Below are 72089 nucleotides of genomic sequence, written 5' to 3' on the forward strand. Positions count from 1 at the left end.
CACACAAATACACACACACACAAGATCTTAGTGTCTTAGTGATTTTTGTCAGTTTTTGACCTTATAATAGTTGTTTTATTGCATGTCTTTACTTTTTAGCAAGTGCTGCTGGGATGTTTTATGTCAAGAGGAGGGGGATGACCATGTCCAGGAGCACACAAAGATGAAATGTAGAGTTTCAGAGTGTTCCAGTGGGTGTCCTGTAAGGCTCAGATGGTCTTCATACCTTTGAACGTCAGCTGAGAAGCTGTTCATGAGTTCATGTGTACAGAACACAACAGTCTGTCCACCTGCTCATATTACACAGGTGTCAAACATGTGTCCCAGGGGCCAAATCTGCACCCCCTCCCCCCCAAAGGTTCCATTGCGGCCCTGCAGGATGAAAGGTCATAACTGAACCTGAACAGTCCAGGTTGAACTGATCCTGTTGGTTCAGGTTCCACATACAGACACATGTGATCTACAGTCAGAAGAACAACACAATAAACCAGAAAGAATGACAAACACACATTTACTGTGAACAATTATGTGGAAAAAATGTAAATGAAAAAAATAAGATTACACTGAAAATATTTACATTTACAAAACTGTTCTTTCACAATAAAATGCAAATAAATCCATAAACAAAAGCACAGATGAACAACCTGAACTGTGCAGTTTGAACAATATTCTGTCTGTTCCTAAATGTTTGGTGCATTTATGGATCCACTGGGATCTGCAGTTGTGTTCAGAATAACAGATGGAATATTGGAGAAACTGTTCACATTTTAGTTCAAACTCCAACATTTGAACAATATTCTGTCTGTTCCCAAATGTTTATGAAACACTGTGTGTACATGTATATCAGCTCAAATGTGTTCACAGCTCTTCTGTGTCTGTGTTCAGATTAAATCAGTCTCAGTGAATCCAAAGGAACTTTGTGTTGGTAAATGACAGTTGTTCAAATGGACAGGATTTCACTTCTGTTCAACATGTTGATGCTCATATGAACTATGTTTTCAGCTCCAAAATGAACCATTTCAGCACAATTAATGCTATACTTTCATGTCACAAATGGACAAGTTCTATTTGAACTGAACTGAGCTGAAAAACAAATCTTCTCTTCTTTTGGATTCCCCAGTTTTTCTTCCCAGATTCTCTCCTCCATATCACATGTTTTATTTGTACAGGTTCAATCTGGAGTATGGTGCTGATCCATCCTGCTTCTGTTCCACCAATACATACATGAAGAATGGCACACAGCACTGTTTACATCAACACTTTTACAATAAGAAGCATTTTTAGACACAAAGAACAATTCTAGATTGTTCTTTCCTCTTTAGTCTGATGCTAAACTATCCAATAAATAATAGTGCTCCTAGTTTTTGCACAGGGATCATTAGTGTAAACGCTGACATGGCTGCAGAGCATCAGTATGATGGGATCCACAACAACCATGTCACATCCGTCCACTGACACATTTAGTGTTTTTGTGTCAGCTGGGATTGTTTTAGATCCACAATACCAACATTTATGAAGAAGAGCACAATTAGCAATAGGAAGTCTAGAAGTTTATTCCTAATAAAGTACTGGGACTGACCAGAGCATCATGGGTAATGTCACGTCCGTCCACCAGCAAAAGTTTTCACATCCACGTGCTATTCCAAATCCAATATTTATGAAAATAGAGCTTCCACTGTCAGAGAATATCAGTAGTCTGTGCACAAATGGATTAGCATTATTTACACACACTTCTATAACTGTAGGACAACTGTTCTGGACACAGATGGACACTCATTTGACCCCCGAAGGACATTTTAGCTGACATGTAGAAATAAGAAGTCCAGGCAGAATAGTGTTCAAATTGCACTAATTTTTCAAATGAAATTTCTGTTTTTTCAGGTTTTTCACATCTTTTTTGTAAAATGTAAATATTTTCATAATTTAATTGGGGTTTTTTTGTTCTAAAACAAAAAGAAAAACTGTGATTTGTCATTATTTACAGGTCATTCAGTCATTATTTGACTGGTTGGGTCCACTGCAGATCAAACTGGGCTGAATATGGAACTGAACTAAAATGACTTTGACAGCCCTTGTCATATCACATGGGATGGTTCAGTGGTTTGGCTGACAGTGAAAGGGTGGGTGGGGCCGTCTGGATGTCTGGGGTCCCAGCTGGCACCCCCCCACGACCCCCCCCACACACACACACACTACTAACACACTGATGGAGGGAGGGGCTTTTATTGAATCTGTTCAACAGAAGATCAGGAGTTTGTCTCTTTAGATTTCCTTCCTTACACTGTAAAAAAAAAAAAAAAAAAACATTATTATTCCGGCAGCGGGGGTGTATTATAAAATAATGGAAAGTTTTCCATAATTAAAATACATTTTTTTGCCCTAACTTTACATGAGATTTTGCTTTTTTTTTTTTTTTTTTTTTTTTTTTTTTTAACTTTTTAATGTTTAATACAGAATATTTACATGTATTAAAACAATCCAATTCCCTATAAATATATATGTCAGGATAGAGACTGCGATCTGGTAGGATCGGCGATTCTACCAGTAGAGACTCCGATCGTAGTCTCTACCAGTAGAAACTCCAATCAGAGTCTCTGACCCTAACCCTAACCCTTCTACTGGCAGGATCAGAGTTTCTACCAGTAGAGACTCTGATCGGAGTTTCTACTGGTAGAATCACCGATCCTACCAGATCGCAGTCTCTACCCTAATATATATATAAATAATTTTCAGTGAGACTCAGTTGTCCAATCCACTGATAAAAACTGTATTTGGACAGTTTATCAGTGCTTATACATGTTATACATTCACAAAAATACATTTATTCAACAGTTTTGTTGTGAAACCTCCTGTAATTACACAAGATATTTGTCAATGAACAAACAAGTCTGGTTCAACTGACAGAACTAATACTTCTGTTACCGTTAACTGTCAGGAATTTTATCTGGTTTTATTATTTTTTTTTTTTTACAGTATTAAACTTTAAATTAACAGTTTAATCTCATAAATAGAAAATAAATATTTGTGAAATTATGATACATTTGCAAATGTATTTGAACTGTATTGTTCTGTGAAAAAAGAAAAAAATTCTTTTGAAAAATGTAAATTTTCTGGTTCTTCACAGTTCCAGTTTTTTCCTGTTCTTTTCCATTTGACATGTAAAATCACAGTCTGATTTTGTCATTTCATTGATATTTTCCTGTATCTGAAAAATACAGAAAAAATCTGTAAAATAACAGTGAGAATTCTGTTAAATGACAGATTTTTTTTTTTTACAGTGTATGAACAAAACACATTATTAGTACTGTTCTATTCCATCTGTCTGTATTAGATCAACTGTTTTTACTTGAACGACTGTAGAGGTTTGTTTAATGCATGAACCTTTGTATCTCTCCTAATTTTTTTTTTCAAGTGTTTTTGGAATATTTTATCAAACCGTGGCCAAGAAGATGGTGAATTCAGAGCAAATGTTTGATGTCAATTGTTCTTTCTTTAATATCGATAAATCTCCTGTTGAACTGTGACTAAATACACTGGTTCACATGTTAAACCATATCATACAGTAGATTTTTCTGTTGTTGAAAAGTTGAATTATTTTAATGTATTCGCATTTAAATGGAATTACTTTATGCAATAAATAAATGAAGCTGCATAAAAGTAGATATGAATAAATGCAGCTGAAAAGGACTCTAATTTATGAAACAGTGTAGTGTTTTATATCATTTGATTTTTATTTTAATTATTTCATACATTTTTTTTAATGTGTGTGCTTTGTTTACTTGGTATTCATATCGGCCTTTTTGACTTCGAACCTCTCCTACACAATGGTGTTACATGCATATATATATATATATATATATATATATATATATATATATATATATATATATATATATGTGTGTGTGTTTTGTTCTTATTGTTTGTAATGTGCAAATAAATAGATACATACATAAAAGATAGAGTAATAAGCTGAAATATTTAAACTGTATTGACTAAATTAATTCAACGTATTATTATTATTATTATTATTATTATTATTATTATTATTATTATGTTTATTGCCCAGTCTATTGATGTTGAATTATTTAGATGAATAATAAATAACTAAACTCAATTAAAGAAATGAACAGGATGCAACAGTCTTTTATATCATTAGATTTTTCAAATTTTAATTACGTTTTTTGTGTGTGTGTGTGTGTTTTGTTTATTTACTTTGTATTCATATCAGCCTTTTTGACTTGGAACCTCTCCTACACAATGGTTTTACATACATTTTTTTTTTTTTTTCTTATTGTTTGTGATAATCATTTATTTATTGTGGTAATAAATGAACAGGACAAAAGACAAAAAGACAAAAAGAGAAAGAGGGAGGGAGGGAGGAGGTAAAGACAGCTGGACACAGACTAGGGGAGAGAGAGAGAGAGAGAGAGAGAGAGAGAGGGGTAAACAAAGAGCCAGAGAGGGAGCGTGAGGGGCGGGGCTTGGTCGTCACGTACAGCCGCCAACAGGAGGGGAGGGGGTGAGCAGTGGGGGGGGTGTAGAGCCGGTCTCCTCTCTCTCTCTCTCTCTCTCTCTCTCTCTCTCTCTCTCTCTCTCTCTCTCTCTCTGCAGCGGCCATGCTGCTGTCCGCCGCCTGTCTCGGTGCATCCCGGTCTGTCGCCGGTACACCCTGCCTCCTCCTCCTCCTCCTGCTCCTCCTCCTCCTCCTCCGCCGCTCCTGCTGCTCCTGCTGCATCCCTGTATCCCGGCTCTGCGGCCCGGAACGGAACGGATCCACCCGGTGGTAACGGACCGGAACACAGACGGAAACAGCACCGACGACCGAGCGACCGAGCAGGGAAGAGGAAGCAGCCCCATAGCAACAAACCGGTCTGACGGCAGCAGAGGTAGGTGCCTCCACCCCCCCCCCCCCCCCCCCCAGTGTGCATGTGTGTGGAAGGCCTTGTCAGCTCAACGGTGTTTGGGCGGAAACACACACACACACACACACACACACACACACACACACACACACACACACACACACACACACACACACAGGTATGAGTGCAGTCCAGTCAGGTGTTTGGGTTCACATCCTCCATTTTCCATCCAAATGTGGTTCCAGAAGCTCCAGGATGCAGAGGACAGACTGGAGCTGGAGAAGCCTGGAACCCCCCCCCTTGTGTTTAGGACCAGTTTAGGACCAGTTTAGGACCAGTTTAGGACCAGTAAACCCAGCTGTTCCACCTTTAGTCTGACCTGGTCTGCACTGGACCACACCAGGAAAAGAAGAACCCAGAAAGAACAACCAACAAACACTTCTGGGTGGGTTTTAGGTGGTTCTACAGTAGTACCTTCTCATTAGTCCATGTGCATTCTGGATCAGATCTCCAAAGACACTAAACACTGAGGAACAGAAGAAAAGAGTTCAAACTGGACTGAATTTAATACAGACATTTCAGGTTGGACACATTTGTTCAGGTTAGTCACATTTTATTGGTACAGGAGAGTTTGGAAATGGAAAGAGTTTCACAATTTAATGTTTTTTTTGCACTAAAACAAAGACAAACATTTGCAGTTGTCATTATTTACAGACATAATGTCAGATTATTTTTGTTCCATCAAACCCAGTAGTAAATCTGCAGTGGTTCTTCTGTGTGGGTTCTTCTGCTGTTCTTATTGGACTGTAGATCAGATTGGTCTGGATGTGGAACCCACACTAACATGAGTTCCACAGCCTGGACCTTGGAATTTAGACACTGTGTAAATTCACCCCAGGGGTGGGACTGGAACCTTTGGGGGGACGCAGGTTTGACAGCCCTGGACTACATACATTTTCCACTTTTCAACTCCCTGACACCTCTGGAATCACCACCTTTATGAAGAACTCCAAGCCCTCCACCTGTCACCTCTGCTCAAATCCTGCCTTCCCTCTCTCCTTCCCTCTCTCCTTCCCTCTCTCCTTCCCTCTCTCCTTCCCTCTCTCCTTCCCTCTCTCCTCCCCTCTCTCCTTCCCTCTCTCCTCCTTCCCTCTCTCCTTCTCTCCTTCCTTCTCTCCTCCTTCCCTCTCTCACTCTTCTCTGACCATTGGAACTGTTCCTCCACAGTTGAAACCTGCAGCCGTCACCCCCATCCTGTAAAAACCTGGTCTAGACCCCCACTATTTCAGTCACCTCTGCTCCATCTCTCACCTTCCTTTCTTTTCCAAAATTGTTGAAAAAATAGTCACCACTCAACTCCACACACACTTAATGTCCAGTAGTCTGTCTGGGTCCTTCCAGTCCGGTTTCCTCTGGTTCATTATCCATCCTGATTCTTCTGGACCTGAGTGCAGCCTTCAAACCCCCCCTCCTCCTCAGTAGACTCTCATCTATTGGCATCACCCCCCCCCCCCCCCCCCCCGCTGGTTTCATTCTTATCTGTCGGGCCACACTCAGTTCATTCAGCTGAAAACTTCCCCCAGTTGCCTCTGGTGTGCCCCAGGGCTCCGTCCTGGGGCCCCTTCTTTTCACCATCTACCTCCTCCCCCTCAGCAATATCTTCAGAAAATTTCACATCCAACTCCACTGCTATGCAGATGACATCTAGCTCTACCTCACCACCAAACCTTGCTCCACACTCCCGCCCTCCTCCCTCCCTCACCTTCTGCCTCTCTGAAGTTCAATCCTGGTTCACCTCCAGCTTCTTAAAACTCAATAGTGACAAAACACAAATGCTCCTCATTGGCACAAAATCCACTCTTTCCAAAACCAACACCTTTTCCCTCACTATCGACAGCTCCTCAGTCTGCCCCTCCCCTCAGGTTCACAGTCTGGGTGTCATCCTCCATGGCCTACTATCTTTCAAATCCCACATCAGTAATGTCACCCAGTCTGCATACCCCCCACCCCCCCACCCCCCATACCACCTCTATTCTCGTACACAGTCTCGTAACCTCCCGCCTTGACTACTGTAACTCCCTCCTATTCGGTCTCCCCCAAAAGTCCCTCCATAAGCTGCAACTGGTCCACAACTCTGCCGCCCACATCATCACCAAAACCCCCTCCTACCACCACATCACCCCCACCCTCCAGGAACTACACTGGCCCCAGTCAAACACCCCCACCCTCCAGGAACTACACTGGCCCCAGTCAAACACCCCCACCCTCCAGGAACTACACTGGCCCCAGTCAAACACCCCCACCCTCCAGGAACTACACTGGCCCCAGTCAAACACCCCCATCCTCCAGGAACTACACTGGCCCCAGTCAAACACCCCCATCCTCCAGGAACTACACTGCCCCCCCAGTCAAACAGAGAATTGAATCCCACCTCCTCCTGTACATGTAAATCCCTCCACAGTCTGACTCCTCAGTACCTTCAGACCTCCTCCATGTCACCACTCCAACCCCTTCCCTTAGCTCCTCCTCCTCCATCCACCTCACCGTGCCCCCTGTCCACCTCAGCACCATGGGGGGGCGGAGCCTTCAGCCTCTACTCCCTCCCACCATCCATCTGTAAGAGTGATTCTGTCCCCACATTCAGATCCAGACTCTAAACTCACCTGTTCAGAACAGCCCCCCCCCCCCCCCCCCATAAACTCTACTCTCCATTTTACAGCTTCATTTCTATATATAGTCATTAATCTTTTATCTGTTTATTTCTTTGTATTTTATGGATTGTTAGTTTTATCTTGTTGTGCAGTGTCCTTGGGTGTCTTGAAAGGTGCTTATAAATAAAATGTATTATTATTATCATTATTATTATTATTATTATTATTATTATTATTATTATTATTATCATTATTATTATTATTATTATTAGATGACTGAATCAGTTCATTCCATAGATGCTAAATCCTGTGTCTTCCTGCACCAGCACAGATAAACGAAGGCTCAAAGGCAGTTGTTGTGTTTGTGTCTGACAGGATTGAGATCTGTCCTGCTGATCATGTGACTGTCATCTCTTTTATTATCAGGGATAGAGGGATGGTGAGGACCAGCGCAGACTCAACGGACAGGATTAGCAGGACTGCAACCACAGTGTCCGGTCTGAAGATGGACTACTGGGACTGAACAGCCTCCAGATCCACCTGGTGTGGGGTCAGCTGACTGGGACTAGCACTGGGACTAGCACTGGGACCAGCACTAGGACTAGCACTGGGACCAGCACTGGGACTAGCACTGGTACTGAACGGCCTGCAGATCACCTGGTGTGGAGCCAGCTGACTGGGACTACCACTGGGACTACCACTGGGACTACCACTGGGACTACCACTGGGACTACCACTGGGACTACCACTGGGACTACCACTGGGACTACTACTGGGACTACCACTGGGACTACCACTGGGACTACCACTGGGACTACTACTGGGACTACCACTGGGACTACCACTGGGACTACTACTGGGACTACCACTGGGACTACCACTGGGACTACCACTGGGACTACCACTGGGACTACTACTGGGACTACCACTGGGACTACCACTGGGACTACCACTGGGACTACCACTGGGACTACTACTGGGACTACCACTGGGACTACCACTGGGACTACTACTGGGACTACCACTGGGACTACCACTGGGACTACCACTGGGACTACCACTGGGACTACCACTGGGACTACTACTGGGACTACCACTGGGACTACCACTGGGACTACCACTGGGTCACCCAGAGTCAACGTTGAGAACATAGGACTGTGTTTCTGTCGTCTGCTGAGTGGGTGTATCTGTTCATTTTAACCCGAGCAGACAAACTAAAGAACCTCCTGGTGCTGAACCTTGAAGCTCCATGTCATCTTTTCTACTCAAGTTTTCATGACTCAATATTTATTGGCAGCAGAATCAACACTGAAATATCAAATGAACACTCCTGAACGGAGTTTCTAAAGATGAACAGGCCACTCCTAAACTGTGTGAGTTCCAGTTGTGTCTGCCCACATGAAAGTCAAAGTGCCCTTGAGCCAAAACCCTGACCCCACTAATCTTTTGAATTCTATGGATTAGTGCCTCTAAAATGTTGGATGTTTTAGGGTTGTTGCAATTAAGAAAAGACTTGGTGGTACTGGAGGGTCAAGGCTGAGTAGTTCCCAGTTTGAGGAAACCTCTTATGCAGACGTGGACACCAAACCTCCATCTGTCGTCTGTTCACTGGGATCCGGCCTGGATTTTATGGGAACGGCAGCTGCTTTAAAGAACTGCATCCAGACTCCAAAAGAAAAACAGTCTTTTCTATGTTGAAAGTTTCAGAGAAGACGCTAAAGGAAGCCTTCAGTCCCATTGTCTGGCCGTCTGAAAGTCTGCTGGATCTACACCATTTGGTTCGGTTCATCAGAAGGTCTTGGTACCAGAAAAACTACTGGTTATTTATCTATAAAACAGTTGTCAAAGTGTCAGGTGCGTCTCTCTGGGATTACACACCACTGTACTGAATCAGTGGTTTCCTTTTGCTGTCATTGTCTTCAGAGCGGTACAGGAGTGTGTGTTCATCTCTGTCGGAGGATGAATCTCCTGTAGCCCTGGTTCTGCTGAACGTTCCTGGACCCTGTACCGTCATGTCTCTGAGTAATAAGACTATCGAGTTGGAGCATTTCGACGAACGCGACAAGATTCGTCGAGGACGCTCCCCTCGAACCAAGAGGGATGACTCTACCAGCAGCGCCGGAGGGGGGGGGTCCGGCCCCAGCTCCAGGGGCAGCAGCCTGGTCCCTAGCCCCGCCCACAGCGCCAACTGCAGCTACTACCGGACCCGTACGCTGCAGGCGCTCACCTCCGAGAAACGGGCCAAAAAGGTCCGCTTCTACCGGAACGGAGACCGCTACTTCAAGGGTCTGGTGTACGCCGTGTCCAGTGATCGGTTCCGCTCTTACGATGGGCTGTTGATGGAGCTGACCGCGCTCTTTGGCCGATAACTTACATCTGCCGCAAGGCGTCCGCACCATCTACACCATAGACGGCAGCAAGAAGATCACAAGTATGGACGAGCTGGTGGAAGGTAAGACCGAAGACTCGACCAGTTGAAACGTACTGTTAGTTAACTCAGAGGATACAATAGTTGTTAGAGTTTCTGTAATGTCGCCCCCTGCTGATTAGGGCTGTGTATCAGCAAGAATCTGGCGATACGATACAAATCACAATACTAGGATCATGATACAATATATCATGATATATCATGATACTGTTAAAAAGGCAATTTTTTGTTAGTTTTGTTTCTTTTTTTTAATTGATTATTTCCTGGAAGAATTGAATTGCAGCAGAAATCTGCACAAATACTACACACATTTTTAGAGTCAGAAAAAAAATCTGCATTAGCGTGCTAGATTTCAAAAAATATTCCCCAGGCACACTGTAGGATTTGTGTAAAAATAAAAGTAATTTTCTGTAGAAAAAAGCCCTGATGAAGGCCAGAGGTCGCAACGCGTTGGCTGAATTTTAAAAGATTGCCATGAACTAATAAAGGCATTTTATTTTTACACAAATCCTACAGTGTGCCTGGGGAATATTTTTTGAAATCTAGCATGCTAATGCAGATTTTTTTTTTTTTTTTCTTTGACTGTAAATAGCCAGACACACCACAAGTTTCCCAATAGCACCTGTGGATAATCACCAAGAAGACCCAGCTGCACTTCCACTCTGTTGGATTATTAAACACATTTGTATTTGATCCCAACAGGATCTAATGTTCTATCACCAAATGTTCCAACTGTGTTCAAACTGAAATTCTGTTTTATACACATTCCAGTTTCAGATCCTGTTCAGATGTTCAGATTCTATTAGTTCACAACTAACATCAGAACAGGATTTGAGTTCAATCCAAACAAAGGAACCAACATCTGCCTCTCAGACAGAAAAAGTGTTTTTAAGATGATTCAGGTAACCATTATTTAACACAGTAGTGTTAAATAATAATAAATAAAATATAAGCAAAAAAGAAAACCAAAATGAACCTCCACAATATCTGCATTTGAATAAATACCTAAAAATATCCACACAGTACTTTTTAATATCGATACAGTATTGTGACATGAAATATCGCGATATATTGCAGAACCGATATTTTCCAACACCCCTACTTCAGACTCTACCGGCTTGATTTGTTAATGAAACGTACTGGTCCAAAGGTGTCAAATATTTGGTGAACTGAGGGTGTGATAGTTGTTGGAGTTTCTGTAGTGTCGCCCCCTGCTGACCTAGTCGTTAGTTTTTGTCTTCATTTCATTTTAAGTTTTTCTTTGCTAGTTTTTACCCCTCGGCCAACTTCTGGCCGAAGGGATATTGTCATAGTTTTGTTGTCCGTCCGTCCGTCTGTCTGTCTGGTCCATTCAACAACATAATCACATTCTCAGAAGAATGCGTTGAGCTATCTGCACAAAATGTATCCTGTGGCTGCATCTTGACATGAACAGCCTATTGACAATAGTTCACCTTGACCTACTTCTTCAAGGTCAGATGGTGTGAAATCGACACATGACCCCTTAGTTGGGCTGATGTGTTTGTCTGAAACAGCGCTGTGCAGTTCTAATATCTGAGTACTGTCATATATAAACATGTATGGAATAAGTTTTACACAAAGACAGTCTGATCTAAATTATCAGGCAGTGACTGTCAACAGAATCTCACACTATATTTGGCCCAGGGGGATTAAAAGTATGTCCCCTCTGTGTCAGAAACATTCCCATATTAACCCTTAGTGGTCTGAGTCTATTCTGTCTGTTTTTCACTCCTTTTGATTTGGCCTTTATATACTATAGAAACAAATGTTTACTATACCCATGTTTGGATCTGTTTTTTCAGCACAACTTCATCTAGATCATCTGTCTATTATTTTTTCACTTTAACCTACTATAAAAACACAAAAGGACAAAAAACACAAAAAATATAAAATCTGATTTGAAAAATGTATATAATTTATTGCATAAATAACACACAGATGTTTAACGAACCTTTTCAAAGACTTTCAAAGTGAATATTGGTTCCAAATATTAGGTATAGAAAATTAAAATTGTAATAAATTCAAACTATACTCACATATTTGACATTAAAGCAGATCTGTACATAGGATTTTCCCCCTAAAAGTGCAGTAATCAAACACAGTTATCATGAGAATTAGAATTTAAATGCTAATACTAACCGTCTGTGATTTTACTGCCGTTTATGGTTCTACCGGTAATCGTTACATCCCTGACACAGAGCTCATAGAAGATGGAGATGGGTCTGGATTATATACAGTCTAATGTTAGGGTCAGGGTTCTATGAAAAGAGTGAATGTTCAAAGGTTAAACTCAGTTGTTCCTTTTTGCTGAAGTTTCACCAGCGGTTCAGTGCAGACCTCTAAGAAAATAAATGGATTCATGCCATCAGTACATTAGTTAATGGATCTCTCATCTCCTTCCTTTGCTTTAATTTTTAATTTCTGTGTCTGTTGGCATTAGAATCATGAGTAGATAATCAATATTCAGACATTTCATCAGAAAAAAACAACAGTTACATGACTTTGAACCCCTGAACTGAAGTTCTATGGTTTAATATTCACTAACTTTCTGGAGCTTTTTTCATTTTGGTCAAGGATCTCTCATTAGATCAGACTTAAGGAATCCTTCTGTGTGTTTGACCCTGGTCTGAACATCCAACAGGAAATGCATGTCATTAATGAAGCCCAGCGCTCTGCACATGCTTTCAGGGACTGAAACAGTCAAGAGCTTTGGTTTATGCACTGTATGAGTAATGTGTAAGGACAGACAGAACAAGTGATTGGTGGTGGAATTAATGATCATTTTAGTCATTCGATTTATTGAGGAAATAAACTAAACATTCATTCTAGATCATCTACACTTTGGACTCAAAACAGACAAACTATTAATCAGTAGGAAAAAAGGAGTTTTCTTCAATTACAGACCAGTTGGATTTGAAGTGATAAAAATGATATGTGAGTGATGTGAGGAGTTAGTCAGCTGATTACTACAGTAGACTTTAAGGGTGTTTTCACACAGCGTAGTCCAGTCTGTATCTGGGTTCACTGGACCCCAGAGTCCACTTCATTTTATCCATGTGAATGCAGCTGTTCTGTGCTCAGTACCCTGTCTGAGTCCAGTTCAGAAGGTAGTCCTGGGTTTGGACTGCCCAGCTCCAGTACCCAGTCACTGTGTGAATGCGATCCCTGTGCGAGTCTGGAAGTGAGCGAACCACCACTGTGACAACAGAAGGGGGTAATCACCATGAGAGCATAGACGGGGCTCCTGTCGTCTCCTGGAAAAGCCTCAGGTCTGTGCGGTCCAGGTTCACCTTCTGGACCCAACCACTGGTGATAATATGAGGGACAGCGAAGGCGGCTCTGCTTCTGTTTACCTCCAACAGGATTACAGATACACAAGGGTTTGTCTGCTGCTGACTTCAGTGTTTGGAGGAGAGTGATCTACTGTTTGTTCCAGTGTCAGCTGTTCGTCTTTCACACAGGTGAAGCTCACTGTCACTTACATTAAAAAAAAAAAGTCCAGTTCTTTAAACATAAATTCGTCCTGCGTTCCTTTTTCAGGTAATGCTCAGTGACCTTATCGGACCAACTAAACAAGAAAACGTTGAAATTCTGTTAAATTGAACCCAGTTAGTCCAGTGGTTGTGTTTTCTTCCAGGTCAGTAAATGAACAGTTCATTTGGTTTGTGTGATTTCACAGCAGAATGTGTGACGGTATTAAACTGAACTGTGTCAGTGAAGGAGCACATCTGAAAACAGCTGTCAATCAAACCACATTCAGCCTTTGGACCCGTCCTCCAATCGGCACGCGGAAGCTTGGCATCTGGCCCGGCCGAGCTCCGCCCACAGCTCCGCCCATGGCTCTGTTCGCCCCTGGAGACGCTGAGCGTCCGGGGGCGGGACAACAGGTGTCCTGTGTCCAGTGCTGGTCCAGTCTGTAGTGGTTTTTCCAGCAGTTCCACTCAGTCCCATTGAAGTGCATGGACGCTGAGCGTCTACGGACAAATGCACTGAGCAGAGATGGAATGAACAAACACAGACACACGAATGGAGGAGAAGTGAACAACATCCAGTCCACTGATCTGGGATCAAACTGATTCTGAACCAACTGGTCTGAGAGATGAACGTGTTCCAACACATTTGGAGTCAATGAAATGAAAACAACTGAACAGATTTGAGCATTTAATGGGAGTCATTTTAGGGTCAGAGGAGCTTCACTGCAGTCTGACACTAAACACCTGTGGTCTGTTTCCTGGAACACCTGTTTGTACTCAGGCCTGGACCGCGGTGCACGTGTGTGAACACAACATCTGTGTGGAAGGTGTGAATGTATCCAAGTACAGTACTACGGACTGGAGTACACTGTGTGAAAGCGCTCTGACTCAGACATTCTGCAGCTTCTGAAAATGAGTAAATTCACAGTTTTTGACTTTTATGTGACTAAAGCCAGTGTTTGAATGCAGTTTGCCAGGTGTTTGACAGTTTTCTTAAAATTGAATTGAATGTGATTATAAATCATTTGTCAGAAGCAGTTCCAGTGTGTTGTCAGTGGACTTCCTGTGTCAGTGCCTAATGCTGGTGGGTCTAAAGTGCGTCTCCAGTCCATTTCCTCTGTAGTGAACAGCTCAGTGTGTGTCCTCTGTCATGTCTTGTCTCAGTTATATCCCCTTCCATTAGTATTGATGGCTGACTGGTTGTAAATGTCCACTAATGAGCGTTAGTGCCAGGATGTTGTGCAGCCACAGACGTACTAAAACACAGACGCATCACTCTGCTGCACTTCCTGGAAATAACAGATGACAAACACAGTAGTTCAGTGACAGCCCCAAAGGAAAACCAGTCTGTCATGAACTGTGTTCTGCCAAAGAGGAGTTCAGCGTCCAGGAGAGGGTCTGTGTGTGTGTGTGTGTGTGTGTGTGTGTGTGTGTTTTTCACACCTGATCTGAGGTTCCAGTATTAGTGTGAAGGACTGCATGACCCCCCATCTGATGAACTGATTCATGTTCGCAGCTGCACTGAACTGAACTGTACAGCTGTTTAGTAAATGTATGCAGGAAAAACATTTATCTGTAGTGACATTTAAAGTTCATGTGGTATAAAATAGGACTGTTAGAATATATGGGTTCTACAATATATCACGATATTTCATTTCACAATACTGTATCGATATTAAACAGTACTGTATGGATATTTTTAAGTATTTATTCAAATGCAGATATTGTGGAGGTTCCTTTTAGTTTTGTTTGTTTATATTTTATTTATTATTATTTAACTTTCTTTTATGAAATAATGTTAGTTCCTTTGTTGGGATGTCACGACTGTTTCCTTTTTATACTATGGCCGTGTTTTGACAAGAATGTGGTGATACGATACAAATCACAATATTAGGATCACAATATGATATATCACGATATATCATGATACTCTTAAAAAGGCTTTTTTTTTTTTTTTAAATGATTATTTTCTGGAAGAATTGAATTCCATCATAAATCTGCCCAAATCCTAAACACATTTGTATTTGATCCCAACAGGATCTAATGTTCTATCAGCAAATGTTCCAACTGTGTTCAAACTGAAATTCTGTTTTCCAGACATTCCAGTTTCAGATCCTGTTCAAATGTTCAGATTCTATTAGTTCACAACTAACATCAGAACAGGATTGGAGTTCAATCCAACAAAGGAACCAACATTATTGAATAAAAGAGTGTGAAAGAAGAATGAATAAAATATAAACTAGAAGCACTCGGAGAGCGCAGACCTCCGCCAAGGCTGATCAGTGGCCCCCCCCGTGGGCCCCCCCACCCCCGATCACCACCAAAATTTAATCATTTCTTCCTTATCCCATTTCCAACAAACCCTGAAAATTTCATCCAAATCTGTCCATAACTTTTTGAGTTATGTTGCACACTAACGGACAGACAAACAAACAAACAAACAAACCCTGGCAAAAACATAACCTCCTTGGCGGAGGTAACAAAAACAACAAACTAAAATGAACCTCCACAATATCTGCATTTGAATAAATACGTAAAAATATCCATACAGTACTTTTTAATATTGATACAGTATTGTGAAATGAAATATCGCGATATATTGCAGAACCCATATGTTCTTACAGCCCTAGAAAGCATGATGGATTTCTAAAAAAAAAAAATGTATTATTATTTTTATTTATTTATTTATTTTTTATTTTAAAATTTTTAATTAAAATTTTTATTTTTTAAATTAAAAAAATAATTTTTAAAATGTTTTATTTGAATTAATTAATTTATTTTTATGTATTTATGTTTTTTACGGTGCATTATTCAGATGTGTTCTGTCAGCACCTGCAGCAGGAGTTGAACTTGTAACCTGACGTCCTGCTGTGCAGACAGACGCTGCCTGTGTGTGTGTGACTGTATTTGAATAACAGCGATCTCAGCTCCGTCCTGTCCAGCTGGATGAACAGCACACTGAAAGTGTGCACACAGAAGGATAGGGTCATGTGACACCTGGAGGAGGGACCAGGTCATGTGACACCTGGAGGAGGGGCAGGGAGTGAGTGAACATGGAACGGAGATAAAACAGGAGGCCCAGATGTGTTTGTCTGAGGCGTCCTGGGGGTTGTACGGTGTGGTTTGTTCATGAGGTGAAAAGAGAGAAAGGTGTGAGGAGAAGATGGACAGACCAGACTGTTTTTAACCATATAAGGTAAAACAGGAAGTGCTTAGAACTGTGCATATGAGCAGCTGTTGCAAACACTGACAGGGTTTACAGTTTAAAGCAGGGCTGTCAAACCTGCGTCCCGGGGTCCAAGTGCGTCCCCCCCAAAGGTTCCAGTCCCACCCCTGGGATGAATTTCCACAGTGTCTAAATTCCACAGTCCAGGCTGTGGAACTCATGTTAGTGTGGGTTCCACATCCAGACCAATCTGATCTACAGTCCAATAAGAACAGCAGAAGAACCCACACAGAAGAACCACTGCAGATTTACTACTGGGTTTGATGGAACAAATAATATGACATTATGTCTGTAAATAATGACAACTACAAATTTCTGTCTTTGATTTTGTAAAGATTCCAACAACGGTCTGGTGATCTGACTACTTACACTTCATACCAAACTGGACTTTCCAGTGTCAACACCTCCCCAGAAATCAACCGGACTGAAAAATACAATGTCACCATATCAATGTGCTAAAACTAAAAAAAACAAAAAACAAAAAACCATGAGAGCTGAAAAAAGGTCCATTCAATAACTCTTGTCTACCTTTTAACCACAATCCAAACCACACTGTGCAAAAAATAACATTAAATTATGGAAATATTTCCATTTCCAGACTCTCCTGTAACAATAAAATGTCAGTAACCTGAACAAATATGAACAACCTGAAATGTCTGAAGAAAATTCAGCCCAATGTGAACTCTTTGACCTTGAAGGCCTAAATATTAATGACCAGTTTGTTAGAGGATATTTAAAGGCTTTACACTGATAATATGTTTTTAGATCCACTTCATATCCCTTGTGCGTTTGTACATATTTTATTGATCGTGTCAGTGATATAACAGTCATTTTCTGTGCTCTGTGTGTGGAATATAATCCTGCTCAGACAGGGAGTGTTTGGACAGCTACATTTCTTACACATTTCTTTCTGTGTTTGTGTAAATCAACATAAGTTAAAGCTGACACTTCACACATTCTTCCAGTGAACACGCTGCACAGGTTCTACAGATGAAAAAACTGGTGATTTTTAGCGGTGGTGCATTTCATCCATTTGACAGGTTTTCTTCATGTAATATTTGCAACGCCAGAATCAGTAGTCATGAATATACTTTAAAGGTCCCGTATTATGCTATTTTTCAGTCATGTCATATAGGTCTCAGAAGCCCAAAAACATAGTATTTAAATTTGTTCGCCCCAAAATCATCCTTTTTTCAGAGTTTCAGCGGTCAAAAAAGTCCCTCTCCCCAGCCCTCCTCAGAACAGGCTGTTTCTGGGCCTGCTTCCAGGTATGCAAATGAACGCATCTGTCCACGCCCACTCCCCCTCCCCTCTCTGGGAGAGGACGCGACTTACACTAGCGGTACTACTTATCTGTTCTGAATACACAAGTCACATGTCTGAAATGCCCCTCTCTTGTCTACAATACACATATCTCAGACAGAACGTCTTTCCAAACACTGGCTTTCTTTGCCTTGAGGCGTGATTGAGCCCCGACGGAAAACGGCGGTGTTGTGTCGGGTTCGTGGACCTGACACGGAAAGACGCCTGCCGCCACTAATGCAGGCAGCTGCTAACAAGCTTGATGCTAACTATACTGATGCCAACCACAAAAGGCCCGTGTTCAAAGTAGTTCTGTTGAATGTCTCTGGATATTATCAGCTCTTGCATGTTAACGGGGACGCAAACGTTAGCAGCAGTAACCGAGCTATGTTAGCTGCCATGCTAACGTTAGACGTACACATCAACACCCACCAGCTTATCCGTAATGTAGGGTTATGCAGTAAAGATACAAACAAATGATCAGAACTTCCATCTCCCACACTTGGACTTGGGTCTCGAAGCGTTGGTACTGCGTCCTTCTTGGTTCGGAGTCTTTGTGCTAAGCCGCAGCTGTATGGGCCCATGTTCGAAAACACTGGTCCGTGAAATGCCGGGCACACACATACACGCGTTTGGGAATGTTGTTTGGTCCATGACCATCACAGACAGAATCCAGACACTTTTTACGGAGAGGCTCGGAAGTGGGGAGCAAAAATAAACTATGGTGTTGGTGTGTGCAGCCAACAACACCACTACCTGCGTGTCTCGCCTTCGCCATGTTTGTTGTCCAAGAGCTACTTTTCCAGGGCGGGGCTCGCTTTGCCAGGGTGGGGGCACAGTCAGGGGGAGGAGTTAAATCCGCTTATGTCGTCATAAACGGAGCCAACTCAAACTCGGCCGTTTGAGCATTTTCACAAACTGTGGTGTAGCAAGGCAGGAGGAAACAGACAGTTTTCAAATTCTAACCTCATAATGAGGAACTGCAACACACACTACTGTAAGAAAACTGTCACAAAGTGACATGTGCAGAATACGGGACCTTTAAATTGTTGACCATTGTTACAATAGTCTCAGATGTAGTTGCATTAAAAAAGGTTCAATTCATGATGACCGTTTCATGTCTGGAATTTTCCCCACATTTCTGTCCTCGTATCCCTTTCAACAGCCAAGTAAAAGACAGAAAATGTCCTTCAAGTCCATTCAGTAATAGTAATAGTAATAGTAATAGTAATAGCAGTCATTTCTGATGTATTTTTTAGGGGATGGGGGAGGCAGTATACTGTTCAGACTAGAGCTGAAACAATCAACTCAAAGTGATTAAAAAAAAAACATTCAACCACAGTTCTCCTGAATCTTCAGCTTTGTTTCCTTCACTTCTCTGCTGTTAAACATTGGTTCCACTGTTGTGTTTCACAGGGACGTTTATTGGGATGCACAAAGAAGCTTCAATTCAGGAAAACTGACGTAGAATATTTATTCTCTCACCACTTTAAACTGGAATTTGACCCCCTAAACATGCTCAAAAACTCACCAACTTTGGCACACGTCACATCCAGCGAAAAATTTTATAAAATGTAAAAATTAACCCCATATGTGCCAAAATGAGCTCTCTAGCACCCCCTAGATACACAAAAATGGCCCTAGCGGCCAGTAGGAATTTCGTGGGAACATGAAACAAACACCAAAATTTTTGTCTCGTCGAGCCCGACAAATCATACACTGACACCTATGAGCTAACTCCAACAGGAAGTTCAGAAGTAGCCTTTCAAAATAAAACATCAAAACGAAACTCGTCTGAGGTCGTTTGTCGCACTGCCTTCTAAAACCAAAACATAGAGTAAACCCTTTTAAAACAATTGATCTTGCACTTTTTTCATAACTGTCTTAGGTTTTTTTTTTTATAAGCCCAGAAAGTTGCAGAGTCTGAAACTGAAAATTCAGTTTGGACTTTTCCCCCACATATCATATATTTACATTTACATTTATGCATTTGGCAGACGCTTTTTTCCAAAGCGACTTACAGGGGAAAACCAAAATTAAAAAAAAAAAATAAATAAAATAAAATACAATACAATAAATAGAATAGAATATTTCCCTTCAATCAATTCGAGTTGATTAATCGAATTGTGAATTTTTGCATTGGCTTCGATTAATGGTTTCAGCTGTAGTTCCGACAGTATTTGGTCCCAGTTCTATCGTATGGTCGTAAACCTCGGACCCTCCTCACTTTTCCGTTTTGCTCATTTTCTTTTTCCACAGGTGAGTGCTACGTCTGCGCCTCTAACGAGCCTTTCCGTAAAGTCGATTACACCAAGATCTCCGTCCCGAGCTGGAAGCCCGGAGCCAGCAGCGGGACCGGCACGCCCGGGTCGGCTCGGACCGCCACGGTCTCCACGGGGGCGTCGACCGGCGGGGGCGGCGGCTCCAGGGACCGCCCCGAAGGCCGGGAGGGCAGGGAGAGCAGGGAGAGCAAGGACTTCATCAAACCCAAACTGGTGACGGTGATCCGCAGCGGGGTGAAGCCTCGGAAGGCCGTGAGGATCCTCCTGAACAAGAAGACGGCGCACTCCTTCGACCAAGTCCTGGCCGACATCACCGAGGCCATCAAACTGGACTCTGGAGCCGTGAAGAGGCTGTACACGCTGGACGGGAAACAGGTCAGATACTGGTGCTCTGCTTTGTATTCATGTTCCACTAAAAAACAACAACTGTCTGTTTCTACCTCACTGTGCAGGTCTGAGCACTTAAATCTACAGGGGTTGGACAAAATAATGGAAACACCTTAAAAAATCCACAAAATATAATTTCATATGGTGTAGGTCCGCCTTTTGTGGCAATTACAGCCTCAATTCTCCGAGGTATTGATTCATACAACCTGTGAATTGTTTCCAAAGGAATTTTCAGCCATTCTTCAGTTCGAATACCCTCCAACTCTTTTAGAGACGATGGCGGTGGAAATCGACGTCTTACTTGAATCTCTAAAACTGACCATAAATGCTCAATAATGTTGAGGTGTGGGGACTGTGCCGGCCATACGAGATGCTCAACTTCATTAGAATGTTCCTCATGCCATTCTTTAACAGTTCTAGCTGTATGGATTGGGGCATTATCATCTTGAGGTGAAGGTGTTTCCATTATTTTGTCCAACCCCTGTATGACATGAAATATATTCTCAGGTGCTTTGTGGCACAGGTGTCAAACCTGCGTCCTGGGGCCCAAATCCAGCCCCCCAAAGGGTCCAGTCCAGCCCACCAAAGGGTCCAGTCCGGCCCTGGGGATGAATTAATGAAGTGCATAACTTCCACTCAGATGTGCCCAGTCCTGTTAGTTCAGTTCCACATTCAGACCAGTTCAGTCTGCAGTGGACAGGACCAGTCACATACTGTCAGAAGAACAGAAATAATGACAACTGACAAGGTTTCTGTTTGGAAATGGAAATATTTTCATGGATTTACACTAAAACTAAGGAGAATTTCATAAAAAATGTGAATAATCTGAACAAATATGAACAACCTGAAATGTCTTGAGAGAAGTCAGTTCAATTGGACCAATCTTCTGTCTGTTCTTAAATGTTTTGTGTGTTTGTAGATCCACTGTGATCTGTACGTTCTAATGAACATGTGGAAATGATAAACTGAAGCAGAATAGTGTTAAAATGACACTGATTTGTTCAGTTTGTTCATGTTCTTCACATCTTTTGAAAGGATAGTTTGTAGATGGAAACCTGTTCAGAATGTAAATGTACTTTTTTTGCTCTGAAACAGATAAAAGTTTGGAGTTGACATTATTTCTATATTATTCTGTTATTATTTTCCTGGTTGGGTCCACTGCAGATCAGATTAACTGAATGTGGAACTGAACTAACAGGAGTTTGACAGCCCTGGTTTGCTTTATCTAGCTAGTATATATAATTAGGGATGCACAATAAGTGTTTTTTACAACCGAAACTGGTTCAAGTCAGTGGTAAAAACTCTGTTAATAGTCCAGTAAAGGCTTGTACAGAACCTAAAGCCTCTGTCTGCTTCAGATGGATAAGAGACCAAAGGTTTTCAGCTGTATACTGTTTACGTCAGGGCTGTCCAACTCAGGTTCTTTCAGGTTCCACATTCAGTTCAATCTGATCTCCAGTCAAATAAGAACAGAATAATCTATAAATAGTGTTTCATATGAAAAAAATAACATTAAATTATGAAAACATTTACATTTTACAAACTATCCAAACAAAAAAATATGAATAACCTGAAAAAACTGAAATTTCTGAAGAAAAAATAAGATGAAATAATAAGAAGAAAAATCTGATCCATTTTCTGCCTCAGTTTATGTTTAATCCATGTTCATTACAGATCAGATCTACCAAGACACTAAACAGGCAGAAGACAGCTACAATTACACTGATTTTTCTGGAGACATTTCATTTGTTCATATTTGTTCAGGTTATTGACGTTTGATTATTAAAGCAGATCAGAGTTTAATGTTCTTTGCAGTAAATCAAAGAGAAAAAATTGGTGTTTCCATTATTTACAGACATGATGTCATCGGATTTTTTTCACACGATTTGAAGTTGATATTCATTTGCGGTAATAGTGAAAATGTTGGCATCAAAATTTGGAATAATTCGAACTCTAACGCTTAACTTAGTGTAAACTTTAAATGCCTTTAAGCACATGTTTATTAAACTGCTTTGAAAAATCACAAAATAAGCTACAACACGTGTGAGGGGCGGGGCTTGTTGTGCCTGGCACCGCTTGTTTTCAGCTGGTTTCAGGACTTCAGCTGTGGTACTTCTAGAACGTGGTGTGTGTTTAAAGCCACAGAACTGCCACGCTCAGCTGAAGTCGTCTTTTCGTACGTCGTGTTGAACAGACGGTGAAGGCGCTCTGATCCTGACAGAAACTCCTTTGTGCGTCCATGTTTGATTTAAGATGGCGGATTAAAACTCGACACGTTGGCTGACAGAACTATTTTTACACACAAAGCAAACACACATAGATTCTGTTCAGAGCTGGAGATCAGAGGGTCGGCAGTGACACAAAGACAGGAAGAGCTGAAGGAAAGCACAGACAGCACAGGACATGTGGACGGACGGAGGGACGGAGAACGCAGCTCACACTTATATACACACACATTTATATATTTGTACATATTATCCACCCAGCTAGGGATGGAACCATTACCAGTATAGCAATAAACGGCGGTAAAATCACGGACGGTTAGTATTAGCGTTTAAATTCTAATTCTCATGATAACTGTGTTTGATTACCGCACTTATAGGAGAAAAAACCCGATGTACAGATCTGCTTTAATGTCAAATATTTGAGTATAGTTTAATTTATTACAATTTTAATTTTCTATACCTAATATTTGGAACCAATATTCACTTTTAAAGTCTGTGAAAAGGTTCGTTAAGCATCTGTGTGTTATTTATGCAATAAATTATATACATTTTTCAAATTGGATTTTAAATATATATATTTTTTGTGTGTTTTTTGTCCTTTTATATTTTTATAGTAGGTTAAAGTAAAAAAAATAATAGACTAGAAGCACTCGGAGAGCACAGACCTCCGCCAAGGCTGATCAGTGCCCCCCCCCCCCCCCCCCCCCCCCCCGATCACCACCAAAATGTAATCATTTCTTCCTTATCCCATTTCCAACAAACCCTGAAAATTTCATCCAAATCTGTCCATAACTTTTTGAGTTATGTTGCACACTAACGGACAGACAAACAAACAAACAAACAAACAAACAGACAAACAAACCCTGGCAAAAACAGAACCTCCTTGGCGGAGGTAATGATATAGATGAAGTTGTGCTGAAAAAGCAGATCCCAAACATGGGTATAGTAAACATTTGTTTCTATAGTATATAAAGGCCATTCAAAAAAAAATTCAACTACAAAAAAATTATTGGAAAATACAACCACTCATTTACTTCCATGTGAATCAGTCCACTCCTCAGGATCATGTAACATCGTCTAACACCTTGTTCTAACCTTTGCTCCTGCAGCTCTTCTTACTAATCAGTGTGTCAGCGCTGTTTCTCATTTAATGGAGCCTTTTTATTGAGTTCGTTAATTCGCTGAACATTGCAGTCACCTCAGTGTAGGGCTTCGCCATTGATCGATTTTAAATCAAAATTGGATTTTTTAATCAGGACAGTTTTTAAAAAAGGGAAATAGTCAAATGGAGTTCATCTCTGTCGTACCTCCAGGCTGTGCACCTGTGGGCTTCTGGAAGCTCCTCCCCCTATTTATGACAGCGGTCTTTCACAGAAGTCCATGTGATGACCACGAATGTTAAATCTGTGATGGGTCTGCAGTGGTGATACCAGTGGAAGCCAGGGTGTCCAGCACTGAGCCCACAGTTCACATAGAACCGCATGGGGATCACTCATGTCATGTCCACACACACACACACACACACACACACACACACACGACTGCTGCCTGTCCCTGACTTCCACTGGTGTCACTTGTGTGGGTTCATCACTGGTACCATCTCAGACTGGAGGTGGGGGCAGTGCGTTGGACTGGGGGCTGCCCACAGAACAACATGCTGACTTCTGTTGTCTTTTATAGTTCCATCCAAAACTCTAAATCAGAATGGAACATTACCATTTCCATGTTTCATGTGTCTTTGGCTGGTCTGGACCCATGGTGGAGCTGATACTGAACATACTGTCTAACAGGACCTGGGGTCTGCTCTGCTCTAGGGGGGTGGAATTACCCACAAACCCCTGCAGGGTCCACCTGAGTCCCGCTGATACCATCAGTGGAAACAGGGGGATGACTGAGGCTTTTATTTTGAAGGCACTGCATCATCTTCAAGGCTTTTATTCTCTGGGCTCACACTGGGCACTGCAGACCCCCATCCAGACCCATTCACACTGAACTGTGTGTGTGTGTGTGTGTGTGTGTGTGTGTGTGTGTGTGTGAGTGTGTGTGTGTGCGTGTGTGTGTGTGAGTGTGTGTGAGTGTGTGTGTGCGTGTGTGTGTGTCCTTAGTCTGTCCTTTCAGTCTGTGCAGTCACTTCTCACAACCGGATGGAAACCACATCACACACACTGAACACTGCAGTGTGGTTACCATGGCAACCACTCATCCAGTCCCAGCCCTTGACTACACACACACACACACACACACACAGACACACACACACACACACACACACAAAGGGTGCAGCTCTGGAGGGGTTGAGTAAAAAGTTAAAGAGATGGAGATGAAACAAGGAGAGAGGAGGAGGAAAAGGAGGAACAGAGGAGAGACTGGGGGGGGGGGGGGGGGGCTGTGTAAAGACATTTCCATGGCAACTGTACGTCATTAAAATTCCACGGTACTTTTGTTTGTACTCGGCTGCACAGACAAAAGTACATTTTGACGTATTTGTGCTCAGACTGTTCCACTGCTGCTGCTTTATTCTGTTACTGCACCACAGTTTAAAGTCACTTCTAATCCAATCATCAATGAAGGATTCCCAGCTGGTGCTCAGAGTAACCTGGAGGAAAACTCTGCACTTACTAGTGAAGAATATTCAATAAAAAGGAAGAACGACGAAACAGGGTCACAAACTGATGTCATGTTGATGATACTGGAAATGTACATGGAATAACTGAGCAAATGTGGGTTAAGGTACGCAAAACAAATGGATAAAACTCAAACTTTGTCGTCTAAATGTAGCACATCAGTGTTACTAAAGCAAAACTAACACATGCTAAAAAGAGAAGATAGATTTTCAATGTTTAGATGAACGTAAGTAAGAAATGTGTTTGAATAAACAGCTGGAAAAGGCAGCTAATAATTATGTTTACTGTACATGAGAAGTATTGTAAAAATAGACAGATTTGTACATCATAATTTCAGTTACAGCAGTGAATGTTAACGGTCCACATGAGCAGAAGGAGATACCTAATAGTATGAGAACCAGAAAGAAACAACTTTTAAGGCCTGATTTACTAAAGGTTTACCTGTGTAAAAACATGTGCAAACTTGACTGTGCACACAAAATAATGGTGAAGCTGATCTACTACCAGGGTGCGCAGAGGTTTGTGTGTCTCAGATAATAATAATAATAATAATACTGATAATAATAATAATAATAATAATGATAATAATAATAATAATGATAATAATAATAATCACAATAATCATAATAATCATAATAATAATAATAATAGCTTTATTTGTATAGCACCTTTAAAAACAAAGTTTCCAAAGTGCTTTGACAGAGGACACAACAGCAGGATACAAGAAGTAATAAAAACACTAAAACACAAGCAACACAATAAGAGAGATGTGTGAAATAAATTAATAATCAAACAGGATAAAAATCACATTTAAAAAATTAAAATTAAAAACAAAAAATTAAAAAGTTCAAAAGGGGCAGACATCACATAAAAGCACGTCTGTAAAAATGTGTTTTAAGAAGTGATTTGAAGGACGTCAGTGACTCCTCAGCCTTATGTCCTGGGGCGGACCGTTCTAAAGTCCAGGGTCCAGATGGAAAAGGTCCGGTCCCCTTTAGACTAAACCTGGACTGTGGAACACCCAGGAGCCCTCTGGCCTGGCTGGTCCAAGTGGCTCGTCCAACCCGTTTAGCAGGTTTGTCCTGATGAATATGAAATGTGTGTTTCTGCCAGAACATGCAGAATTATTGGGAGGAGTAGATGCACATATTTAGTTAGTGTGTGTAATGTGACTGACCAAAGCTGAAACTGGTTGCACTGGCTGATTTTGTGTCTATATTTAGTGCATCTGAAAGGCAGGTTTGAACTCAGGGGGGTCCAGTCCTGGTCCTGGAGGACCGGTATCCTGCATGTTTTAGATGTATCCCTCTTCCACCACACCTGGTTCACATGATCAGCTGATCATCCAGCTCTGCAGAAGTCTGATGATGACCTTCAGGTGTGTTGGAAGAGGGACACATCTGAACCAGGGCTGTCAGCTCATTTTCTTCTGGGGGCCGCACTCAGCCCGATTTAATCTGCAGTGGGTCAGAGCAGTCCAATAATAACATAACCAATGAATAATGACAACTACAAATGGGTTTAGTGCAAAAAATAACATTCAGTTATGGCAGTATTTACATTTTACAAACTATCCAAACAAAAAGGATGTGAAGAAGCTGAAAAAAATGAAACTGAAGCACAATTTTATCAATATTATGCCTCGACTCATCATTTATACATGTGCACTATAACGGCACCAAACCCTTCAGAACAGGCAGAATATTGTTCAAATTGTCCTGAATTTTCTACAGACATTTCAGGTTGTTCAGAGTTGTCCAGGTTATTCACATCATACTGTTACAGCAGAGTCTGGAAACGTCAGCATTTTCACAATTCAGTGTTTTTTGTACTAAATCAAAGAGCGCAGACCTCTGCCAACACAGATGTGAAATATGTCACCAAATAGCACAGAGTTAGGAGGAGGAGCCAAAGTGGAGATGATGGACAGAGGTGTGTGAGGACACACACACACACACACACACACACACACGTATTCACCAACAGCAGTAAACAGGATTAGCTCTTCCAGCTGTCGTCTGCTTTGTCTCATACACTCAGTGCACTGTTGGAACTGTGTGTGTGTGTGTGTGTGTGTGTGTAACTGTGTGTGTGTGTGTAACTGTGTGTGTGTGTGTGTGTGTGTGTGTAACTGTGTGTGTGTGTGTGTGTGTGTGTAACTGTGTGTGTGTGTGTGTGTGTGTTTGTAACTGTGTGTGTGTGTGCGTGTGTGTGTGTGTAACTGTGTGTGTGTGTAACTGTGTGTGTGTGTGTGTGTGTGTAACTGTGTGTGTGTGTGTGTGTGTGTGTGTGTAACTGTGTGTGTGTGTGTGTGTGTGTGTAACTGTGTGTGTGTGTGTTTGTGTGTAACTGTGTGTGTGTGTGTTTGTAACTGTGTGTGTGTGTGTGTAACTCTGTGTGTGTGTGTGTTTGTAACTGTGTGTGTTTGTGTAATTGTGTGTGTGTGTGTTGTAACTGTGTGTGTGTGTTTGTGTACCTGTGTGTGTGTGTGTGTTGTAACTGTGTGTGTGTGTGTGTGTACCTGTGTGTGTGTGTGTGTTATAACAGTGTGTGTGTGTTTGTGTAATTGTGTGTGTTGTAACTGTGTGTGTGTGTTTGTGTACCTGTGTGTGTGTGTGTGTTATAACAGTGTGTGTGTGTGTGTGTTTTCAGCTGACGTGTCTGCAGGACTTCTTCGCTGATGATGACGTGTTCATGGCGTGTGGTCCAGAGAAGTTCCGCTACGCTCAGGATGACTTTGTGCTGACCCACAGCTGTAAGAGCCAGGCCTTTGTGAGCGGTGAGAGCAGCTGTTCACACTGTGCTGGGGCAGGTGTCCACTGTCCTTCTGTCTTCTTCAAATGCTGCTAAAGCGTGTGTCAAACTAACATAAAATAAATCCAGCAGGTTTGGAAACTCCAAAGGCTTTCATTCTCATAAAGTTGGGTTGTTTGGTGGATACTTCAGTTATAAGTGGTTGGGATGGGCTCCAGTGACCCCTGTGACCCCTGTGACCCCAGTGAGGGTAAAGAGGGTTCAGATCATGAACGAATGATTGATTGAATATAGGCACAGATCATAACGTTCCAAGGTTCAAATCCAAAGTTTCCAGCACTGAATCCAAACTCAGCTGTTGGATGAAGTCACCTCACAGGCTGGAGTAGAAACTAGTGGAAAACAGCCCCTGGATCTGAGCAGACATCTACAGACGCCACACTGCAAAGGATGAGAGTCAATGACTTGTAGTTATTTAAGAGTAACTGTTCAATGATCGGGCGACACGGTGGTGCAGTGGTTAGCACTCATGCCTCACAGCAAGAAGGTCCTGGGTTCAATTCCAACACCAGTCTGGTGGGACCTTTCTGTGTGGAGTTTGCATGTTCTCCCCGCGTCTGCGTGGGTTCTCTCCGGGTACTCCGGCTTCCTCCCACCATCCAAACACATGCACTGATAGGTTAGTTGGTTAATCTAAATCACCCATAGGTGTGAATGTGAGAGTGATTGTTTGTCTGTATATGTTCAGCCCTGCGATGAACTGGAGACATGTCCAGGGTGTACCCCACCTTCACCCCTATGTAGCTGGGATAGGCTCCAAGTGACCCCCGTGACCCTAGTGAGGATAAAGCGGGTTCAGAAAATGAATGAATGAATGAATGTTCAATGATCGGTCGATTACTGCTTTAATAAGGTTCTGCAGATTCCATCTGTGTAAAGAGTTTGAAGTATTTCATTATTTAAGGTGTTGTTTTCTCACAATGATCATGTGAAGAATGACACAGTGTATGATATGAACCTAGACCGACTACCACTACAAACAGGACCCAGGCCCCTGTGGTCCAGCAGCAGATTTAAAGGCATGAACTGACATCTGTTTGACCTCTCAAGGTCAAAGGTCATGGCACCAAATGAAAGCCCATATGTGACTTCCTCTCTGTTGTCAGTAGTAATTTTATCAGTATCTTCAGTTGTTTTCAAGTTGCAGCACTTTGAACTGTTTCCGTTATAAACCAGTGGGGATTTTTAAAATGTCACAAATTCATAAAAAAATTCAAAAATCAATATTTCTCAGTTCTTTGAACAGACTTGGTAGACTTTACCCCAAGGACCCTCTGCTATGAATTTCAGGTGATTGTGGCTGATGGTTTTGGAGAAGAAGTTTCTAGAAATCTGGACAAAGATGACCTTGGGTTTGACCTTTGAGTGTCAGTCGAGGTCAAAGGTCATGACACCAAATGAAAGCCCATATGTGACTTCCTATCGATTGTCAATAGTAATTAGATTGATATGTTCAACTGTTTTCTAGTTCTAGGACTTGTAGCAGTTTGTCCCCTTAGAAACCAATGGGGATTTTTCACATTTCAAAAAGTCATAAAAAATTCAAAAATCAATATTTTTCAGTTCTTGGATCAAACGTCGTAAACCTTACCCCAAAGATGTTCCGCAACAAATATCAAATCATTCTGACAGACTGTTTCTGAGGAGAAGATTCTTAAAAATAGTTTCCCACTGGACCATAGCTGATCCCACCAGACCTTCAGACCTTCAGACCTTCAGACCACCGGACTAAAAACTGACACAAAAGGAACAAATGATCGTACTTGGATTGTACGGTCAGCAAAATGATCAGACTTAGTCACACTGAGACTGATTATAGTTGAATTAAACCACATTTCCTGTAGAGACTAGGGCTGTTAGAAAGTATCAGTTCCGCAATATATCGCGATATTTCATTTCACAATACTGTATCTATATTTTTCGGTATTTATTCAAATGCAGATATGGCGGAGGTTCATTTTAGTTTTTTTGTTTTTCTTTATTGTTTATATTTTATTTCTTATTATTTAACACAGTTTTATTAAATCCTGGTTCTTTGAATCCTCCTAAAAGCACTTTTTTTCTGTCTGAGCGGCAGATGGGAGTTCCTTTGGAAACTAGAAGAATGACAAACATTTTGTATCATTCAGTTATTAGCACCAGAACACCTGCTACATTCAATCACTTCATCCATTTCCTATTTCTATTAATCTACTAGGGCTGTTAGAAAATACCAGTTCTGCAATATATCGCAATATTTCATTTGACAATACTGTATCTATATTAAAAAAGTACTGTATGGATATTTTTCCATATTTATTCAAATGCAGATGTTGTGGAGGTTCATTTTTACCTCCACCAAGAGGCACTGTGATCACTTTGCTTTGTGTGTTTGTGTGTGTGTGTGTGTGTGTTTGTTTGTTTTTCTGTTAGCAAGATAACTCATAAAGTTATGGAAGGATTTTCATGAAATTTTCAGGAAATGTTGATACTGGCACAAAGAAGAAATGATTAAATTTGGGTGGTGATGGGGGGGGCAGATCTGTCTTGGCAGAGGTCTGCGCTCTCCAAGTGCTTTTCTTGTTTGTTTTTCTTTATTGTTTCTATTTGATTTCTTCTTCTTTCACACTCTTTTATTCAATAATGTTGGTTCCTTTGTTGGGGTTGAACTCCAATCCTGTTCTGATGTTAGTTGTGAACTAATAGAATGTGAACATTTGAACAGGATCTGAAACTGGAATGTCTGGAAAACAGAATTTCAGTTTGAACACAGTTGGAACATTTGCTGATAGAACATTAGATCCTGTTGGGATCAAATACAAATGTGTTTAGGATTTGGGCAGATTTAGGATGGAATTCAGTTCTTCCAGGAAAAAATCTTTAAACAAAACGAAACAAAAAAATTGCCTTAACAACAGTATCATGAAATATTGTGATATATCGTATCATGATCCTGGTATTGTGATTTGTATCGTATCACCAGATTCTTGCCGATACACAGCCCTAGTAGAGACAGAACAATTATTTGAATAACTGTAATGATCACATATGGTAACTAGAAAAGCACTCAGAGAGTGCAGACCTCCGCCAAGACAGATCTGCCCCCCCCATCACCACCCAAATTTAATCCTTTCTTCCTTGTGCCAGTATCAACATTTCCTGAAAATTTCATGAAAATCCATCCAGAACTTTTTGAGTTATCTTGCTAACAAACAAACAAACAAACAAACAAACAAACATGCACACGCACACACAAACACACAAAGCAGAGTAATCCCAGTTCCTCTTGGTGGAGGTAATCAGACAGACTAAGGCTTCCCTTCTTGTGTCCGTGTGCAGAATGCAGGGCTAAGACTCGCTCCACTGCTCCTCAGAAAACTCCCAAGAGCCCCAGTGGCTCCGCCCTCTCCAAGACTCCACCCAAAGGCCCATCCAGAACAAAGTCACCTGGTCCAGGTAAGAACAACTGTGGAGAACAAGTACAGGAAGTGTAGCTGATGACAAGCAGCTGTATAACACCCTGTCTATTTCAGCCAATGAGGCGTCAGGATCAGCTGGGAAGTCGTCCAGGTCCAGCCCCTCCCCCACCAGCCCCGGGACCCGCCGCAGTCTGAAGGTCTGACGTATTCTGGATTTAAAACACTTACCTGCATGTGTTTGGGCTTTGTCAGTCAGTTCAAACCAAAAAAACACACAAATGAAAAAAGAAAAGCAGAAGAAGAACTGTCCTCCTGATTAGAAGTACATACTGAACACAAGTCACATGAGGACAGATGATGACAGTCTGGTTGGTGTCTGCAGATCTCTCCTCGTCGAGCGTCCTCCACTGATGTAAACGGAGAAGCCGAGCAGACGGATGACGCCGTCGAAGGTGGGTGCACGGTGACAGCCAGCGCATGTTAACCTTTAACGTACACAGAACCGACTCATGAACTGGTGTTCCTTCTGCAGTCAACGGTAATCGATCGGTTTCCTCCTCCATCATCAATGAGAAGTACAAGGTGGGGAAAGTCATCGGAGACGGAAACTTCGCAGTGGTGAAGGAGTGTGTGGAGAGGTAAGGTCTGCATCTACATCTGATGAGAAGAAGGCTGCGTTAGAACACAGGTGTCAAACATGTGGACCCGGGCCCAAATCTGGCCCACCAAAGGGTCCAGTCCGGCCCACCAAAGGATCCAGTCCGGCCCACCAAAGGATCCAGTCCGGCCCACCAAAGGGTCCAGTCTGGCCCACCAAAGGGTCCAGTCCGGCCCACCAAAGGATCCAGTCCGGCCCACCAAAGGATCCAGTCCGGCCCACCAAAGGATCCAGTCCGGCCCACCAAAGGATCCAGTCCGGCCCACCAAAGGGTCCAGTCCGGCCCACCAAAGGATCCAGTCCGGCCCACCAAAGGGTCCAGTCCGGCCCACCAAAGGGTCCAGTCCGGCCCACCAAAGGGTCCAGTCCGGCCCACCAAAGGATCCAGTCCGACCCTGGGATGAATTTATGAAATACAATAATCAGACTAAAATCTGCCCAGTCCTTTTAGTTCAGTTCCACATTCAGACCAGTTCAGTCTGCAGTGGACAGGACCAGTCACATACTGTCAGAAGAACAGAAATAATGACAACTGACAATGTCTGGGTTTTAGTGCAGAAAAAAAAGAAAATTAAATGATGAAAATACTTACTTTTATAAACTATCCAAACAAAACAGATGTGAATAACCTGAACAAACGGACATTTCTTCAGTAAAATCAGTGTAATTTTCTCAGTCTTCTTCCTCCACTTCTCATTAGTCCATGTGCATTCTGGATCAGATCTCCAAAGACACTAAACACTGAGGAACAGGAAGAAAAGAGTTCAAACTGGACTGAATTTAATACAGACATTTCAGGTTGGACACATTTGTTCAGGTTAGTCACATTTTATTGGTACAGGAGAGTTTGGAAATGGAAAGAGTTTCACAATTTAATGAGATTTTTTGCACTAAAACAAAGACAAACATTTGTAGTTGTCATTATTTACAGACATAATGTCATATTATTTGTTCCATCAAACCCAGTAGTAAATCTGCAGTGGTTCTTCTGTGTGGGTTCTTCTGCTGTTCTTATTGGACTGTAGATCAGATTGGTCTGGATGTGGAACCCACACTAACATGAGTTCCACAGCCTGGACTGTGGAATTTAGACACTGTGGAAATTCATCCCAGGGGTGGGACTGGAACCTTTGGGGGGACGCAGGTTTGACAGCCCAGCTGTACAGTGTCATTGGGTGTCTTGAAAGGCACTTATAAATAAAAATTATTATTATTATTAGTTTTTCTACATCAATTCACCTCAGAATTCTCAAAAATGTCAAAATATCTATTACATTCACAGGTCCTTGTAAAATCCTCAGCCTCCAGTTTTGAATAGATCCACTTTTTTATACTGAACAGACAGTTCTGCTCTGTGTGTCTACTGTTCCAGATATTTGAAACATGGTTTTATTCATTTCACTGTGTACAGTTAAGTTTTCCATGGTTTCATTGTGGACAACTCACTCCTTTCACTTGTCCAAATGGTTACAATTTGGAAAAAAAAAGTTGCATGTTCATAAAAATACGACTTTTTTGTGGATGTGGGGCAGTACGTTCCAGTTTAGTTCCATGTTGTGCTGTCTGCAGGTCGACGGGTCAGGAGTACGCCCTGAAGATCATCGACAAGGCTCGCTGCTGTGGGAAGGTGACCACACTAGTTTATATTCTGTCCTTTGGACTTTTGGGTTTCAACTTCAGTTTACGTAAATTTACTGTTTAACCCTTTTATACATGAATTATGAGAACCTTAATCAAGATTTTTTTCCTGAGTGTGTTTATCCTCTTTAGGCGTGAAAAAAACAATGTGATATTTTTTTATTTCTTTTTTTTTAACCTATTTTTCATGGAGTTACAAAAATGTCCAGTCAGCTGAAAACCATGTGTTTAACTTTTGAAGCTCAGAAACATGTATTTACTGACATACTGTGTGAAAACTATGAAATACAAACATTTTTATCCTCCTGAGACCCAGCAGTGCATTTGTGTCCTCTGTAGGGGACCAAAGTTGGACAGTTTTACTTAAAAAAAAAATGCCTTCCATTGTAAAGGACATTCCATTTAAATAAATAAATACATGAAAACAATTTTTTTTTAAATGTATCTGGGAAAAAAAACAAAACTTGTATTTTGTGGTTTCCAATAAAGACAATTGTTTAATAGAAAAAAGCTCAAAATGCCCGTTTTCCTGGGTCTCAGGAGGTTACTGCTGCTAATCTGGTGTTTTCTCACATTTGAACAGACTATAATATGAGTTATTACTGACTCAGATAATATGAAAAAAATAAAACTCTGTTAATTACAGTCTAATAACAATTAGCAATTGATTTAGGTAAAAGAACAGTACAGTTACAGTACTGGTCTGAGTGTCAGTGGATTATTATGGGATGGTGCATTAGTGTCCACTGTGTTGGCTGATCTGGAACTGAAACAACCAAACCCATGAATATACAAGAGAACAGCTGGAGGAGAACTGACCACTGGACTGACCACTGGACTGACCACTGTGCATGAAAGGGTTAAGTTGGATTAGTTGTTTACTTTATACTATAATGATGATAATGCTAACAAGTGGTTCCAGGCACAACAAGCCCCGCCCCTGGCACATATTGTAGTTTATTTTGGCATCAGTCCAGCTGAGGTCATCATGTGTGTGTGAGTGATGATGTCAGCATAAACACAGACTGCATGGACACATTTCACCCATTACAAGAAAATAGGGGGAAAAAAAACAGTTTAAAAAATTCATTGAAAATGTGAACTCTGACCTACTTTTCCCTAAATGTACTCACATCTATTCTGGGTCACTGCTAATCTATAAACCCAGTTTAGTATGAATTCAACCAATAGTTTTACTGCTTAAGTGTAAACAAGGAACAAAGAAACAAACTAAACCAATAATGACCCCTTTGCCTCCAGTTTTGGGGGGCGGGGTCATAATGTGGTCCTATGTAGTATTTAAAGCACAGGTGTCAAACATACGTCCTGGGGCCCAAATCCAGCCCACCAAAGGGTCCAATGTGAGCCCTGGGATGAATTTATGAAACAAAAATTACACTGAAGATATTAACGATCAATGGAGTTAAAGTAATTTCAGGTCAGTTCAATCTGAAATGTGTCAGACCGGTAAAATACTATCAGAATAAACTATAAAGAAAGAAAACCACACATTTCTCTCTTTGTTTTAGTGTAAAAAAGGTAAAATTACACAAAAATGTTTACATTTACAGACTAGCCTTTTATGCTTTTGCGCTTTGGGCACCATGAAGGTGTAGAAAATGTGCTATATAAGTTCAGTCCATTTTACAAATAATTTCAATAACCTGAACTGTCTTAATAGAAGTCTGTGGAATTGTACCAATACTGTGCCTGTTACTACATGTTTGGTGTATTTGTAGATCCACTGGGATCTGTAAGTTCTGATGCACATGTAGAAATGATAAACTAAAGTGGAATATTGTTAAAATTGCACTGATTTTTTAAAAATAATTTCCAGGTTGTTCATGTTATGTTCAAGTACAGTTGGTAGATGTAAACATTTTCATTATGGAATTGTACTTTTTTCACTCAAGAACAGAGAAAAAACCTTTGGAGTAGACATTATGTATCAGTTGTGATCCTATTATTTGTATTATTGTTGTGGTCCGGCCCACTGCAGATCAGACTAGACTGTATGTGGAACTGAACTAACAGGAGTTGGACAGCCCTGGTCTGAAAGGTCTTCTACAGTCATCAGACTCTTTTGGTGGTGTATGGCTTTAGTTTTGTAAGTGTTTCTTTGTACTGGTGTGCAGGAGCATCTGATAGAGAACGAGGTGGCGGTGCTTCGACGGGTTCGCCACCCCAGCATCATCCAGTTGGTGGAGGTGGATGAGACGCCCACACAGCTGTTTCTGGTCATGGAGCTGGTCAAGGTGCCCGTCGGCTTCATCTACCAGGAGAAAAGTCATACACTCACACTGTGAAGAGTGGTTTTGTTTTTTAAACCTCTGTGTGTCTTTCAGGGTGGCGACCTGTTCGACGCCATCACCTCCTCCACAAAGTACAGCGAGCGCGACGCCAGCGCCATGGTCTTCAACCTGGCCGGAGCCATCAAGTACCTGCACAGGATGAACATCGTCCACCGAGACATCAAACCTGAGAACCTGCTGGTACACACACACACACACACACACACACACACACACACACACACACACACACACACACACACACACACCAGGGCTCAAAATTAACTTTTTGACCTAGGAGCACTGTGCTCCTAACCCTAAAAAGTTAGGAGCACAGGCTAAAATCTAGGCGCACCACTATTATATAAAAAATTTGGAGAACAAGCAAAACTCTTGGCCATGCCAAGTAATATTCCTATATGTATTTAAGCAATGTTAACCTAGAATAAAGTATTTGAATAGAGTATGAAAGAAAAAGCTTACATTGACACAGGTGCAAAACAATTGTCAGTGTGTGGTATATACTTTAGTTGGTTCTTGGAGAAGAAAGACGAATCACACCATTATTTGCAACAACCAACTTTTTTATTTCATGGCCTAAAGGCCCTTAGGGGCCATTTACACGGCGTCGGCTTCAGTCGACTCCGGGAAGATTTCATGGCGGATTAGCCTTCTGTTACCATGGAAACGGTGCCTAGAGCGCCTGAATCCGGAAACTTTTGATACCAGGGTCCAGGGTGGAACGTTATCGATACGCTCCGCATTCCAGCTCCGTAGTAACGCGAGTCAGAGCGTTCCGGGGTAAAATATGACGTCACCGCATGCGCGCGCAGCCAAGAACCGCCAGTTAACCCACTCCAGGCCAGTTGGTGGCGCACTACCGCCACCAAGCTGGTTTGCCAGCCTCTATGACACAATAAAGCTGCAGAAAAAGAAGGAACAACCACAACAACAATGGCCGGTTTCAGAACAACATACGTGCTGCTAACTGTGCTCAGCTCGTCTGTCCAGACAAAGAAGTCCTGCGTCTTTGTACGACCACTCGCCATTGTTGTTTGTAAATAGTGTTGTCCGCCTCCTCCTCTTCTTCTTCTTCTTCTTCTCCTCATTTAAAGGCTGTCTAAACCGGAAATTGTTTGTGCGCAGGCGCGTGTTTTACCGCCACTGTTTCACTACAGCTCTACATCGCCAGCTACTGGTCTGGCATGGCCACTACAGCGTATTCAGCCGTCCTCGCGGACTCATGTTAACGCAGATCGTTATCATAGCGGCTTCGTCTTAACGCGGAATGATTTTATAACGCAAAGAAGAAATCTTTGCGGAGTGTTGCCGTGTAAACGTACCCTTAGTCACTGTGGTCTACACCACGCCTGAAGTCAGGAGATTGTTTCAAACGTCGGTGGAGTTATTTGATCCTTTTGTTTATGCCGCGTGCGCACGCGAGGGGGCGGCGACTAGATTTTCCGCTTCAGTCAGCGGGGCGTGGAGCTTGTTTATTTTCAGCTGACGAGTTACTTCTGCAGCCATTATTCTAGGCGCACATATTAATTTTCGCTCATTTTTTTATTGGCGCACCGTGCGATCGTAATCTCAAAAACAGTCGCACTACGGAAATTCTCAGGCGCATGCGACCGTAATGCAGTCACGAGCCCTGCACACAGACACACACACAGACACGCACACATACACACACACACACACACACTGCACTGACTCGACAGTCTGCTGCCTAATTTGACATGAGTTTAGTTGAACACACATGTAACCGTGCGGTGGCTGTGGTTAAAGGTGGTCTGTGGTTAAAGGTGGTCTGTGGTTAAAGGTGGTCTGTGTTCCAGGTGTGTGAGTACCCAGACGGCACTAAGTCCTTAAAGCTGGGGGACTTTGGTTTGGCCACGGTGGTGGAGGGTCCGCTGTACACTGTGTGTGGAACACCAACGTATGTGGCACCGGAGATCATCGCTGAGACCGGGTGAGAGAGCAAGAGGAGAGAGAGAGAGAGAGAGAGAGAGAGAGTGTGTGTGTCTGTGTGTCTGTGTGTGTGTGTGCGTGTGTGCGTGTGTGTGCGTGTGCGTGTGTGTGTGTCCTTTTCTGAAGCTGAGGCTCAGACTGATGGAAGGTTGTGTTTGTGCAGATATGGTCTGAAGGTGGACATCTGGGCGGCAGGTGTGATCACCTACATCCTTCTGTGTGGATTTCCTCCTTTTCGAAGGTCAGTGAACGTATCATTCAGTTGTTAGCACCAGAACATCTGCTACATTCATTCACTTCATTCTTTTCCTATTTCTATTCATCTACTGCTCTGTTTATTCAGGTACTCGTCCTCTTTTTCTACCGTAGAATCTTCACATTTAAAGTAATAAGATAAACTGTTGAGTCCTCTGGGGAGAAACTGCTGTGTATGCAGCAGCAAAAATACTAGAAACAAAGTGCACAAAGACAGGCAGAAACACTCAAGAGTGGAACTGCAAATAGAAAAGACAACCTTCTATTGATATCACTTCATCTGCACATATGTGGGTCTGTCCATCAGACTGGGTTTATTTTAGTATCTGCTACTTTTCCACCTTTTTAGACCCAATAATAAAAGAGAAATGTAGACATATTTACCCCAGGATGGACCTAATGATGACCTCAGAGAAATGCAAAAAAAAAAACAATTATACTCTTGTTGTGAGCCATCCCATAATTAATGAATTTATAATCAACTAGAAGCACTCGGAGAGCGCAGACCTCCGCCAAGGCTGATCTGTGGCCCTCCCCGTGGGCCCCCCCACCCCCGATCACCACCAAAATTTAATCATTTCTTCCTTATCCCATTTCCAACAAACCCTGAAAATTTCATCCAAATCTGTCCATAACTTTTTGAGTTATGTTGCACACTAACAGACAGACAAACAAACAGACAGACAAACAAACCCTGGCAAAAACAGAACCTCCTTGGTGGAGGTAAATATTGGGTCCAAAAATAGGACCCAAATTAGGACAGTTAAAGCTACCTATAGGTGTCAGTGCATTAGGTCTTGAAAACATGGCTGTAAATGCTCTTATATGTCACTATAAATAAAGACGCTGGGTTAAATATGTCGATCCTCGTGGTTTTTTTAATCCACACATGCTGGTTTTTCATGAATCTCAGTCTCATTCCAGGTTTCGTGTGTAACCCATTGTGTCCACTCGCGTTCCATGCAGAACCTGCCCATTTAAACACAAATACAGGGTGGGGAAGCAAAATGTACAATATTCTGAGGCAGGGATTGAAAGACAGTGTATGACCAATGAGTTTATTGAAAGTCATGAGAATTTATTTGCCACAAGAAAATGTCCATAATAGAAAATGTTTTTATTCTATGTGTCCTCCTTCTTTCTCAATAACTGCCTTCACACACTTCCTGAAACTTGTGCAAGTGTTCCTCAAATATTGGGGTGACAGCTTCTCCCATTCTTCTTTAATAGTATCTTCCAGACTTTCTGGTAATAGTTTTGCTCATAGTCATTCTCTTCTTTCCATTATAAACAGTCTTTATGGACACTCCAACTATTTTTGAAATCTCCTTTGGTGTGACGAGTGCATTCAGCAAATCACACACTCTTTGACGTTTGCTTTCCTGATTACTCATATGGGCAAAAGTTTGTGAAAAGGTATGGATAATAGTGTTAGGTATGATTATGACATCAGTATATGTTTGGGTTCAAAACAACTGACGTAGTGTCTGCTGAGAAAAAACAACTACATGTTCAGTGTACATTTGGCTTCCCCACCCTGTGTATCATGAGTGATTTCACAACAGCAGTCATTTTTGTCAAACACTCTGCCTTGAATATTTATGTCGATTTCCAAAATGTACCTGCGAGAGAATGAGAAGATATTTGAAAAAATAGTAGCGTGTAATTTTCGTGTCCTTTTTTCCCCGGTTACGTCCAGGTAATCATTGCATGCAGACTCATGGGTGCTCTGCTGGAATACTGACTCGTTTAATTTCAGGGGAAAACTCTGATATCTCTGAGTCGTCTGTGGATTTGTCTGGTGTAATAGTGTGGGTACTAGTGAAAAAAAGCTGAAAGATAAAGACCAAGGAGTTCATTATAGAAACCTGGTGTCTGCGAATTTTTGTACGCACGCATCAAATAAAAATGTGTTTTATCTGAAAAATAGTTTCTCTTTTATCTCAGTAAATACTTGATCTTCAAATAGACCCAAAGTGTTTCCAAACTGGCTTCATAACATTAGTCTACATCTGGTCTGAGTCTTCAGCCCCAGTTTCATAGAAGCGCCCACACACATATTATCTGTACATAGTTACACAGGATGTTGACATGAGTATTGGATTGGGATTACTGTGAATGGAATGTCATGTGTCTGTTTTAGTCGGACTGAGTATGAGTGTGTGTTCCTGTTCATTAATATCATGTGTGTCTCAGTGAGAATAACGTGCAGGAGGAGCTGTTCGATCAGATCCTCCGAGGGAAACTGGAGTTTCCATCACCAGACTGGGACACCATCAGCCTACCAGCCAAGGTAAAACCAGCCCCAGTGTTTCACATCTGACCCAGACCACCGTCATATGTGGTCCTGAATCTGACCCAGACCACTGTCATATGTGGTCCTGAATCTGACCCAGACCACTGTCATATGTGGTCCTGAATCTGACCCAGACCACCGTCATATGTGGTCCTGAATCCGACCCAGACCACTGTCATATGTGGTCCTGAATCTGACCCAGACCACCGTCATATGTGGTCCTAAACCTGACCCAGACCACTGTCATATGTGGTCCTAAACCTGACCCAGACCACTGTCATATGTGGTCCTAAACCTGACCCAGACCACTGTCATATGTGGTCCTAAAACTGACCCAGACCACTGTCATATGTGGTCCTAAATCTGACCCAGACCACCGTCATATGTGGTCCTGAATCTGACCCAGACCACCGTCATATGTGGTCCTGAATCTGACCCAGACCACCGTCATATGTGGTCCTGAATCTGACCCAGACCACCGTCATATGTGGTCCTGAATCTGACCCAGACCACTGTCATATGTGGTCCTGAATCTGACCCAGACCACCGTCATATGTGGTCCTGAATCTGACCCAGACCACCGTCATATGTGGTCCTGAATCTGACCCAGACCACCGTCATATGTGGTCCTGAATCTGACCCAGACCACCGTCATATGTGGTCCTGAATCTGACCCAGACCACCGTCATATGTGGTCCTGAATCCGACCCAGACCACTGTCATATGTGGTCCTGAATCTGACCCAGACCACTTTCATATGTGGTCCTGAATCTGACCCAGACCACTGTCATATGTGGTCCTAAATCTGACCCAGACCACCGTCATATGTGGTCCTGAATCTGACCCAGACCACTGTCATATGTGGTCCTAAACCTGACCCAGACCACTGTCATATGTGGTCCTAAAACTGACCCAGATCACTGTCATATGTGGTCCTGAATCTGACCCAGACCACTGTCATATGTGGTCCTAAACCTGACCAAGACCACTGTCATATGTGGTCCTAAAACTGACCCAGACCACTGTCATATGTGGTCCTGAATCTGACCCAGACCACTGTCATATGTGGTCCTAAACCTGACCAAGACCACTGTCATATGTGGTCCTAAAACTGACCCAGACCACTGTCATATGTGGTCCTGAATCTGACCCAGACCACTGTCATATGTGGTCCTACATCTGACCCAGACCACTGTCATATGTGGTCCTGAATCTGACCCAGACCACTGTCATATGTGGTCCTACATCTGACCCAGACCACTGTCATATGTGGTCCTGAATCTGACCCAGACCACTGTCATATGTGGTCCTGAATCTGAGCCAGACCACTGTCATATGTGGTCCTGAATCTGACCCAGACCACCGTCATATGTCGTCCTACATCTGAGCCGGACCACTGTCATATGTGGTCCTGAATCTGAGCCAGACCACTGTCATATGTGGTCCTGAATCTGACCCAGACCACTTTCATATGTGGTCCTAAATCTGACCCAGACCACTGTCATATGTGGTCCTAAATCTGACCCAGACCACTGTCATATGTGGTCCTAAAACTGACCCAGACCACTGTCATATGTGGTCCTGAATCTGACCCAGACCACTGTCATATGTGGTCCTAAATCTGACCCAGACCACTGTCATATGTGGTCCTGAATCTGACCCAGACCACTGTCATATGTGGTCCTAAATCTGAGCCAGACCACTGTCATATGTGGTCCTAAATCTGACCCAGACCACTGTCATATGTGGTCCTACATCTGACCCAGACCACTGTCATATGTGGTCCTGAATCTGACCCAGACCACTGTCATATGTGGTCCTAAATCTGACCCAGACCACTGTCATATGTGGTCCTAAATCTGACCCAGACCACTGTCATATGTGGTCCTAAATCTGACCCAGACCACTGTCATATGTGGTCCTAAATCTGACCCAGACCACTGTCATATGTGGTCCTAAAACTGACCCAGACCACCGTCATATGTGGTCCTAAATCTGACCCAGACCACCGTCATATGTGGTCCTGAATCTGACCCAGACCACCGTCATATGTGGTCCTGAATCTGACCCAGACCACCGTCATATGTGGTCCTGAATCTGACCCAGACCACTGTCATATGTGGTCCTGAATCTGACCCAGACCACTGTCATATGTGGTCCTGAATCTGACCCAGACCACCGTCATATGTGGTCCTGAATCTGACCCAGACCACCGTCATATGTGGTCCTGAATCCGACCCAGACCACTGTCATATGTGGTCCTGAATCTGACCCAGACCACTTTCATATGTGGTCCTGAATCTGACCCAGACCACTGTCATATGTGGTCCTAAATCTGACCCAGACCACCGTCATATGTGGTCCTGAATCTGACCCAGACCACTGTCATATGTGGTCCTAAACCTGACCCAGACCACTGTCATATGTGGTCCTAAAACTGACCCAGATCACTGTCATATGTGGTCCTGAATCTGACCCAGACCACTGTCATATGTGGTCCTAAACCTGACCAAGACCACTGTCATATGTGGTCCTAAAACTGACCCAGACCACTGTCATATGTGGTCCTGAATCTGACCCAGACCACTGTCATATGTGGTCCTAAACCTGACCAAGACCACTGTCATATGTGGTCCTAAAACTGACCCAGACCACTGTCATATGTGGTCCTGAATCTGACCCAGACCACTGTCATATGTGGTCCTACATCTGACCCAGACCACTGTCATATGTGGTCCTGAATCTGACCCAGACCACTGTCATATGTGGTCCTACATCTGACCCAGACCACTGTCATATGTGGTCCTAAATCTGACCCAGACCACTGTCATATGTGGTCCTGAATCTGAGCCAGACCACTGTCATATGTGGTCCTGAATCTGACCCAGACCACCGTCATATGTCGTCCTACATCTGAGCCGGACCACTGTCATATGTGGTCCTGAATCTGAGCCAGACCACTGTCATATGTGGTCCTGAATCTGACCCAGACCACTTTCATATGTGGTCCTAAATCTGACCCAGACCACTGTCATATGTGGTCCTAAATCTGACCCAGACCACTGTCATATGTGGTCCTAAAACTGACCCAGACCACTGTCATATGTGGTCCTGAATCTGACCCAGACCACTGTCATATGTGGTCCTAAATCTGACCCAGACCACTGTCATATGTGGTCCTGAATCTGACCCAGACCACTGTCATATGTGGTCCTAAATCTGACCCAGACCACTGTCATATGTGGTCCTAAATCTGAGCCAGACCACTGTCATATGTGGTCCTAAATCTGACCCAGACCACTGTCATATGTGGTCCTAAATCTGACCCAGACCACTGTCATATGTGGTCCTGAATCTGACCCAGACCACTGTCATATGTGGTCCTGAATCTGACCCAGTCCACTGTCATATGTGGTCCTAAATCTGACCCAGACCACTGTCATATGTGGTCCTAAATCTGACCCAGACCACTGTCATATGTGGTCCTAAAACTGACCCAGACCACTGTCATATGTGGTCCTAAACCTGACCCAGACCACTGTCATATGTGGTCCTAAATCTGACCCAGACCACTGTCATATGTGGTCCTAAACCTGACCCAGACCACTGTCATATGTGGTCCTAAATCTGACCCAGACCACTGTCATATGTGGTCCTAAATCTGACCCAGACCACTGTCATATGTGGTCCTAAATCTGACCCAGACCACTGTCATATGTGGTCCTAAACCTGACCCAGACCACTGTCATATGTGGTCCTAAATCTGACCCAGACCACTGTCATATGTGGTCCTACATCTGACCCAGACCACTGTCATATGTGGTCCTGAATCTGACCCAGACCACTGTCATATGTGGTCCTGAATCTGACCCAGACCACTGTCATATGTGGTCCTAAAACTGACCCAGACCACTGTCATATGTGGTCCTGAATCTGACCCAGACCACTGTCATATGTGGTCCTGAATCTGACCCAGACCACTGTCATATGTGGTCCTGAATCTGACCCAGCTGACTCAGCTGGTTCTGGAATAAAGGACTAGATATTTGTCATTTTTGAGACATGTCTTTTTCACATTTTTCCTTTTTTTCCCCCATCCATTCAAATGAACATTTAATGGAATCAAAGAAAATAACCGACAGATGAATGGATTCCAGAACCAGTGCATATCTGCAGCTGTAGTCTGAAACATAGAACAGATAAGAACACCTACTGACTGGACTGGTTCTGTTTCAGCTGTAGTCTGAAACATAGAACAGATAAGAACACCTACTGACTGGACTGGTGCTGTTTCAGCTGTAGTCTGAAACATAGAGCAGATAAGAACACCTACTGACTGGACTGGTTCTGTTTCAGCTGTAGTCTGAAACATAGAGCAGATAAGAACACCTACTGACTGGACTGGTTCTGTTTCAGCTGTAGTCTGAAACATAGAGCAGATAAGAACACCTACTGACTGGACTGGTTCTGTTTCAGCTGTAGTCTGAAACATAGAACAGATAAGAACACCTACTGACTGGACTGGTTCTGTTTCAGCTGTAGTCTGAAACATAGAGCAGATAAGAACACCTACTGACTGGACTGGTTCTGTTTCAGCTGTAGTCTGAAACATAGAGCAGATAAGAACACCTACTGACTGGACTGGTTCTGTTTCAGCTGTAGTCTGAAACATAGAGCAGATAAGAACACCTACTGACTGGACTGGTTCTGTTTCAGCTGTAGTCTGAAACCCAGAGCAGATAAGAACACCTACTGACTGGACTGGTTCTGTTTCAGCTGTAGTCTGAAACCCAGAGCAGATAAGAACACCTACTGACTGGACTGGTTCTGTTTCAGCTGTAGTCTGAAACCCAGAGCAGATAAGAACACCTACTGACTGGACTGGTTCTGTTTCAGCTGTAGTCTGAAACATAGAACAGATAAGAACACCTACTGACTGGACTGGTTCTGTTTCAGCTGTAGTCTGAAACCCAGAGCAGATAAGAACACCTACTGACTGGACTGGTTCTGTTTCAGCTGTAGTCTGAAACCCAGAGCAGATAAGAACACCTACTGACTGGACTGGTTCTGTTTCAGCTGTAGTCTGAAACATAGAGCAGATAAGAACACCTACTGACTGGACTGGTTCTGTTTCAGCTGTAGTCTGAAACACAGAGCAGATAAGAACACCTACTGACTGGACTGGTTCTGTTTCAGCTGTAGTCTGAAACATAGAGCAGATAAGAACACCTACTGACTGGACTGGTTCTGTTTCAGCTGTAGTCTGAAACATAGAGAATATAAGAACACCTACTGACTGGACTGGTTCTGTTTCAGCTGTAGTCTGAAACATAGAACAGATAAGAACACCTACTGACTGGACTGGTTCTGTTTCAACTGTAGTCTGAAACATAGAACAGATAAGAACACCTACTGACTGGACTGGTTCTGTTTCAGCTGTAGTCTGAAACATAGAGCAGATAAGAACACCTACTGACTGGACTGGTTCTGTTTCAGCTATAGTCTGAAACATAGAGCAGATAAGAACACCTACTGACTGGACTGGTTCTGTTTCAGCTGTAGTCTGAAACCCAGAGCAGATAAGAACACCTACTGACTGGACTGGTTCTGTTTCAGCTGTAGTCTGAAACCCAGAGCAGATAAGAACACCTACTGACTGGACTGGTTCTGTTTCAGCTGTAGTCTGAAACATAGAACAGATAAGAACACCTACTGACTGGACTGGTTCTGTTTCAGCTGTAGTCTGAAACATAGAACAGATAAGAACACCTACTGACTGGCCTGGTTCTGTTTCAGCTATAGTCTGAAACCCAGAGCAGATAAGAACACCTACTGACTGGACTGGTTCTGTTTCAGCTGTAGTCTGAAACCCAGAGCAGATAAGAACACCTACTGACTGGACTGGTTCTGTTTCAGCTGTAGTCTGAAACATAGAGCAGATAAGAACACCTACTGACTGGACTGGTTCTGTTTCAGCTGTAGTCTGAAACATAGAGCAGATAAGAACACCTACTGACTGGACTGGTTCTGTTTCAGCTGTAGTCTGAAACATAGAGCAGATAAGAACACCTACTGACTGGACTGGTTCTGTTTCAGCTGTAGTCTGAAACATAGAGAATATAAGAACACCTACTGACTGGACTGGTTCTGTTTCAGCTGTAGTCTGAAACATAGAGCAGATAAGAACACCTACTGACTGGACTGGTTCTGTTTCAGCTGTAGTCTGAAACATAGAACAGATAAGAACACCTACTGACTGGACTGGTTCTGTTTCAACTGTAGTCTGAAACATAGAACAGATAAGAACACCTACTGACTGGACTGGTTCTGTTTCAGCTGTAGTCTGAAACCCAGAGCAGATAAGAACACCTACTGACTGGACTGGTTCTGTTTCAGCTGTAGTCTGAAACATAGAGCAGATAAGAACACCTACTGACTGGACTGGTTCTGTTTCAGCTGTAGTCTGAAACATAGAACAGATAAGAACACCTACTGACTGGACTGGTTCTGTTTCAGCTGTAGTCTGAAACATAGAACAGATAAGAACACCTACTGACTGGACTGGTTCTGTTTCAACTGTAGTCTGAAACATAGAACAGATAAGAACACCTACTGACTGGACTGGTTCTGTTTCAGCTGTAGTCTGAAACATAGAGAATATAAGAACACCTACTGACTGGACTGGTTCTGTTTCAGCTGTAGTCTGAAACATAGAGCAGATAAGAACACCTACTGACTGGACTGGTTCTGTTTCAGCTGTAGTCTGAAACATAGAGCAGATAAGAACACCTACTGACTGGACTGGTTCTGTTTCAGCTGTAGTCTGAAACCCAGAGCAGATAAGAACACCTACTGACTGGACTGGTTCTTTTTCAGCTGTAGTCTGAAACATAGAGCAGATAAGAACACCTACTGACTGGACTGGTTCTGTTTCAGCTGTAGTCTGAAACATAGAGCAGATAAGAACACCTACTGACTGGACTGGTTCTGTTTCAGCTGTAGTCTGAAACCCAGAGCAGATAAGAACACCTACTGACTGGACTGGTTCTGTTTCAGCTGTAGTCTGAAACATAGAGCAGATAAGAACACCTACTGACTGGACTGGTTCTGTTTCAGCTGTAGTCTGAAACATAGAGCAGATAAGAACACCTACTGACTGGGCTGGTTCTGTTTCAGCTGTAGTCTGAAACATAGAACAGATAAGAACACCTACTGACTGGACTGGTTCTGTTTCAGCTGTAGTCTGAAACATAGAGCAGATAAGAACACCTACTGACTGGACTGGTTCTGTTTCAGCTGTAGTCTGAAACATAGAACAGATAAGAACATCTACTGACTGGACTGGTGCTGTTGTTTGTGTTTGCTGTGTTTCAGATGCTCATCAGTCAGATGCTTCAGGTGAACGTTGACGCCCGTTTCACTGCAGAGGAGGTCCTGTCCCACCCATGGGTGACGGTGAGCGGCTCTGCTGTTTCAGACCACAGACTCCAGCTGTGTTCCTCCAGTCCTGCACCTATGAACCTGTTGTCTCTGTACATTTATGATCCTCAGAGGTCCGGCTACGCACACATTAACCCAGATGTTGTCATGTGTTTGTCCAGGATGAAGCTCCTCTGGACTCCAACGCTGTGAGCAGCGCTGACGAACAGGTCGCAGGTGTGGACGCACTGGAACCAGAGCAGGAGTCTCCCATACTGGAAACCAAACAGATTCCATCCCCTCTGGTCTGAAACCCTGGTCTGGAGGCAGCTCTGTTCCGTCATTCCATCTTCATCTGTGGTCCAGAAAACACTCGACTGTATCGACTTGAAACCGAACGTCCAGCTGGTTCCTGCTCCAGTTCAGACTGGTGTGGTCTAAATCCTCCTGTTTCTGGGACTAAACTGGTCTCCTAACCAGAAGGCGTCTTCTCCTTCTAAACCAAATGGGTTTCTTTAATGCTGTGATCCAGACTGTGTCTTCTTTCATGGTCTTTGTAGAAGATGTTCAGTTGAAGGACGGAGCTTTAAAGTGCTTCGTCCGCTGTAGTTCCTCATCTCTGCTTTGACAGACTCTCCTGGAAACAAGACCTCCATCAAAACCATCGCATCAACCACAAACCAAACCTGTTTTATCGACTGGAAACCAAAACACTTCCTCCTCCTCTGAAAAGAACTCACCGTTTGGGAGCTGTGCATGGATACTAGGGCTGTGGATCTGCAGGAATCTGGAGATATGATACAAATGACAACACTAGGATCACACTACCATATATCACGATATATCATGATACTGTTAAAAAGGCCATTTTTTTAATTGGTTTTCTCTCTTTTTTAAATGATTATTTCCTGGTAGAATTGAATTCCACCATAAATCTGCCCAAATCCTAAACACATTTGTATTCGATCCCAACAGGATCTAATGTTCTATCAGCAAATGTTCCAACTGTGTTCAAACTGAAATTCTGTTTCACAGACATTCCAGTTTCAGATCCTGTTCAAATGTTCAGATTCTATTAGTTCACAACTAACATCAGAACAGGATTGGAGTTCAACCCAAACAAAGGAACCAACATTATTGAATAAAAGAGTGTGAAAGAAGAAGAACTAAAAGAAAAACAAAACAAAAACTAACCTCTGCCATATCTGCATTTGAAGAAATACCTACAAAAATCCATACAGTACTTTTTAATATTGATACAGTATTGTGAAATGAAATATCGCGATATATTGCAGAACTGATATTTTCTCCCAGCCCTAGTGGATACCCTGCTGCGTTTGGTCGACTGATGCTGATGTTTTTTCTTACTTCTAAAACCACCCTCGTCGGGTGGAGCAGCGTTCAGTCTACAAACGTCTTCACACGAGCTCCGTTGAACTTTGGTGAATCCTGGTTCGGTTTTACGGGAACCTCTTCACTGCTGTTTGAAGGAGTGGTTCCACATCTACACACCACAAAGGTGCTACTGGACACATTCTGGATCCTCATCTACTTCCTCAAACTGGTCCTTCCCTCTTCTACTGAACCCACGTTAACTCACAGGCTCTAAAAAGGCCTCGGACCAGAACCTTTGGGGTCCAGATGACTGGTTTACTACTGGATCTGTTTTTCCTGCCCACTGGCGGTCAGGATGTCTTCCATTCCTCCTGCCTTTACCCACCAGTGCTCTTTCTGCCGCTCTGAAGGACCTTTCCATCTACAACATGGAGTTTTGTGCCTGCTGACGCTGCTGGTGAATCCTCCTCATGTCCCACATCTTCTTGTTCCTCAGCACCTTTCCACACACCAGGCTCATTGTTTTCAGATTGTGCCAGTTTTTGCACCTGGGTTTACCCAAAAAGAAGCAAATTACTATAAAGTAAGTCCCCAAAGACCCAAAGGAGAACTTTGATGTTCCACAGAGGTCCCAGACGTAGAAAACACACAACATCTGCATTTCTGTTTCGACTCTTTGACAGTCCGAACAGGGTTAAATGAATGCACTTCACTAGCTAATCCACATTAGAGACAAACCTGCAAGTCAGGAACAATGTCACCTGCAGCTGAAAATGTCCCGTCAGTGACCGTATCCAGCACCGACACATGATTTTAGTTTGTTAGCAACACATCTGCAGCTGCACAGATAATGGCCGTTTCTCAATACGCGTTCTTGTCGGTTCTATTCATGTGGCCTCGTGAAATGTCATCAGCTGTGGCCCAAGTTCTGTTCCATTTAAAACTTCGCATAAACCAAGATTGGATTGGGATTCCCGGATGTTCTGGTCTGCTAGCTTAAACCGAGGATTCACTGGTTGGTGACTGGTGCGGACTTGGCCGGGAAATATCCTGAAGTTCATTTTGTGCTATTGTCTAAAAATGATAAATGACTGTGAAACGTACATTTTGTAACAAAACACTGGAGTTCCACCTTCAACATGTCATTTTAGCTCATGTTCATTTTTGCGCTGTACAATGTGAAAACATGAGCCTGGTGTGTGTCCGTGCTTGACCAGAGGATGTTCCCCAGGCTTTGTACTGTATCTGAAATGAACTGATGTTCAAACCTCGTCCTCGTTTATCAGATGAACAGGTGTTGGAGGTTTGTACCTGCAGTCGGACTGAGCTGAAAGGATACGTTCACAGTCTGAAAATCTGTCTTAGAACAACAGCACCCACAAAACTTTGAACTGTACAGAGAAAAGAGTGCAAATATTGTCCATCACTTAAAAAAAAAGAAGTATTTTATTCATCCTGAAGGATCCAGTGTGTATGTTTGACCGTTTGCATACACCAAATGAGCCAACTGTTGCTGTTATTTCAAAGTAGAAGAATTGCTAATAACCCGTTTAAGTGGTTAAAGAAAACCAACATTGCACTACAGTTCCTCTGTACACGTAGATGTGCACGTCTGAGCTTCTAAACCAGGTCAAACTCAGTTTAGTTCAGGGGTCATGTATAGTCCAGTAGGATCCCAACTGGGTCAGACCACTAAAAGAATAACAGTGAAAGAAATACAATCCTAAAAAGGCCATTTTTTGTTTGTTTCTTTTTTTAAATGATTATTTTCTTGAAGAATTGAATTCCATCATAAATCTGCACAAATCCTAAACACATTTGTATTTGATCCCAACAGGATCTAATGTTCTATCACCAAATGTTCCAACTGTGTTAAAGCTTAAATTCTGTTTTCCAGACATTCCAGTTTCAGATCCTGTTCAAATGTTCAGATTCTATTACTTCACAACGAACATCAGAACAGGATTGGAGTTCAATCCCAACAAAGGAACCAACATTATTGAATAAAAGAGCCAAACTAAAATGAACCTCCACAATATCTGCATTCGAATAAATACCTAAAAATATCCATACAGTACTTTTTAATATTGATACAGTATTGTGAAATGAAATATCACAAAATATTGCAGAACCCACATTTAATACTACAAATAGTGTTAAATAGTGCGCTGGTAAACGTACTGACTGTTGCTTTAAGACAGGTTTGAGGAAGTGTGAACAGGTCCTGTGTCCTCTGCCCTCAGCTGCAGTTCACTGTGGATGAAACAGGATGTAAATACTGTACATACTACTGTGTCTGTCTGTTGGTGTCTGTGGGAGTCCGTTGTGAAGTAGGGAAACAGTAGCAATTTAAAAAAAAAAAAATACTACAGTGAAAAGAAATAATCACATCATAGACATCATGTGTCCACAACCCAACCCCCCCCTAAAAAAACAACAACCTTGTTTTCTCTGAGAGAGGAGATGTGTGACATTTTCAAATACAGCTGGAAACGGTCCGAGGTTTGTGAAGGGTGTTAACGAACGGTTAAGGAGGAAATGACAGAGTGGACACCAAGGTTATGAACGTTAATGAAAACTAACGAAATGACCAAAACTAGAACTGAAAAAACTGTTTCATTAACTGAAATAAATAAAAACTAGAATTAAAAGAAAAAAACATAACTAACTGAAACTGTATTGTGTGTTTACTAAACTAACTAAAACAGATAAAAATTATGGATCAAATTCCCTTCGTTTTCATCTTTGTCAGTGTCAGGTTGATACGAAAGCGATTTATTTCACTGCAGCAATTTTAGCTAGCAGCACCATACGACACTTTTTGCTCCGTCACTTGTGTTCACTTGTGGTTTCCAGTCGTCTTCTGGTCCCCACTCTACCTGGAAACATGGAGACTAAAGCAGCAGAGTCCTGTCTGGGATTGATTTGAATAGGAGCACAGAGAAGAAGAGAAAAGAGACCACTGAACTACAACTGAACTACAACTGAACTACAACTAAACTAAACTAAAACTAAGCATTTAGAAAAAAAATGAAAACTAATAAAAACTATCAAACCTGCTCTAAAAACTAATTAAAATGAACTGAATTAGAGAAAAAAAAAAAGTCCAAACTAAATCAAACTAAACTAGAATGAAAAATCCAGAACTGTTCTAACCTTGGTGGACGCTGTGTCTTTCCTTATATGGTCATGTGTATCTATAGGATGTGACATCATGGGTCATCCACCAATCATATCACTCCATCTGTGCATCCGTCATGTTGTCTGTTGGTGTTACAGGTTACTACAAGTGAAGGAGGTGTGTGTGTGTGTGTGTGTGTGTGTGTGTGTGTGTGTGTGTGTGTGTGTGTGTGTGTGTGTGTGTGTGTGTATTTCAGATGAAGTGTAAAGGCTTAAATGCGGTCACTTTTATAAAACTTGAACGTTGTCGGTCTTTATCTGGAGGTGAAACATGTTGACCTGATGCAGTGTAATTAATGACCTTTGACCTTCTCCTGCATTTCCATGGCCTTGACCTTCGGCCGCTGCCGCTGATTAACAGTTTGATGTCCGATTTTATTTTGTTTATTTTTTTGGCCTTAATTTCAGAGTCAACACAAAACTAGTCCACTTGTGTTGAGGTAAATATTTGTTGGAGGTGTGTATATTTTATGACAAAGAATTGAAAAAAAGAAAATCAGTGTTAAATCTGTTGAATTTGATCCACACAGAACACTTTGGGTTTTTTTTCTAATATCCAGCTCATTTTAAGGCAGGAGGTTCAGTACGGTGTGTGTTTTCTAAGGTATGGATCAGAGGGGTCAACTGGAGAAACTGAGCGTTCAGTGACTTCAGTTTCACTTGAAGGCCTAAACTTGTGTTTTAAATGTGGTCCTGTTCTGGGTCAGAGGTCAACAACAGGTACTCACTGGTTCAGACCGTCCCCCATTATTTGACAGTCACTGGTCGGGACCCTTGGGTCTGGTGGGTGGGAACTAAATCAGGTTTGAGCTGGCTTTTGTGTGCCTGATGATCGGCATCTGTCCATCTTTATCAGGAAACGACAAACACTGTAACCGTAACATATTTCAGAGAAACTGTAAGGATTAAATGGAGGTGGAGGCTGTGGTATTCTGGAGCCCCACCCGTCCTGCACAGAAATGACCCACAGTTCTGTGTTTTCTCAGGATGTAGACCTTCTGTACCAGGCATGTGGCTGTATTCCCTACAGCAAACCCATGTTCCTTCTGTTGTGTTTTAAAAGCCCCTTTTTACTGATGGTTTAATTAAAGGCTCAGTACAGAATTTATGGGGATTTGGGAGGATCAAACTGCAGAAATCTAATATCAGAATGAATGTCAGGTACATATTAGGGATGTCCTGATCCCATCTACACATCAGTATTGGCTGCCGATCTCATTTTTTAGAAGATCAGATCGGATTTAGTCATGAGAACGGAGGAACATCCTGCCCCCTCAGATTAAAGTTTCAGAAAGTAGGGAAAAGCTGCAGAACAGTGGGAGGTGTAGAAGAGCTGGTAAAGCATCTGTAAGTTCCACTTTCACTCTGTGCATGAGCTCCGGTTGTGATGTGCCAGTCTGGTTTTTTTCAACCCGCGGGGCTTTTGTGGAATTATTTGACCCAAACCGTCCTGCAAATAAACTGACATTTTTTTGGCCCGCCCCAACCCGTGAGGAACCTGCTTCACATCAGTAACGCACAGCACTGAACGCACCCCCATATAACAGATAATACCAGGACAGGCCTGTCCATAGACGCGCTACAACAGTGGCAAACATAAGGCTCTAATCTGTCCACAGTCTGAATTTGGAAAGGGCAAAAATGATACTAAAGTTAGGAAGAGTCAAAGGTACGGCTGTGCAATTAATCGAAATTCAATTACGATTTCGATTATTACACGCAACGATTACAAAAATTATGTAATCGAGAAAAAACGATTATTCATTTTGAGTTGTTTAATTCACGCGCACACAAGCTACCATGAGCTGCTCTGCCCCGCCCCCCTCTAAGCTACTGCTGCTGCTAGCCGGCAGGTCCACCCCAAGAGGACAGTTGGACCTAGCGGTCTGGAAAAATGGCAGGAGAATCACAGCAGAAGTGCTTGGTAAACAAAAAAGGCAAGTCAAATTCAATTGTATGGAATCACTTTGGGTTTGATGAAGAGCAAAAACCCATTACGTGCAAAAAGTGTTTGGTAGTTGTGTCCGCACCGACCGGTAACACAACAAACGTTTTTAACCATCTAAAGTTGAACCACCGCCACCTTTATCGTAATCTTATGAAAAACTAAAACACATAAAAACAACTTCGTCCGCAATGCAATCTTCAGTCTCCGAATCTCTTTACGCTGCAACTCCCGTATTAACCTAACTGAAACCTCACAGCACGCCACTGAATTTACTGTTTCATACTACACTGAACATACTTGAATTTATAATTTGCACTTTACGTGAGTTTTTTTTTTATTGCTCCAGTTCTATGGCAAGTCTAGAGCAGTTTAATTCCAGTGCACTATTTGTTTACAAAAGGAAACATACTTGAATTTACAGTACACTTATTGCATTCAAAGATTTTTTGGTTTCGTAAAAAAGTGAACATACTTTGTTTTAATGGTTAAAAGCTTTATTTATGTTTAAAGAGTATATCTTACATTGTTTTGCAAGAAAAAAATAAACAACTTTAAGGTTAACAAATAATCGTTTTTAATAATCGTGATTTCAATTATTGCTAAAATAATCGCGATTTTTTTTTTTTTCTATAATCGAGCAGCCCTAGTCAAAGGTGTCAAACAGGTTCCACTTTCAGCCCAACTGGGATCTGAACTAAAACAGTAGTATAATAAACTACAAATAATGACTCCACATTTAAATCTACATTTTTTGGTAAAAAATCCGTATCGGATCGGTATCGGCAAAACCAATCCCAAAACAAATCAGATCAGAAGCAAAAAATCCAGATGGGGCCATCACTAGTACATACAGGTCAGTGTTCATGTCAGTGCGCTGGACCACAGAACTGATGAAGATCTGGACTTGGTCCCTGAGCGTCTCCAACAGCAGCTCACTGCTCCTGATGCTAATTGCTAATGCTAGGTGCAGTGTGTATTATGGTGGGTAAAAAGCAGACTCCACATGTCCCAGTGAGGATGATGAAGTGAGTTCACCTGCAGCCGATAACCTTACCAGTTCATCAGCTGTCAGCTCCAGACAGACTACTAATTCTTTCCCACATCTTGTCGCCGTGGCTTCCAGTGTTGACGGGAGTTTCCACCTCCTTCTGTGTCTGACTGTGAACCAGACTTCCATTCCCTCTGAATGAAAAGCCTCAAATATGCAGAAAAAACACAGACTCTTACGACGGTCTGATGATATTTTACTGCCGACACATACCAGGAGAATTATTTAGTTGCAGTCTACATCACCACCACTAGATGTCACTGAAAACCATATGACAGATGCATTGTTTTTCTTCTTATAAATGAGTCTAAAATGAGTGGATGTGTTGCAGATGCTGCTGTCATGAAGAACTTTTAGTGCAGAAAAGTGAACACGTGTTAAACTCATGTGTGCTCACTCTAGTCTTTTCTGTGTTCCTGTTAAAGTCAGCATCCAAACTGCTTTAATCAGCGGCTCGACCTTTGACCTTCTATGCCTGCTCTAAACCCAGTGGTCTTAATTCTGTTCTTTGCTTTAAACCAAACCTGAAGGAGCAGAGTGCAGCCTCACCCGGGTCCAGACTACAGCCTGAGCTTCAGATCACTTTACTTATTTATTTATTTATTTATTTTCATTGTCTAATGTACAGTTTAGTTCCATCCATGACGTCACTGATTGATGTTTTCTATCATGACTTATTTAATGACACTAAGAGCAAATGGATGGAAGTCAGTCTGTCTCATCAGGTTTTCAGTTCTAAAAGCCACTGAATTTCTAGCACTGAATTTTTTTGCACTGAAATTAAGTGTCTGAATTTTTTCGGCGTCACATGACCAACCTAACGTAACTGGATTGGCTGGCTGGCGGTTCCATCTGAGATAGAATCGATTGTTTATTCTTGGTGTCTCAGATGTGTGATCGGAATTTATTTGCACCTGAATTTTTTTATTCTACATTTATGAACAGTAAAATTGAGAGACAACAAATTCAGATACTTAATTTTTTGTGTGTGTGTGTGTGTCCTTTACCATCTCTGCTTCTTTGTAGATAGAAGTGACCCGTACTTATATTTTAATTGCTTTTACATCTCAAATAATTCTGTTTCATGTGTGTTTTATCCAGAAGAATACAATCACTGGTTAATTTCAGAGACAATCTGTGTGAACAGACTGAACCTGGGGGGGGGGGGGGGGGGGCTGCACTCACTGGGCCTTTATGTGTGTTTAGAACCCATAATATGAGGGTGTGTGTGTGTGTGTGTGTGTGTGATCATTTCACATCATGCCTCATTTGAAACAGGAACTGACTTTTTTCTAAGTGGAGTAGACTCATTAGGATCTCAAACTAAACTGGGGCAGTTTTTCCTAAAGTCAATCTCCAGGTCTTAAGTCAGTGGTTTTCAACCTTGGGGTCGTGACCCCACATGGGGTCACCTGGAATTTAAATGGGGGTCACCTGAAATTTATAGTAATTGATTTAAAAAAAAAAAAACAAACTAACTAATAAAAAATATTTTGTAATGATTCAATATATTTCATTGTAATTAAAACACTGCAAACTTTTCCTAATAAAAAATCCAGTTCAAGTAAAATGCAGGATGTAACGTCTGAGAGGGCAGATCTGGACTGACCCCATCATGTGACCACGTGTGTTAGCTACTGTACACCTCAACTAGGGATGGAACCATTACCGGTATAACGATAAACGGCGGTAAAGTCACAGACACTTAGTATTAGTGTTTAAATTCTAATTCTCATGATAACTGTGTTTTTGCTTTTAGGAGAAAAAACCCTATGTACAGATCTGCTTCTATGTCAAATATTTGAGTAGAGTTTGAATTTATTACAATTTTAATTCTCTATACCTAATATTTGGAACCAATATTCACTTTTAAAGTCTGTGAAAAGGTTCGTTAAACATCTGTGTGTTATTTATGCAATAAATTATATACATTTTTCAAATTGGATTTTATATATTTTTGTGTTTTCTGTCCTTTTGTGTTTTTATAGTAGGTTAAAGTGAAAAAATAATAGACAGATGATCTAGATGAAGTTGTGCTGAAAAACCAGATCCAAACATGGGTATAGTAAACATTTGTTTCTATAGTATATAAAGGCCAAATCAAAAGGACTGAAAAACAGACAGAATAGACTCAGACCACTAAGGGTTAATATGTGAACGTTTCTGACACAGAACTGGGACTGTTATTTTATTTGGGGTTTTTGTTTTTTTTGTTTTTTTTTAAATACAACTTGGTGTAATTCTTTCAGTGTGTGTATCAGTACTCTGAACATTTTGAGCAGATTTTCAACAGTACCACAATAATAATAATAATAACTGTGATAATTTTGGGTACAATAACTGTGATCTGACATTTCCATTCGGTTCCATCCCTATCCTCATCCTGCCTGGACAGTCGCAGTCAGAAAACCAGAGTGAACACAGAATGGACAGATTTCTCCTTCGGTCTGACCCGCTAAGACATGTCCAAGAGAAAACTGTCTCTGTTTTAGATGTGTGGGGTCACCAGAAATGTGTGAAGTTAAACTGGGGTCAGGAGTAAAAAAAGGTTGGAAACCACTGACTTAAGTTCTATTGAGTTTGAATGGACTGAACGTTTGTTTCACGCTCAAACATTTCATGAAACGTTTATAGAAATGACCAAATGCTTTTTAGAATGAATGTTGTGGGATTATATCAATTAAAATGACCAAATTTCTTCAACATACATCAAATAAATGTGCTGGTAGTAAAGAAAATACTGGACTTTGGTCCTAATTTGGCCCATAAAAAAGCAGATCAGAGCAGCAGAGGTTTGTGGTTGTGAGTTCATTTGTCTGTAGATCTGATCTGAGCCGTTTGAGTCTGAGAGAGGCTTTTAGGAAAACTAGTTCTGAGTTTACACAGGAGGGAGACGGGAGAACAACAGTGTTTATGCTAACAGTGGTCTGTAATGTGATGTGTGTTGATATGAACATGTATGTTTGTTAGGGATCAGGCTGCAGGATATGTGCAGAAAATGAAAAACCCTGATTCATTATCAAGAAAAGATGCACTGGACTGTGAAAATAAAACCAACGCAGTGGCATCATGTGACCTGCTTGTGTCTGAATGACTGCTGTTTGTGGATAAACGGAGCCTCCATAATAATGAAACACTTACAACACAGCTGTCAAACTCCTGTTAGTTCACTTCCACATGCAGACTAATCTGATCTGCAGTGGGCCGGACCTGAACAAGAATAGAAATAATAGAAACAATAGGAGAAGAACTGAGAAATAAGGTCAACTCCAAAGTTTTCTCTGTTTTTGAGTGAAAAAAGTACAATTCCATAATGAAAATGTTGACATCTATGAACTGTACTCGAACATAACATGAACAAATATGAACAACCTGGAAATTCTGAAGAAAAATCAGTGCAATTTTAACAATATTACACTTTAGTTTATCATTTATACATGTGCATTATAACTTACTACAGTGGCCCAGAGGTGCAACAGCCCCAAAAATTATCCACTATAAGAAAAAAAAAAAAAGACAACAGCCCAAAAAATAATTCACTGTAACAAAAAAAAGAGAACAGCCCAAAAACTTATCCACTATAAGAAAAAGAAGAGAACAGCCCAAAAAATTATCTACTATAAGAAAAAAAGAGAACAGCCCAAAAAATTATCCACTATAAGAAAAAAAAGAGAACAGCCCCAAAAAATTATCCACTATAAGAAAAAAAAGACAACAGCACAAAAAATAATTCACTGTAACAAAAAAAGAGAACAGCCCAAAACTTATCCACTATAAGAAAAAGAAGAGAACAGCCCAAAAAATTATCTACTATAAGAAAAAAAGAGAACAGCCCAAAAAATTATCTACTATAAGAAAAAAAGAGAACAGCCCAAAAAATTATCCACTATAAGAAAAAAAGAGAACAGCCCAAAAAATTATCCACTATAAGAAAAAAAAGACAACAGCACAAAAAATAATTCACTATAAGAAAAAAAAGAGAACAGCCCAAAAAATTATCCACTATAAGAAAAAAAAGACAACAGCACAAAAAATAATTCACTATAAGAAAAAAAAGAGAACAGCCCAAAAAAATTATCCACTATAAGAAAAAAAAGAGAACAGCCCAAAAAAATTATCCACTATAAGAAAAAAGAGAGAACAGCCCGAAAAATTATCCACTATAAGAAAAAACAGAACAGCCCAAAAAATTATCCACTATAAGAAAAAAAGAGAACAGCCCAAAAAAATTATCCACTATAAGAAAAAAAAGACAACAGCACAAAAAATAATTCACTATAAGAAAAAAAAGAGAACAGCCCAAAAAATTATCCACTATAAGAAAAAAAAGACAACAGCACAAAAAATAATTCACTATAAGAAAAAAAAGAGAACAGCCCAAAAAAATTATCCACTATAAGAAAAAAAAGAGAACAGCCCAAAAAAATTATCCACTATAAGAAAAAAGAGAGAACAGCCCGAAAAATTATCCACTATAACAAAAAAAAGAGAACAGCCCAAAAACTTATCCACTATAAGAAAAAGAAGAGAACAGCCCAAAAAATTATCTACTATAAGAAAAAAAGAGAACAGCCCAAAAAATTATCCACTATAAGAAAAAAAAGAGAACAGCCCCAAAAAATTATCCACTATAAGAAAAAAAAGACAACAGCACAAAAAATAATTCACTGTAACAAAAAAAAGAGAACAGCCCAAAAACTTATCCACTATAAGAAAAAGAAGAGAACAGCCCAAAAAATTATCTACTATAAGAAAAAAAGAGAACAGCCCAAAAAATTATCTACTATAAGAAAAAAAGAGAACAGCCCAAAAAATTATCCACTATAAGAAAAAAAAGACAACAGCACAAAAAATAATTCACTATAAGAAAAAAAAGAGAACAGCCCAAAAAATTATCCACTATAAGAAAAAAAAGACAACAGCACAAAAAATAATTCACTATAAGAAAAAAAAGAGAACAGCCCAAAAAAATTATCCACTATAAGAAAAAAAAGAGAACAGCCCAAAAAAATTATCCACTATAAGAAAAAAGAGAGAACAGCCCGAAAAATTATCCACTATAAGAAAAAACAGAACAGCCCAAAAAATTATCCACTATAAGAAAAAAAGAGAACAGCCCAAAAAAATTATCCACTATAAGAAAAAAAAGAGAACAGCCCAAAAAATAATTAACTTTAAGAAAAAACAGAGAACAGCCCAAAAAATAATTCACTTTAAGAAAAAACAGAGAACAGCCCAAAAAATAATTCACTATTAGAAAAAAAGAGAGAACAGCCCAAAAAATTATCCAATATAAGAAAAAACAGAACAGCCCAAAAAATTATCCACTATAAGAAAAAAAGAGAACAGCCCAAAAAATTATCCACTATTAGAAAAAACAGAACAGCCCAAAAAATTATCCACTATTAGAAAAAAAGAGAACAGCCCAAAAAAAATTATCCACTATAAGAAAAAACAGAACAGCCCAAAAAAAATTATCCACTATTAGAAAAAAAGAGAACAGCCCAAAAAAAATTATCCACTATAAGAAAAAACAGAACGGCCCAAAAAATTATCCACTATAAGAAAAAACAGAACAGCCCAAAAAATTATCCACTATAAGAAAAAAAGAGAACAGCCCAAAAAATTATCCACTATTAGAAAAAACAGAACAGCCCAAAAAATTATCCACTATAAGAAAAAACAGAACAGCCCAAAAAAAATTATCCACTATAAGAAAAAACAGAACAGCCCAAAAAAAATTATCCACTATTAGAAAAAAAGAGAACAGCCCAAAAAAAATTATCCACTATAAGAAAAAACAGAACAGCCCAAAAAATGATCCACTATAAGAAAAAACAGAACAGCCCACAGAATTATTCGATGTTTGTGTTTGTGAGCAGATGATCCTCTTCAGCTCTCGTCACCATGGTTTCCACATGTGTTTCCAGCTGCTCTTCTTTAATGGACCATCTTGAATCAATACATACAAAAAAACCCAACAACCTCCGTAGCAGGACAACATTTGAGTATTCTGTAAAAAAAAAAACAACTACTGGCTCTGGAAATACTATGACTTAACCATCCACATTCCCAAATGTCCAGCTGGTAACAGTTCACCTAGAACCAACCATCCCACTCACTGCACATGTGAGTGTGAATGCACTACAGGAACATCAACACAGCCTCCAAAGCACACTGGTTCAATAAACTGAAGTTCACCTCCCATGTGTTTTTTAGCTTTTGTAGTAAATACCTTATCATTCAAACAACAGAGTTAGCAGCAAATCAGAAATTATTACATCCTCACAAAAAGAATCTCTACATATTCAACCTATTAAACACATAAAAGCACGTTGGCTAGTTTTGCACATGGTGAACAATAAGTCAAACACTCACCACAGAAAAAGAACCCTTTCTTTTTAAAATCCTGGGCTGAACTCCCACCTGTGCGTTGCTGACTGTTTGGAGAAGTATTTATGACCAAAAACCTCTGGAACTGTCTCAGTCTTTAGTCTTTTCTTAACTTCATGTCTTCATGTGCACTTCTTCTGTCCTGTTTCCACTGTATCATAGTATCGCCTCAACTCGACCTGTTTGCATTTCCATAATGAAAAAGGACCTGGAATCTGGTACCTGGTACTAGTTTTTTTAATCTGGTACCTGGTACTAGTTTTTTTGAATCTGGTACCTGGTACTAGTTTTTTTAATCTGGTACCTGGTACTAGTTTTTTTAATCTGGTACCTGGTACTAGTTTTTTTAATCTGGTACCTGGTCCTAGTTTTTTTGGAATCTGGTACCTGGTACTAGTTTTTTGGAATCTGGTACCTGGTCCAGTTTTTTTGGAATCTGGTACCTGGTACTAGTTTTTGGAATCTGGTACCTGGTACTAGTTTTTTGAATCTGGTACCTGGTACTAGTTTTTTGAATCTGGTACCTGGTACTAGTTTTTGGAATCTGGTACCTGGTACTAGTTTTTGGAATCTGGTACCTGGTACTAGTTTTTTGGAATCTGGTACCTGGTACTAGTTTTTTGGAATCTGGTACCTGGTACTAGTTTTTTGGAATCTGGTACCTGGTACTAGTTTTTTGGAATCTGGTACCTGGTACTAGTTTTTTGGTCTCACCTCCGCTGAGGTTCCAGGTCTGGGGACCAGATACTAAACTGTGACGTATAAACACTGCAGACCACTGATTGGTCAGACAGTTTTCTGTGCCCCGCCCTTTTCCATAAACAGATGCGTTAGTGGACAGTGAACCTGTGGCTCCATTAACCCACATGAGAACAGATGAACTAGACCAGGGTCGGTCCAGGGTCGGTCCAGGACATTCAGTCTGTGCTGGAAGACGGAAAAATTCAGACCAGACAACAGGCAACGAGTGAGTTTATCATCAACTGTGAACAGACGACACAGAAATAACACACCGCATCGCTATGACGACCAGGTCCTGTAGAGTCAGTAGTATCCTGGAATGGAAACGGTCTGAGGAATGCCGAGCCGAGCCGAGCCGGTTCCACGTAGTGGAAACACGGCATTAGTTTTGTTGTTGACTTGCTAATGCTCTGTTTCCGTTTCCTTTTCGTCCTTTACCAGTAAAACCCAGTGGTGAGTTCTTCTTGTGGACAGCTCCACTGACGCCCACTGGATAACAGTGACATGCAGGACAAAGCTTATCAACCATAACACACAGCTGGGAATGAAACTACAGACCACCTACCCCCTCTTACAGGCTGAGCAGGTTACACATAGTTAGGACTGAAATAAGGGAAGTGATGATAAAGTCTGTTTTCATCCAGAGCTAATGAAAGCACATGAAAGTTCTGGAGTGATCCCAACAAAGACAGCAGCTGAATGATGACACAACTACAGAGCAGAAAACCAACGGAGCATTTCATTTCACACAGAAGAGCACATGTTCTAGAGCCAACCCCCATGCAAACAGACCAGAGAAGAACACAGAAGGAGTTCTGGAGTGTGTGCAGGTCTGGATGTTAGAGCTGAACTGAAAGTGGACTCACAGCACCCAAACGGACACGCCTTCAATGAATGAGACCGCTTCTGTCTCAGTTCCCAAATTACATTTTCTCTCTATTTAACCTTTAAGTGATTTATCACCATTTATCAGGATTTTATCCTCTGTGATTTGCATTTGTTTCCGTGAAAATCAGGTGTTTTCCTGTATTTGAAGACCCTGGTGCTGAAAGTACTGATATCACAAAAAAAGTCTGTTACAAATATTTAGAGGGTGGACTTAGTTAAACCAATACATCATGTTTATGTGCTCAACTTGTCCAAAAATAGCACCAGAGTCTTCATTTATTTTAGTGTTTTATTCCGAACATGCAATGAAATTTTTCATATATGCAACAAGCAAAACATCAATAATAATCCAAATATCAACAATTATAACAATCTTAGACAGAAGAACAGAACACTAGTTTCATTTACATGCCTGAAAAGGGGTGGGAAGAAGTGCAACTTATTTAATTCCACCCCCTCTCCAGAAAATATTATTAATAATAAATATTTATCTCCCTATTTTATGAATCCTGTTCTTTAATCCTCATGGAACTTGAGAAACAGTGTGTTTTTCAGTCCAGTCTGTCCTGAACTGAACCTAAACCCAGTGTGTCCATCCACCTGCACTGATCCAACTGCACGGGTTTGACTGGAGAAGCAATGTTGGAGAAGATGAAAGTGTTTCCATGGTAACTACGGAGCCTCTGAACGTCCAAATCTGGTCATATGTGATGAGCATGAAAAGCTGCAGAACTGTATTTGACACCAGTTATTGACATGTATGGACAGAATGAATGGATCAGTCAGTCTGAAACAGTTTAGATCAGCTGATGCTTTTGGTCACATGTGTATATTTGGGTCTTCATGGGTTAATTATGCTCACAATGAAACTGATCAACTATTACAGACATTTTCTCTTAACCTTAAGGACTTTCTCTCACTTTGACTTTTCCTCCTTATTTCACTGACCCTTAATTAAACTTCTCTTAGAGGACAGACTGTTCATCTACCAGACTGCTGTATGTGTACTGCTGCAGTCTGCACTCATCTACGGTCTGAACGGTTTATTCTGGTTTAGATGGAACTCACATCTGTGAGAAGAACAGAACTGGTCATGAATGTGCTGAGTCTGTGTTGGTTTGAACATTCCATCCATTCAAATGACCTTGGATGACCTCTGCTTTGGCCCCTTACAGTGGGTTTACTCAGTGGCTGATAGTCAGGACTGAGCTACTGTGGAAGGACTATCACAGCCAAGTACGCTCTACAGATACAGGCCATTTCAAAATGCAGAACTAGAACTGGCCCGCTGGGTGGCACCAATATACACAAACGATACAGACACAATATAGACACAAAAGCCCAGTGGGCGTACATTTCACACAAGCTCCACACAGTGTCAGCATGTTCAAGTCCATGGGTACAGATAAAGTCTGTAGGCCCAGCTGAGGGGGTGATGCCAACTGTTTGGAGGCTTTTTGGATTCATACCCTACATACACTCAGCCCTAAAGGCCTCAGTGAAGAATCTGATCTGAGACCATTTCTACAGGCTCTTCCCATCTCCTCGTATGTTTTCCAAATCACTCTCCACATAGACCACTTCACTCCAGTGGATCCTCGCTCCAACACTGGAGTTTAGATGTCTGTCTGGATGGATCTCACCGTTGCCCAAAATAGTCTTTCTGCTTTTGTAAATCTGTTTTTGTACATTTGTAAAGCAGAACTGTGACACATGCTGTGGTGTTTGTCACCACATTCACATGGACAGTAGAATTACACGGACCTGTACAGATGTGATGAAATCTGATTAATACCTGTTTATAAATGTCTGAGTGTAAAGCAGTTTGATCACTAAAATTATTTGTATTGGTGGACATTTGAAATATTTGACGATTTATGATTCACTATATGTCTGACAAGTTTTTTTTTAAAGTTCTTTTCTGCTCTTCTAAGACGATGCATATTGCAGGTCAGGTGTTATTGTGGTCAGATACTGCATATAAAACACCTGTGGATTTGTACTTGTGGACATTTGAAACATTTGACTATTGATCATTTATGATTGATTATATTTTTAATAAGTTTAAAAAGAATTTTCTGTTTCTCTACAATGACGTATATTGCAGGTCAGGTGTTGTGATCAGACCCTGCATATAAAACACCTGTGGAAGTCCGTCTGTCCTCAGTCTGATGAAGGGCCTCGGCCCAAACGTCACATTGTGGAATAAATGTTTTGGAGCTCACAGGTTGTGTGGACCTTCCTTTATTTTTTCGTGGTACCAATATCCCAAACATCTGGTCTTGGCCCATGAACTAAGATATTTGTGGTAAAATCTACACAACCACAACTACGCAGCAAAACTACACATCACACAAACGCATTGAGGATCCAAAACCCAAACCAAATCCAGCAAACAGTGGTTCAGTGAATGTGGTTTTGAAGGTGTGGAGGTGGACCAGTTTGTCAGAGGAGACTTCATAGAAGGACAAAGATCCAGCAGGACAGTCCACATACACTGAGACTGTACCAGAGGAGGAGGAGGAGGAGGGGGAGAAGAAGGAGGAGGACTGAGGGAGGGGTGTGTGTTTGTATTTATGCCAGACCCTGTATCCACCGTCATGACAGAACAGACTCCAGGACTGATGGTTGAATCCAAACACACTGTGTCGTTTGTCTCCTTTCCTTCTGATTCCTCTGTAAGTCACTGATACATTAACCTGTCCACTCCACTCCACCTCCCAGTAACAGCGACCAGTCAGACCAGTTGAACACATCAGCTGAGGATGGAAGTCAAATCTGTCCTGATGATCTGGATAGGACTGGACCTCAAACACATGTTCCACCTTCTTGTTGTTTGCAGACAGTTTCAGTTCTCTGTTCGCTGTGTTTGGATCCAGGGTGAGTTCACAGAAATCTGATGGACAGAAGAAAACACAATAATCAACTGGTCAACTGGTCACTCAGCGCAATTGACAAGATTTTTTCACCCAGGAAGAACGGCCCAGGGGAGCCCACCTGCCCTGACGGAACACACCCGGGACGCTTGGGATGAGTGGAGGGGGGTGTGTCTGTGTGCTCTGTGGGTGGAGGACATCAAAAACGTCTACCTATTTGGATTTATGACAGCGGGACACCTTCTGATTGGTCTGGGAATGGACCTGATCTATCGCAAAATCGGTAAGACAGCAGCACGCTAACAGACCCCGCTGCTATCGGTGGAAATTAAGAAGCACTTCAGAGCGGTGAGTGATAATGTGAAGGAATTCCAACGGGTGGTGACGCAGTCCGGGGACAGTGTGGGAGACCTGGACGGATGGGCTGAGGACTGGTGTAAGAAGATGGATTACATTGTGGGTCAGACTGCAGAGGGGCTGAGAGCCAATGTAGAAGGACTCCGACAATCTGAGGGACTGAAGGAGAAATGAGACGAACTGTGGAGAGACCGACTGACTGCTCGGAAGTGAGTAATGCTGAGGCCAGGTACAACAAAATGAAAGTTACACTAAATTAATGCAGAAATCCAGTTCTTCCCATGGCCTCAATTGTTTCCCCTGGGAGCTGAGGAAGCAGCAGATTAGGGCTGCTCGATTATAGGAAAAAAAAATAATCACAATTATTTTAGCAATAATTGAAATCACGATTATTAAAAACGATTATTTGTTAACCTTAAAGTTGTTTATTTTTTTCTTGCAAAACAATGTAAGATATACTCTTTAAATATAAATAAAGCTTTTAACCACTAAAACAAAGTATTTTCACTTTTGTACGAAACAAAAAAATCTTTGAATGCAAATAAGTGTACTGTAAATTCAAGTATGTTTCCTTTTGTAAATAAATAGTGCACTGGAATTAAACTGCTATAGACTTGCCATGGAACTGTAGCAATAAAAAAAAAAAAACTCACATAAAGTGCAAATGATAAATTCAAGTATGTTCAATGTAGTATGAAACAGTAAATTCAGTGGCGTGCTGTGAGGTTTCAGTTCAGGCCTTCTGTATACATCAGCCATCTGGAATACGTACGTTAGGGTTATACGGGTTAGGTCAGGTTAGGTTAATACGGGAGTTACAGCGTAAAGAGATTCGGAAACTGAAGATTGCATTGCGGGCGAAGTTGTAAACGGAGTTGTTTTTATGTGTTTTAGTTTTTCATAAGATTATGCTAAAGGTGGCGGTGGTTCAACTTTAGATGGTTACAAAGGTTTGTTGTGTTAGCGGTCGGTGCGGACACAACAACCAAACACTTTTTGCACGTGATGTGTTTTCTGCTCTTCGTCTTCTTCATCAAACCCAAAGTGATTCCATACAATTGAATTGGACTTGCCTTTTTTGTTTACCAAGCACTTCTGCTGGGATTCTCCTGCCATTTTTCAAGACCGCTAGGTCCAACTTTCCTCTTGGGGTGGACCTGCCGACTAGCAGCAGCAGTAGCTTAGAGGGGGGCGGGGCAGAGCAGCTCATGGGAGCTTGCGTGCGCGTGAATTAAAACAACTCAAAATTAATAATCGTTTTTTCTCTATTACATAATTTTTGTAATCGTTGCGTGTAATAATCGAAATCGTAATCGAATTTCGATTAATTGCACAGCCCTACAGCAGATTCTTCTGTAATCTACTCCCCCTGCAGTCCAAACATCTGCCATGGTCAGGACAACAGTAGGACTGGACTGAGAACCCTCCCCAGAAGACTGGAACCAACTGAAGGACAGATGGACCGCTGGAGTCTCTTATCTTGCACACATTCCAAAGACAAACACACAACACACATTCATTTCTCCTCTGTCCCAACTCCAAATCTTGTTTTGCTCTCAAACCCTGTTTTTTTTTTTCACCCTATCCCCCAAATTCCTTTCAAATCCATGAAAAAATTCCAGCATGTGTCCACGTGTACTGTGTGAAAACTGTATGATGGCTTATATTTGTGCTTTGGATTATCTTCTTCTTCACTGCCACTTTCAAAGAAAAGGGTTCAGTGGTGGTGCACCAGTTGTGGCGGCGGCCCGATGTCCCTGATCATCGATCACAGTCTCATCTGATGTACTGTGTGCTGAATGTACTGTGTGCTGTATGTACTGTATGTACTGTGTGCTGTATGTACTGTGTGCTGTATGTGCTGTATGTACTGTATGTACTGTATGTACTGTGTGCTGTATGTACTGTATGTACTGTATGTACTGTGTGCTGTATGTACTGTATGTACTGTATGTACTCTGTGCTGTATGTACTGTGTGCTGTATGTACTGTATGTACTGTGTGCTGTATGTACTCTGTGCTGTATGTACTGTATGTACTGTGTGCTGTATGTACTGTGTGCTGTATGTGCTGTATGTACTGTATGTACTGTGTGCTGTATGTGCTGTATGTACTGTATGTACTGTATGTACTGTGTGCTGTATGTACTGTATGTACTGTATGTACTGTGTGCTGTATGTACTGTATGTACTGTATGTACTCTGTGCTGTATGTACTGTGTGCTGTATGTACTGTATGTACTGTGTGCTGTATGTACTCTGTGCTGTATGTACTGTATGTACTGTGTGCTGTATGTACTGTGTGCTGTATGTACTCTGTGCTGTATGTACTGTGTGCTGTATGTACTGTATGTACTCTGTGCTGTATGTACTGTGTGCTGTATGTACTGTATGTACTGTGTGCTGTATGTACTCTGTGCTGTATGTACTGTATGTACTCTGTGCTGTATGTACTGTATGTACTGTGTGCTGTATGTACTGTGTGCTGTATGTACTGTGTGCTGTATGTACTGTATGTACTGTGTGCTGTATGTACTGTATGTACTGTGTGCTGTATGTACTCTGTGCTGTATGTACTGTATGTACTGTGTGCTGTATGTACTCTGTGCTGTATGTACTGTATGTACTCTGTGCTGTATGTACTGTATGTACTGTGTGCTGTATGTACTGTGTGCTGTATGTACTGTATGTACTCTGTGCTGTATGTACTGTGTGCTGTATGTACTGTATGTACTGTGTGCTGTATGTACTCTGTGCTGTATGTACTGTATGTACTCTGTGCTGTATGTACTGTATGTACTGTGTGCTGTATGTACTGTGTGCTGTATGTACTGTGTGCTGTATGTACTGTGTGCTGTATGTACTGTATGTACTCTGTGCTGTTTGTACTGTGTGCTGTATGTACTGTATGTACTCTGTACTGTATGTACTGTGTGCTGAATGTACTGTGTGCTGTATGTACTGTGTGCTGTATGTACTGTATGTACTGTGTGCTGTATGTACTGTGTGCTGTATGTACTCTGTGCTGTATGTACTGTGTGCTGTGTACTGTATGTACTCTGTGCTGTATGTACTGTATGTACTGTGTGCTGTATGTACTGTGTGCTGTATGTACTGTGTGCTGTATGTACTGTATGTACTGTGTGCTGTATGTACTGTGTGCTGTATGTACTGTATGTACTGTGTGCTGTATGTACTGTGTGCTGTATGTACTGTATGTACTCTGTGCTGTATGTACTGTGTGCTGTATGTACTGTATGTACTGTGTGCTGTATGTACTCTGTGCTGTATGTACTGTATGTACTCTGTGCTGTATGTACTGTATGTACTGTGTGCTGTATGTACTGTGTGCTGTATGTACTGTGTGCTGTATGTACTGTGTGCTGTATGTACTGTATGTACTCTGTGCTGTATGTACTGTATGTACTGTGTGCTGTATGTACTGTGTGCTGTATGTACTCTGTGCTGTATGTACTGTATGTACTGTGTACTGTATGTACTGTGTGCTGTATGTACTCTGTGCTGTATGTACTGTATGTACTGTGTGCTGTATGTACTGTGTGCTGTATGTACTCTGTGCTGTATGTACTCTGTACTGTATGTACTGTGTGCTGTATGTACTGTGTGCTGTATGTACTCTGTGCTGTATGTACTGTGTGCTGTATGTACTGTATGTACTCTGTGCTGTATGTACTGTATGTACTGTGTGCTGTATGTACTGTGTGCTGTATGTACTGTGTGCTGTATGTACTGTATGTACTGTGTGCTGTATGTACTGTGTGCTGTATGTACTGTGTGCTGTATGTACTGTATGTACTGTGTGCTGTATGTACTGTGTGCTGTATGTACTGTATGTACTGTGTGCTGTATGTACTGTGTGCTGTATGTACTGTATGTACTCTGTGCTGTATGTACTGTGTGCTGTATGTACTGTATGTACTGTGTGCTGTATGTACTCTGTGCTGTATGTACTGTATGTACTCTGTGCTGTATGTACTGTATGTACTGTGCTGTATGTACTGTGTGCTGTATGTACTGTGTGCTGTATGTACTGTGTGCTGTATGTACTGTATGTACTCTGTGCTGTATGTACTGTGTGCTGTATGTACTGTATGTACTCTGTGCTGTATGTACTGTGTGCTGTATGTACTGTGTGCTGTATGTACTGTATGTACTCTGTGCTGTATGTACTGTATGTACTGTGTGCTGTATGTACTGTGTGCTGTATGTACTCTGTGCTGTATGTACTGTATGTACTGTGTGCTGTATGTACTGTGTGCTGTATGTACTGTGTGCTGTATGTACTCTGTGCTGTATGTACTCTGTGCTGTATGTACTGTGTGCTGTATGTACTGTGTGCTGTATGTACTCTGTGCTGTATGTACTCTGTGCTGTATGTACTGTGTGCTGTATGTACTGTATGTACTGTGTGCTGTCAAATGACAATAAAGTAATCTGTAATCTGTAACAATAAGGCTGCAGTTATTGATCAGCTCATTCAGTGACAGTCTGGTCATATCGCTGGGTTAAATTCAACTGTAACTGCTGGATGGATCATGTGTGAGTCTGACTTCAGCCCCTTTTCCACAGCTCTTCTGTTATGGGACCCCTTATTCTGGAGCGACGTCTGTGTAAATGAAACGGTATCTGTCTCTCCTTGGCTGTGGAAATCGGTCGATGGTGGTAAAAACGTGGGATCACCATCTCACCTTTTTCCAGGATCTCTGTGTAAAAGTGTCTTTGATTTTCATGTTTCATTTTCCTGATCAGAAACAGCAGATACAACATTTATAAAGGACTGGATTTTCCTTCTTGGCCAAACAGAAAATCAAACTGTATTGAACATATTTGGCATTTGCCATATATTGCAACTCTGGTTCATGGGATAGTACCAAGTGCAAGGGCCAAGGGGGAGGGGGGAGGGGCAGGGGTAAGGGGGAGGGCGGAGGGGTGAACTGGGATTGGGCCTTTATCTGATGGATAATAATAGTTTAAGTGTTTTGGTCATTTTATATGAGTTTGTTCCTGAGACAAACTTCTGATCCTGATGAACTCAGCTGTGTTCTTCAGATTATTTTTCTACATGTTCTTCTTTATCAGACA

At 41.6% G+C, this 72089-nt stretch overlaps 2 protein-coding genes across 2 annotated transcripts in view; one reads left to right on the forward strand and one right to left on the reverse strand.

Annotated features, from left to right (window-relative positions):
- The first annotated feature begins 8626 nt into the window (after positions 1-8626).
- On the forward strand, positions 8627-49136 carry LOC115438129 (serine/threonine-protein kinase DCLK2-like). Its single transcript, XM_030161537.1, is given in 16 exon segments — positions 8627-9864; positions 9866-9965; positions 20223-20620; positions 28134-28260; positions 31614-31730; positions 31808-31890; positions 32076-32145; positions 32226-32331; positions 33921-33978; positions 36125-36244; positions 36335-36481; positions 38119-38252; positions 38415-38492; positions 40703-40799; positions 48177-48257; positions 48404-49136. Coding segments are annotated over 16 exon segments (2184 nt in total). The 5' UTR covers positions 8627-9525; the 3' UTR covers positions 48533-49136.
- Positions 49137-64129: 14993 nt separating this feature from the next.
- Positions 64130-72089, reverse strand: part of LOC115438925 (NLR family CARD domain-containing protein 3-like) — a gene marked incomplete at its 5' end in the record, with an annotated part of 61956 nt that continues 53996 nt past the window's right edge. Inside the window, 2 exons of the mRNA XM_030162815.1 lie at positions 64130-66642; positions 67084-67146. Coding sequence (XP_030018675.1) covers positions 66097-66642; positions 67084-67146 — 609 coding nt within the window. The remainder of the gene's footprint in view (positions 66643-67083; positions 67147-72089) is intronic.

Source organism: Sphaeramia orbicularis, chromosome 18 (genome assembly GCF_902148855.1).
Source record: "Sphaeramia orbicularis chromosome 18, fSphaOr1.1, whole genome shotgun sequence".
NCBI classification, from domain to species: domain Eukaryota; kingdom Metazoa; phylum Chordata; class Actinopteri; order Kurtiformes; family Apogonidae; genus Sphaeramia; species Sphaeramia orbicularis.